Source organism: Typopeltis vanoorti, chromosome 5 (assembly GCF_054136105.1).
Source record: "Typopeltis vanoorti isolate ZY-2024b chromosome 5, IOZ_Tvanoo_1.0, whole genome shotgun sequence".
In the NCBI taxonomy this organism is placed as follows: Eukaryota; Metazoa; Arthropoda; class Arachnida; order Uropygi; family Thelyphonidae; genus Typopeltis; species Typopeltis vanoorti.
This window is the reverse complement of record NC_143553.1, coordinates 154,123,947-154,196,035: the sequence shown is the minus strand read 5'-3', so window position 1 is coordinate 154,196,035 and position 72,089 is coordinate 154,123,947. Positions and strand designations below refer to the sequence as shown.

The following is a 72,089-nucleotide window of genomic DNA, read 5'->3' as shown; positions in this document are numbered from 1 at the left end:
GAGAAAACTTAGAGAAGAAACTAGATTCAAGGCAAATAATGTGTTTTTCAATTTTTACTTTAAATCAAATAATCGAGAATTTACAAGAATATAACAAGGACTATTTAAGTTTTGTAGATAAAAGACTTAAATAACATACCAAGCAAAAAGCTGTTAAAACCTACAATTAGCTGTAAATCATTATAAGAGTAATATAGAGTTAGAATATAAGTTGTAAGTGAGGTTCGAATTGGACGTGGTAGTGAAAAAATAAAATGGATGTCTCAACGTGAATCTAGGTTTAACATATGAGGTACACTACCGCCAATGTTATCCAGTCATTAGTATTGATCAATTATGAGGGAAATTATTACATCTGATATCAAAATAGGAAATATTAAATTCAGATATTTGCTTTAGGCGGGTGGTAAGTAAATTCAGTAAAAAATCATTAAGATTCAATAACCTGCTGTAACAAGTATGGTATGAAAATCAGCGATCAAAACACAAAATCCAAGAAAGTAGGCTGGAAAATGAAAAATATCAATGACATCCTCAATGGAGAACACATACAACAATTAAAAATTTCGCAAAGATTGCAAATTGAATTTGTAAATAGATACTTAAATAACCAAAACTGGTATGGTGGGTAAGACAGTTGAATAGATTTATGTGCAATACGAAAGAAATTATCCAAATTGCCAAATTAGAAGTATATAAGATAGTGTTGAAGCTCATTTTAACTCATGGATCTGAGAGCTGCGATAGAAATAAAACCGTTTATCGAGAAGAACAGAGGCCACAAATATACGAGTTCAAAAATTAGGGCAATGATAAGATTACCCATAGCAGAATCATTTTAAAATGAAGATGAGAAAAGGGACTTGAAATGGTCAAAGTTTTAGACTATGTGAGCAAAAGTAATCTGACTTGCTGTTGTGCTTTTTCAAAAAATCTGTGCGCAATAATCCACGTAAGGCCTTATCAAAGCCGTATAAAGTGAAATTATAACCTTCTTATCTCAGCATGTCAGGATGTCTTTCCATAATCAGGTTCCATAACTCTGAGTTCTATGAGCTATTCAGAGGGCACATTATTTTTGTAATATGCCCTCTGAATTTCAACTCCCTATCCACCAACATCCTCAAATCCCTGGCTTCATCAAGTTCCTAGAGTACAGTCCTATCAATATGGTACACAGACTGCAAAACGCATAACCTTTACCAGATCCATTCTTCTTCTTTGGCCACACTTGGAGTCTATTTAAATCATCTCCTTTTAGATATAAATATCATCCTTATTGACTATTGCTACCCAATTTTTCATCATCTGCAAACAACTGAACTATCTATTATCTCTCGATCAAACAACTTTTATCCACATCACCAGCTTCATGTTCATATCCCTTTTCATGTAATTTACGAATCAGGATTCAATGCGGTATAGTATTAAATTCCTTTCCAAAGTCCAACAGTTTGACCATGTAGCCATTACTTCGATTCAACTCAACTATCACCCTATTATAGAAAGCAAGTTAATGAATCATAACCTCCCTTTCACAATCCATACGTTAACTGTCTTTCGGATAGGTATTTGAATAAAATGAATATAGAGATTTATTTTCTTTGTTAAATTCTGCTTCAGTGAAGGGCATCTATGATTGCTTTGAATTATTCAAAAAACATTATAAATCACAATATTTAGTATTTATTATTATGGTCGAATTTTATTCGAAATATTTTATTTTTATTACGCCACTAGATGTTAGCTCTATAATCTTTGTATAGTATATTTTGATTTTATGTTGATCTGAGCAGTTATAATGAGGCGTGCGATTTAAATTTATGTATTAAGTTAACTTCCTCTTCGCCAGATGTTTGTATAAAATGAAGACAGTTAAAATTTATTACTCTATTTTAAATTCTGCTTCAATGAAATAACATGCATACATGATTTGAAAAATTCAAAAACATTAAGAATTACTTTATTTAGTTTTTATTATTACTATGGAAATATATTTGAAATCCTTTATTTTTATCGTGTCACTAGATGGCAGCTCTAGTACTTATTAAATATACTGAGACGTTCTACTGAAGTCTCTCTTTCTCTCTCTCTCTCTCTCTCTCTCTCTCTCTCTCTCTCTCTCTCTCTCTCTCTCTCTCTTTGTGTGTGTGTGTGTGGGTGGGTGGGTCGGTGTGCGCGCGAGCGTGTAAATGTTTGTCTATATATGCAAAAAATATTTGATATGTTTTCTTGTTATGTAATATAACCCTCAAAGAAAATTGTCAAAATTTTATATAGTATATAGATATAGAATTGTTGAGATGCATTACTACCCTTGGATGAATTTCACACTTCAATATGGTATCACTTTCTGGAGGTGATCATCATTATATAACTTGCTGTCTCTGATAAGGATCGAAAACAAAATATATGTACATTTCGTTTTGTCAAAAACAAAATATAAATATTTGAAATCGTTATAATTCTTGACCACTGAGATTAGTGAATAACTAATTCTTATTTAGAAGTATTGGTCAAGTGTTAATAAACTATTTAATCACCAACTAGTTTCGCCGGCTATTGCTGTCGGCTTCTTCAGGGTACAATAAGGTAGGCAAAGTAAATTACAAGCAAGACGTTAACTGACAATTCTAATTCATTAACAAAATAGTACTGAGCGTGAAACAATACACGTGTCGCGGATACATGATTTACTTGTTGAGAAACATTTTGTCGTTGGCACTGAAGTTCATTTCATGTGTGTTTAGTGATCTGATTAAGGTCTTCCATATATCAGGTAGGATTAAATCTTGGTTCCTGTTGAGGTTTTTTGTGGAACGAGCGACTGTAGCTGCTTTTTTGAAGATTCTGGAACGGTAGTTTTCTTCTATATAAGGCATATAACTGTTATTCCATTCAATAAGTGGTTAGTTGTAGAGAAGTGGGAAGAATATAAATATAAATATATTTTGCTTTGGCGAGTAGAATGCTCACATTCTACCCACCGCCATACACCTTAACATGGTACTATTAAGGACACTTTTACCCATACTGCTACTTACTCAACTTCAGGAATAATATTGAAAAATGATAAATTATGTAACGATATAAAATCTTCAGATTTTATGTGATCTCCAGATGTATTCTTCATATTAAAAAAAAGAAAAAGATCGACGACGAGTAACTGTATGATTACTCTAAAACGTTGAGATATACTTCAAACATACAATATAAGATTGTTAGCACATAAAACAATAATTATGTACCAGAAACAATTGACATAACTGTAATAACCATAAATATTTATTGACATCCAAAGATTGATTGGGTGGAGTAGCAATGCTACTTTACTAGGGACTATTGATTATAGAACCACGTGCTTTCCCATTGCTTTCCTTATAAAACAGTAAGGTTTTGTATGTACATGTATATGTACTCACTGTTTTGTGCTCAGAGGTTTCTTGTTTTGAGATATGAGAAATCCAAGTTTCCGGTTGATACACATACAGAGGTATTTTAATGTAAGGCTACAAAAGATTAATGATGCTGATTATTCGTTTCAGCTACTGAAAGTTTGTTTGTTTTTCAACTAAATTGACTCGGTTTAATGACATATTTATAATTATTAACTGACTTGAACACCGAAAAAAATATATGACATTTAATAAGGTTTCACTACTAGTTTCATTGGAAATGCCGACTTCATCAGGTGAATACAGTACCAGGGAGTAAACAACATCTTTAAAATATATTGTACTTTAACAAACACAGAGTTTAGAACAAGCAGTAGTTGTGTTTGAACTGGAGTCCCAGCGTTAGTTTTGGCGTAAAGGACTTTGCTTGTGAATAATATCACCAGTACGCTAAAAGTGAATTATGAATCGGGTAGGCTGTAACTGAAATTGCTGTTTAGATGGGAAGGATCGAGAGATATTTCTTTGGATTCCAGGATACGTCTCTCTAATTCATCGGAGCATTTATGGATGTTTGAAGTTAAGTTCCAGCCTATTTGATGTTGTCGTCCTTCACCATTGGTATTAGCAGAGAATAAAACATGGCTGGATAGGGCACTAGCATGGGTTTGCACTAGCATTGTAAGAAATGCCACGTTTATGTTCTTCTAGGCGGAGAGAGAGATGGACTTTTCTGTCTGGCCACAATATGGTTTGCCGAAACTGCAAATGATTTTGTAAACTCCTGGAAACTGAAGAACATCAACGTGACATTTCTTACAACAGAACCCATGCTAGTTCCCTATCCAGACATGTTTTATTCTCTGCTAATACCAATGTTAAAGGAGACGACAACATCAAATAGACTGGAACAGCAAGAGATCCATAAGAAGAATAATGTGGAAAGAATATAGTGAGAATAAGAGTGAGAGGAGTTATGAAATATATAAAGTTCAGGTCAGAAAAGTAGATGATTGGGGAAAGCTAATTTGCAGTATGTATATATATATATATATATATATATATATATATATATATATATATATATATATATATATATATATATATATATATATATATATATATATATATATATATATATATATATATATATATATATATATATATATATATAGAGAGAGAGAGAGAGAGAGAGAGAGAGAGAGAGAGAAATCCAACATTATCATAGTGTATCCATTCTCTTTATCCAACTTGGCCGTAATATTGTTATAAAATATGATCAAATTACTAAAACATGACCTTCGTTTAGTAATTCTGTATTTCTGTATCCTACCCATTTCTGTATGCGAGTTCTTACCAACGTCTCTGCAATTTTCATTACCACACCAGAGATACTGATAGGTCGATAATTAGACTCATCAGTTTTTGCACCACCGTTGTACAACGGAACTCTCATACATTCCTTCCATTCCTGTGGTATCATTCCTGAGCTGATATTCAAGTTATATAAACATGTGAAAGGCGTAGCCAATTCAGCTGAACATTCCTTTAGCAAACTGGTTGATATTCCATTTGTCCCTATAGACAAATTTTTATCCAAGTTAGGCAATATCCCTTCAACCTCGTTTTCATGCACCTCTAACTCTTCAACCACTGTAGCACTGTGCACCATGTTACATACACTGGTAGATATATCTTAGCAAAGTGAGCACTCATTAATTGAATAATCTCATTAGCTTCTGACACCGGAGTACCATCTGCATTCAATCAAGTTATTCTTCTACATTCATTCTTTCTTTTACTTGCGGCATAACGATAAAATTCGTTTCGATTGTCTTTAGCTTTTATGGACAATTTCGTTTCATATTGTAATTTAGTATGAAACCATCCTCGCTACTTTTCTAGCCTGAGCTTTATATATTTCATAACTCCTCTCACTCATATTCTCATTATATTCTTTCCACATTCTTCTTCTTCTTCTTCTTATGAATCTCTTGCTTAATAAGGTTGCGCATCCATTTCACTCCCAACCTGTTTATTCTTAGAATACTAGGGATACATTCAGATATCGCCTCATTTAAGCACTTTTTCAAAGATTACTATGCATTTCTGACATTTTTTCCATTCAGTAACTCATGCTATGGGATCAAAGATCCTTAGTGATCATAATTTCCAGCTTCGTAGGTCATGATGTATCCTATGTTAATGGGAAGAACATCAATACAATTATATACTTTCCAAGAAAGCGCAGAATGCTTACTGTCACCAACTGGTGGTAAAATGGCCCTATTCGTAACAGAGACTCCTGACGCTATGAACTAATCACTCTTTCACCTCGAGTTCCGTCTTTCGCATACTGCTTGAGAAAGTTGTCTCGCAACAATTCAATAAATTCTCCTTCATTCTCATCAAGAGATCTCTGTTCTACCCAATCAGTGTTTGGAAAATTAAAGTCACCCATAATGATCACTCGTTTGGTACCCATAATGCTAAATTGGCGATGCATTTCTTTGTCTCCTGCCACCGACCCTCCGGGTCTGTAGTAACATCCCCATATATTTCATTGTTAGCCTCCACTTCACACCAAACAACTTCAAACTCACCTCTACATTGTTACCATCATTGTTTTCTTGCGTTCCTACCCTAACTGGTGGTCTGATATCATTACTACAACTACTCCTCCCCTCTCCTATCTCTTCTGCCATTCCTAAAAATAGTATACCCATTATATTCGATCCCAGTTACCATATCTGATTCAGGTAGCAGGTTTCACTAATGACAACAATCTTAGGCTACATCCTATTCAATAATGCACGATCTCAACCCCTTGATATGTGATGTTCTTGGCTCTTTGTATAGACAACAAATTACCACCTAGCCCATTCTTATAATTTCATATGCGATCTATTTTGCCTCGTTATAAAAGTTTCTCTTTTCCCTATCTAGACGTAATCAAAAGGTCCGAACCCAAAGTATATTTTCCACCCCTTCGCCAGATACATAACCATGTTCGAAGCCATTCATATCTTTATCACGTTCACACACTATAGCTGAAAAGTCACACACAAGTATATTTTTCAAGAGTTATGTTAAAAGAATTATCTTTCGTTAAGAATATGCATTTGGCAATTCATCTCAAACATTCAACTGATCACAAAATAAAATTCTTTTTAATATTTTCTTAATTTAATTTTTTGCTGCAAATAAAAAATAAAGTACATTTTATTTCGTTTTGTTCTCCCATCTTGAACTGAAGTTTTAAAATTCTGGAACGAAGGATTCCCTTTTTCTTTTCTTCTTAAGTCATCCACCTCTCGCTCAATGGAATCTCGATTTGCCAGACAGACCCACAGTTTTACTTGGTATTTAGTAAGTGAAAGCTCGTTTAAAACGATACAATTGTCCTGTGTCGTAGAGTACAGTTATTTACCGGGTGGGACGGAGCCACCCTATTTTTGTCCTGTTAAATGAGACAGGGCAGAGAAGATAAATGAAACACGTGGCAGATGCGAATGGGAACATTTCCAAGGTCCAACTAGATCTTTGAACAGCGTTGTATCTCGGGCATTCCCGCTAGCCTATTTTGTTCATCTCAGTCAAGTGACATCACGCCACCAGCGTTACCAATGTCCCACTGGTTCTGTTTTAACAGTGTCAAGAGGCGCGTAGAAATAATGACTAGGACTACTTTGATGAATGACAGAAATAAGCAACTTAAGATTCCTTGGCTTAGCTGGGATTTTTTTTTTTAAATTTTAGTGGTGGTTGGGCGGCTATTTGTTATTTTATTTTTTATTTAAACAACAAACGAGCAATCCAAAGTCTTAAGACGATTGCCTCAATCTTCTCACTGATACTCTTAATATATATATATATATTTTTTTTTTCTTCTCTTTCTTTTATTTGATTCTTGTAGTGTTTCCCAAAGTCCATTAATTTCCTGAAGAGGTTGAAATAAACGAGTTCTTATTACATTGACAAGTAATTTTTAATAGCAGGAACTATTCAGTTATTATTTTTAAACATTTACAATCACAACACTTTAAATGCTTGTTTATTATTTTATGCTTCTGTAGATATTAATTATAGTGACTTATAGTGACCACCCACAGAGATGGCGCTGCGCTGCTGCATTTTTGTACGTACAATGTTCCGTACGTAGAGCCTGTCATTAATAAGCAGAATCAGCAGTTAGGTTTATAAAAACAAATGGCAGCTAAAATTAGATCCCTGACTTTAAAGGATGTGTGGCATAATTCTCTTGTGAGTATTAGCGTTGAAATAAACTGCAGAAAACAAGAACACTTAAATCATTTGTAAGAAAGCATGCTTTCCACGATTTCTTAAGCCTAATGTTTACATAATTTTAGCTAACATCGTGAACATTGAGATATAAATCATTATCTCTCCATGTATTTTCGTTAAAGACAACACTGCCATTATTCCGTACAAGATAACTCACATGAAGAATTCCGTCAACAGAATGTTACTTAATATAGATAGATCTATACAGTGGCGCACTCAGGATTTAATCTTGGAGGGGGCCGAGCGCTCAGGATTTAACCTTTGGGGGAGGGGGGGGGAGAGTTGAGTAGACGTTTTGCGAATACACACTACACATCGCATACGACCTATAACTGAGCATCTGCAGTGATCGCTAATTCATAAGTAGCACACAACATAAATAAAAAAAAATGAATTTTAATTAGGAAAAGATTTTTGGAAATTTTTCTAGTGTTTTTTCCTTTTCTTTGGGGGGTGCCCGGGCCCCTTTCTCCCCCCTCTGGGTGCGCCACTGGATCTGTAAGTTTCGGCATCTCCAATAGGTACATATTGAATGGTTTTTAGACGTTTCATCAACACATATGAATAGACACGAGCAAATTACTGATTAGCGACGAAATTAAGCCTGTCTTTGTTATTCACGGAACTATATATGCAACATTTCGAAGGCTGTTTTATCAAACGCCAGTTTAAAACCATCAGACTGATGGCGCCGCCATACTGACAATGTACTAGTTATCTGACCTCTACTAATTACCTGAAGAAGAATGTTTGTTTCTTTACCCAATCAAAAGTATCCGAAAATTTCGGATTCCTTTTTTTTTTCTTTCTAGTGTAGTGACTTTGCTAGAAAAAGAATGGCAAATTATCTCACTTGGATTTTCGGATTAAAAAAAGTAACGAGTTGTCTTTCCTTAGATCTATAATGAAAACCTACGCAGACAGGGGAAAAAAGTAGCAGAAGGAACTGAATTTCCAGTGGAATAACTGCATTTCAATGGCTACAATAAGAAATTTTTGCTGCTAGTACGATTCTCATTAAATAATCAATGTAACGGCGCTAATAGTTAGTATTTTATCGCAAACGCATAGTGAAATATTTAACTATTATTAAAATTATATCTTGATTAAATTATTAACAAAATTGAAACTATTAGACACTGCATTTCACACACAGTGTATTTTATGTATCGAATATGTATGCAGTTTATTTTAATCAATAGGCAACAGGACTGGATTAAGACAAACGCAAGTATTTGCCTAGCTGAAGAGCTGCATAAGATTAAAATTACGAATAATAGCTCCACATTATGACATTCATTCAAAAATTGTAAATATTTTATTAGTAATTTACCTCTCGCATAATACAGTGTAATATTTACATTGTGATGACGCAGTGAGGAATAAAGAAAAAGTGCAACACAGAAATTTCCTCCGAACATTTAGTTGACCAATAAAAAACACTGCATTCATTTTGTTTGAGGCGCGCGCGCACACACACACACACACACACACACACACACACACACACACACACACACACACACACACACACACACACACACACACACACACACACACACACACACACACACACAATTACAACTGCCAACGGATATCCCTATTTGAGATGATTAGCCAGATTCTAGATCAGTAATTCAAATTAAAAGAAATGCGCTTGGGGGGAAGAAGAAAAAATACTTGACTCTGCAACCTGCTACGTCGCTTTTGAGCAAAGACCATGACTGAACTTCAGTGGAACTGTTTCTAAATCAGCGCGCATTTTTGAAGGGCAGACAACAATGAACAATGCCAACTTCTCCCTTGAAAATAATGTCCCTATTATCTACTACAGAGGTCATGTGAAATCCCATCTACGCACTGATTTCGACGAGACTTGATGGGTAGAAGTTTGCAAATTCTTGGAAGAGAAAAAATAAGATATTGGATAGGCATCCATAATACTCCACTCGACTCGAGTTGCAATTATTCGTCAAAATACAATTATTCCTCTAGTTTCATAAAATTTCATCCATCCAGTAGAATACCATACCATATATTCATTGTGTGACTTTTTCCCACCTTCTGTTATTGTGATTATAGTACCTTCTATCAGAAGATACAAGTTCATCGTGTATTTATAGAGATAGGAACTTTTTGGATTACCTAATTCCTATTTGGTACGGAATTAGAAGTAATTTTAATACATATGCATGAGAATTCATTTTTGTATATTTGACCGGATAACCGGAGAAACACCAAAACTTCCGCTCAAAACTGATTAACTCAATGTGTCAAAGAGGTGATTGGTTTATTTATTTTAAATACCATAGTACCTGAACGGTAATTTTGAGAGTTGTAGAAACAAATATATAAAATGAAATAATGCGATGGGACCTTCAAATTTTGTTGTAAAAATAGTTTCGGTTTCTCAAGATCTCAAGAAAAAGGTTTGTTGTTTGTAAGAATATATTACATCCATTCTTACAAATCCGTTATTTTTTTTCTTAATGGCTATAGTCATGTTTGACTGCAGTTGATGTAGGGCAAAAATAATAGGCAAAAGTGCATTTATGTACTGTTGGTTTCATAATCGCAACTGAAACTAGTAACATCGTTTCACAACTTCTGAAACTATGTTACTAGTTCTTCTTCCATTCCCAAATTAAGCCTAGAGGTCTCTTACGGGGCTATCCTTAGTCCTTCTAAGCCGTTCTCGTTCCGAGGATAAGGTGGTTAGTCCTATGCCTCCCGGTGTGTCCTATGTCTGTAGATGCGTGTGTTCACGGGGCCGGTTTGCCTGTTTGCGGGAGGAAAAACCCCAGATAAACTGGGAAGAAAAACCCTGCAGTCAACGCCCAACTTGGCTATGTCTGAGAAAGATCCTTAAGCTCCTCACGTCACCGACGGGAATCGAACCCAGGACACTGCTTTCCCAAGCATATGGTTGCGAAGCGCAAAGCCACTCGGCTAACCGCGCGGACACGTTACTAGTTTCAGTCCAAAAATATCCCAAATAGATGTTGCCTTGCAGCCAAAGAACAATTCAATCGGAAAAGCCGGTATAAAAAAGATCATTCGATTGCATGATATATTCTTTTACATGTACATGCTTCCTGTGTTCTGCATTATACAATCGAATAACTATTAATAACAAGCTATAACAACAGAGAAAAAAAGACGACGAAATTTACAGAAAAGGAGTTAAGGAAAAAACAAAATAAATCCGTCAGTATTTCAAAACTTTGCGCTCGAACAAGTGCTTGAACCCTGGACCGTTTGATTGAAAGCCTAATGCTACTGACGGAGCTGTCCGAGCTACAAGTCACGATCGCTTGTTCAGATATATTGCAAAAAAATGCATTCTGATTTTTTTAATAAAATGTTATATTAACATTTTTTTTTTATTTGGAGACCTGGAATTAGATTTAAAAAAAGTACCATATTTGGCCGCATTCATTCTATCTCTTATTCCATCACATGCACCAAATATAGGATACGTTAGTAATTCGTCGTGGATGGATTCACATTAAAAATAATGAAAATAATAGTTAAAAAATCTGGTACTTAAGAATTAGTTTTCCCAGCTGTGGATAACAATGACGTCATATTAAACTCTGACTCTTACGTAACATGTCATGCAGCGATGACTGTGTAAAAGAAAGAAGGAAAGGCTAAATTATTATAGTTAAAATTGTTAATATTTCGTTCGACTCGGTTCTGGAATAATGATCATAGTCAGACTTTATAGGTGATATGTTTTGTTAGTGCTTTTCCGTGTACTCTCTTTGCTTATTGGACTCACTGGTTGATGATTTTCTCCACTGTCATAAATGTGGGTTACTACCGACCAACTAGTATCTTGTATTAGGAAGCAAAGCCTACTTGATTAAACATCGTTGATGCGAGGCGGTCCTGCTGTTCCGCATTGGGTATTCATATATATCTCTAAATCGAATAGGGCAGCGATAGTGAACCCATAATGAGCAAGATATTTATTAACATCATCTAAACGGATAAAGAATGAAAATTCTGTCTCGGAAATAAACTTATGTTTCGAAAAGATACACGGTCTATTGTTGTACAAATATAACAATAACAACAACAAAAAAAAAAAAAAATCGGAAACGGGTCACCGAATAAATAAACAAACAAATAGATGAACAATTGCTATGAGTTCCAAATCTGTCCTGGATAGCATAGCCTTTAAGAATAAGAAGTGCAACTTTTGACCTCCATAACTGCGAACTAAACAGAATCTGGGGTTAGGAGTACATGAATTTGCTGGACATATTTTCCCGTGAGAATATTTGCCAGCCGGTTGCCGGAACCGATAGCGCTATCAGCGCCTGAACCAACAGGCTGTGTATTCGAATTCCACTGTGGAAATGGATATTGTGGAATCTCTTTAGGTAGCACACGATTTTCCTTTGTCGGGATGAGACAACTAATCTGCTTATTGGAGGTCAGAAATTTCTTGAAAACGTTCTATATTCAGTTTCTGAATCAAGGTTTCCTAGTTATCTATACTTTAAGACCACCCACGGTGGCACTAATGTGTTCAAATGTTTAAACTTTTATGGCGCAATTAACATTTTTTAAACATGTGTGAAAGGATATTCCTAGGCACACCGTAGAACCTATTAGGAGAAAAAAATGGTTTCCAGGAGAGAAAAAAAGTACGTCTTTGTATCAAATTTTATTTTGTTTTTAATTTTTACAACATACTCTCGCCTATGAAAGGTGGGGGAAAGAAACGTTAGAGAAGCTGGAGTCCCTCTGCTATAGACTAAACATAGCCTTCTTTCAACCACTTCACGCTTCCAACTAGCAACATAATGGGTGAAGCAGTGCAAACTTCCAAAACAATTCATCCATCAGTTAGGTCCGCCATCCATTGCTTATGTTTGGTTATGATTATGAGGATGTTCTTCGTTATGCTCTTCGGATTCTCACTGTCAATACACGGTGCTCTGTACCATTTCTTGTACCATTAACGACTTTAACTGCTCCCCAAATGAAGAGACATTTCTTGGATATCGTTACACGAGAGAGACAGTAACGGAATCTACAAAGGTCAAACTGATCAGGATTACGAATAAGTAGAGCGGATGTTCCAACTTTTCCAGTTACGAACCATACAGTGGATCGGTCAAGTGATTTCTAGATGTAACTGGGATAAATGGGACATCCGTCCTCTTTCTCTGAAATCGGAGTCATTTTGATATTTTCAGATAAATAAAAGGGCGTTTTATTCGGAAGCTTTCAATACAATAAAAAATAAACAAATGGACACAACAAAAATGATAGACTATACCAATAGATATTGATGAAATACTACCATTTAAACTAAATTAAAAAAAAAAAGTTAAACAAAAAAAATAAAAATATTTGCTTTGGATTGATTTATGACCAGAGCAACTAAAACGGTGCAAGGGAATATCCTGTCTATTAATTCCGACGAATTGCTGTTTTATCTCTTATACATTTTATCGTTAAATGTTAAGCTCAGTAACCTTTAATGACAAAGCAGCTTAGTTTCTTATAAATTGAACTGATACTCTGATAGGATATTTATTCTATCTTTTAAGAGCATACCAGCAAAACGAGCATTTTTCTACAATGGAAAACACCTTTTTTTTCCACGTTAATTGCCAGAAACGATCGGTTGGGAAGGTATGGAAATCGAGAAAGAGTAGAATGGAAATCGCTCGTCCTTGTGCAGTTACCAAGGGCTTTTCGCTTAGCAGTAGACGTGTGCCAGTAACTAAGATTAGTAACGTCTCCAGTTGCGTGGGCTACAAAAAAGCGAGTTCTTTTTATTCCGAGGTGCACATGCCTGGATAGGGAATTTTCCGTCAGCGCTCGTGCATCTGCATTGCCGATAGCGAGGTGAAACACGTGCTGGCTCAGATGGGCTGTCAGAGAACAGGAAGGAGAAACTCGGTGAAAAAAAACCTGGAGACTTGACAGATTTTTAATAGATTTATCACACTTGAGAAAAAAATAGTTCTCTTCTTTCATTCTTTAACTTCATTCATTCTGCCCAAGACAGAAATATTTTAGATTCCATAACTCCACACCGAAGTAAGCAAACACGCTCTCTAACTCAAGTTTTAAAACTTTTTTTTCCACTGTCTGTGTCAGAAATGATTATATCAATCAGTTTTTTTCATCTACTTCCTCTTGAATCTCAGGAATGTTTGTGTTCACGACTCAGCAAATTAAATTGTTTTCTTTTAAATGCATTCTTTGATCTGGCATACTTAGATTTCCAACTGCATAAAAAATTCTTGGAAACATTACAGTAATTCTGAGGTGAAATATTTGAAAATTACAATGAAGAATATTTTCCTAAAAATTAATGCAATTTTATTCACGATTTTAATATTCTATATATAATTTTTTTTTTTTTCAGTATTGAAGGTTGCAGTGAGGATTGGTCTCACTAAGTATAGTTTCCTTATGGAAACATAGGTTCAAATTTCGTCTATGATTGGAAGAATTTTATAGAATTGTTTCTATACAATGCTGACTGATTCAGCCTTGGGATTAAACTGTGGAGTTTTTTTCTAGAAAAATCCTCGTTAATTTTCTTTTAAAACACATAAACGAAATATTCTTAAACTGCTTGATATTGACAGCCCAATATCAGTGAGTGGCCAAAAGAAATAAATCGAGAAATTTATCTGCTGTAAATGCTGGCCACCATCTTGAAATCGAAATAATTAAGTGAATACTACAGTTTTCATGAACAGTTTATGAGTATGATATTCTGTTTGTAATATCTTTCATTAACAAAATATTCTTTCATTTTGGGGAAGAGTCGAAATCGCTCAATAGGGAAAAAGCCGAATATTCTATTGTTTCGTGGTTATGTCATGGCACGGAGATAGGGTTCTCTCTTTATAGATGTCAGGACTGACAGCCTATCTTCTCTAACTACACGTCCTCACTGCATCCTTACGCTTAATCAAACGTGATCAAAGTTATGAAGACTCTCAGAAAAAATAACAGTGACAGTGCTAAAAGCGAATCTCCCTCATAAACTAATCCCACAAAAAAAAAAAAAAAAAAAAAACTCATATCAAAACTCCAGTCACATTCACAACATACAAATCATTTCAGATGGGGAATATTAACGGATGTTCACCATCACTTGCAGTCTTCCAGATCGGAATCTTATTCCTGACAGAAACCCAAATAGCTTCAACTGTAATCCAACTGTGCTGTCCGCCTCCAATGTCCAAATTACACACACTTTATAATTATTTTTCACCCTAGGGGTGGCACTTGTGCCTTTGTGAAATCTGACATAGACTGCCGGAGAATGACTAATGTAGAATTCCCTGCTTTTGATCTCTGGCTCAAGGTATCCTTTCCCTATTTAGTAGCATTTATTTGTTGCATTTGTCGGTCTCCAAACACTGATTTACCACTCAGAGCTCTTCATATTCCTTTCCATGAAACTCGACCGCCCGCAATTCCTGCTGTCCAAATAGTGAGGTCATCCTTAGACGGTGCCAGAGGTCCGCAATTTCAACTTTGTCCCCTGTTCCAACACCACCGACCAAGCAAGACGAGACGTCTTTGTTATATGTAATGATCCAACACAAGTCGTGCATCTACCCACTCGAATTCCTGATAACCCTCTTCACTCTCTCCAAATACTGTGGATGTCTTTTTTATTAGCTCTCCTTTCAAATAGACCGTGAGGTCGCATCTAATCTCGGTAACTCAGATTACAATCTTGTACAGTACATCTCCTCTCTCACAAAATGCCTCTCTCTCTCTCTCTCTCCAACCACTCCCGACTTCGCATCCTCTTGCACTGATTAGGAGGACTACCGAATTTCTATTTCTCCTTTCCTTGGTCTGACTATTGCTTCCACTGACATGAACCTAACACCTGCTGCGAATGAGTCACAGAAATTATTCTCATAGTATGGGGCCTTCATCCCCCATTCAATCCATAATCTTTATCCGCTTTTCAAACCTTGGTTCAATAGAAAATGTATCAAAGCAGTCGAAGAAAACAATTCAGCTTATCGCAAGTGGCTCGCGTCAAGAACTCCAGCTTCATATACTCCAATACTTCATAACTCCAATACCAAAACACGCATCATACGCAAATCAGTCATCAGGTCATCCGCAAATCCAAATCTGACTTCATAAAGACCAACAGCAGAAAACGTGCCTTCTAAATAGGAGTTGCGCCTTCTAGTCCCTTGCTAAGGCCATTGGACGCAACTTCTGCTTTCCTGCACTTCCATCTCTCCTATCCTTATTGAGACCACTATTACTTCACCCTAATATAAAGATGACCTCCTGGCATCACTCTTTTCCCAACTCCTACATAAATGACCAAAGGAAATCGCCTACCATACCTGAATCCAAGCACAGTATTCTTCCTATAGTTTTTCGACAAAAAAATACATCAGAGAACTACTAAATAACTTGGATACTAAAGTGTCTTCTGGCATCTCTCCAGTTGTCTCAAAGACTGTCCTCCAGAGCTAACACCCATCCTGCATCCTAGCTATAATTTATTATACATATCTGGTACTTATCCCGATGCATGGAAGAAATCTCATGTCCATCATATTGCAAAAAAAAGGGGGGATAGAATTCTCCTGTCAAAGTACAGACCAGTTGCTATCGCCTCTGTCTTCTCCAAAATAATGGAGAAAATCATCAATAGCCAACTCCTCCACTACTTAGAGGCCCGCCAATTAATAAGTGATCTCCAGTATGGAACGCGCCAATGAAGATCCACAGCTAGATTCTTAGCTCACGTCACCCTCCACTGGACATGTACCATGTAAAGTTTCGGAGAAACGTTTTCTGCCACCCTTGACATTTTCAAAGTTTTCGACCGTGTGTAGCATCGAGGCCTACTAAACCAATTGCCATCCTTCGGTCTCCCTACCGTCCTCTGTAATTGGATGTCTTTCTCTGCGAGTCAATGTAGATGACTTCATCTTTCTAGCTTCCCCAGTAATGCTGGAGCGCCTCAAGGCCCTGTCCTATCACTTACTCCCTTTCTCCTGTACATAAATGACCTGCTCATAATGACCATTAATCGTGTCCAGAGCTTTGCAGAAGATAGTACTCTCCACTCATCTTATTCATTTGACAAACCATGCAATACTCTGACATCCCAGGTTACAAGACCATCTACAACTAGTGCCTTAAACATTGATTTGCATACTATTCTTCAATGGGGCGAGTACATTCACCAAAACACATTCTTTCCTTTTCTTGCGCAAAAGAGATCCCAGTTCATTTACACTTACCCTTAATAATACACAAAGCACCACACAAAATCAAATCTCCTTGTCTGGACTAATGTTACCTCTAGTCATTCCCGACATAAACACATCACATCAATAGCCTCCTCAGCCTATTTTACACCCAGCTAACTTTTAACTATATATAAATCCCAAATCCGCTCATACTTAGAATACCACACATGTTGCGCCTAAAACTTCCCTTTTAATCCTTGAGGTCATCCATACGCATGCAATTGGGCTAATAGATGATCCCTCTCTTACGTACTCATTTCTACCTCTATCTGAGTGGCGCAGTGTTAAATATCGAATACTAGATTGCACTGTGTCAATTCTACAGGTACTTCCATGGTCACTGCTAGCGGTTCCTTCGGTATCCTGTTTATACCATGCAGTCACAGAATCTCGTGGATACAAAAGATGTAAAAGCAAGTTAAAAATCAGTGACTCTTTGGTAACGGAGCAGAAATCACTCACTGTGAACAAATAAATGTATTTAATCTCTCTAAAATCAAAATTTAATATATAGAACGATTTTGCTACGCGGTATTCTCAAAAACGATATTAGAAGTGCTGAAGTATTCTGCGCAACAGACAAAATCGTACCTTGTGCGCATTCTTTAATAGATGGGCGTTTCTTTATGTTTAATATTCTTTAAAAAATTATTTCTTATGAAACTATATATTATTAAAAATAAATAAATAAAATTTAACAAGAGATCTCCATACGTGAACATTGGATATAATGAAAACAGAAAGCTAATGAATATAAGTTTTTATCAAAATTATTAAATATGATAAATAATTTTAAATTAAAAAATAATATAATAATTACATATATAATATATAATTATGTTATTATTATATAATTAGTATATAATAATTACATATATAATATATAATTATGATATTATTATATAATTAGTATATAATAATTATATATAATAATATAATAATTATATACTTTTATTACAATCTTATATACTTTTGTAATATATGAGTACTGTATACATAAAATCAAATATTTTTCACTAACAAAGTTTACATATCGAATACTAGATGGCAGCACGAATAACTTTCGTATTTTTGTATTTGTGATTAAAGGAACATTTAATTCGAAAATCGAAAATATTAAAGTGGGATTTAAAAAAATTAACAATAAAAATAAACAACTGATTGGTAAATATACATTACTGTTATATTTATTAATTAAGGGTATATGTAGTATAAACCGACTGATAATATTATCGAGTTACTATTTTTGAAACTCACACGTAGCTAATTTTTTATTTAGTTGTTCGGCTGAACATTAGATGGCAGCATTGTCTATACCTATATACAGCAATTTCTAGGATAAATAAATATGGTGGGAAGAAGGTTTTTAATTTGAGATGAATAAATACCGTCATTAAATTATCTTTAGGTGAGAGATGAATTTTATCGCTAGGTAAAAGACCACTATCTCGCTTAGCAGCATTCTAGAATTATTTAGAAATAAATTTAAAAAAAAATAAGAACAAATAAAAAATAAATTAAAATAATAAAAAGTAGCGTACATTAAATTATTATTGTTATTAATATTTGTCGGTGACTCACACCCACGAAAAGTTATAACCTATATTACGTTAGTATATTGGGTAATTTAAGAATTTATTTTACATATTTTAGTTTTTATTTGTTTATTTGTTGTGTGTACCGTATTTAATACGAGCACAATAAAGAAATAGAATGTACATTAGACGTTGTTGTTAAACAAAAAAAAAAAAAAAAAGAGGCAACTCTGCAACCGAAACAATGCTTAGAACTCCTATTATACTGATTTTGCAATATGCGTGCGCACGCTCTAGCCTATAAAAATTCTACTTCTCCAATCAGATTTTAAAGATATTTTCCTTTGTAAATTTTGCGATCTTTTCGCTACATCATCCTTTTTTTTTTTAATTGTAATTTAAATGAAACACCGTTACATTAAGCAAAGCGATTCTAAATCCTGTAGATTAACTGTTCACAATCATCAGCTCATTCTTCTGTAGTGATATCCCAACAGAATCTGCTTCGGTTTATTGTATTATTCGAGATTTATCTGTTGTCATTTGATCTGCAGCAGATGACTCTTAAGGATTATTTTTAGCCCTCTTTGCTGCATTTTTTAATGGGGGGAATGAACTGCTAAAGACAACGCAGTGTCTTACACCCTGCTCTCTGGGACCATCGTAATATCTTCGTGAATTGAATCAAACTATTCGAAGATTAATAATTATGGAAATTGATATTGAATCACCTCCACGCGCAAACGTATAGATCACTGTAAAAGAATTCCAGAATTCTCTGGAGTTCCATGAATGTTTGACCAGTGTTTCTGATTATCAATAACTCCAGAATATGAAAGTGCCTAAAACACATTAGCAATGTGCAATTCAAAAGAGTTCACTGATCAGTGTTGAAACCACAGACACGCTTTTTTGTCATGATATAGCTCGCATGGGAATGGAGCTCTTGTAGGGCATTAATGAAATTTCGTAGTATTTGTCCTTCAGTTAGAAAGATGTGAGCTCGAATTCCGTTTACATTAGGAGGAGTTTTATAAAAATATCTTCAACTGGAGATGATTTAACTGGTTTCATTAATGGTTCAGTCATTTCCAACCGGAAATTCTGGATTTTTCTATCAAAATAGAAAAGCCAACCAGAAAAATTACTCGAAGTTAACAAACTCAGACACCTTAGTTTCTTCAGCTCTATCACCAGACAGTCCAGCTGAATGGTTTAGGTCCATAGGAATGCAAGTTCAGCCCAAAGAAAAGTATCTCTTGATTTTTTATTATTTTGGGTTTTTGTTGTTTTGATTGGACACTGACGTTGTTATTCAGTCATTATTCGCCCACATTGACTCAGAATAAAGTTGGATTAGCAGAGGTCCCTTTTGCGAGAAATAAAGGCAAGACGGTTTTGTAGCACGGAAAGTGGCCAGGTTATCGTCTTCACATTGAAGGATGGTATGGAGATGGTTGAGGGCTATCTTGAAGATTAAGATGCATGGGCATTGCATGATGTGTCGAATGAGTAGGACTAATGAATTGGACCATTTTCAAAAAAATCTGTGGTTTGCATTATTGGTGATTGAGACAGACAGCAAACGACCACAGAGAAAGCTCGCTGCGCAATTGCAGAGAGTGGAAGATAGGCCAAAGAATGGCAATTTACTAAGTAGATGACCTCAGTGCCGGATACAATGAAATGATATATATTATCAACATGAAACACACGTATATCTCCAAAAACTCTTTCATGTGCCTGGTGATGGGTGATATAGGCTAAAAGATCTGCTGTCGATATAAAGTGGAGGAATTCAAATTAAAAGCTGGATTTCTAGGTCGTGAAGAAGTTGACTGTTGATGATTTTCTCCATTATTCTGAAGAAAACTGAGATGAGCGCGATCAATCGGTAGTTTGTTTTTCTTCTTTTTTGAAGAGGTTATATGCTGATTCCATGAATTGTGATAATTGCCTGCAGGAATTTCAGAGATGATATAGAACAGGCGTTTGTTTTGGAGCATAACGTTTGGAGATGCCATCAGGATAGGAAGACTAGGTGAACATAAGTTGCTTCCTTGAGCTTTTTAAAAGGATCAGAGGTCATGACATCCATTTCGGGATGAGATTCTTCTGGTTTTGGCCTTTATGAAGCCAGATTTGCTGATGGCGTTTTGCATTTATTGTTTGCTTCAGCGTAGGCTTAGTATAAAACTGCAGTTCTTATTGCAATCCACTTGAGGTATGCTGAATATATTTTCTTCATCAATTTTGTTATTATACCTTTTGTTAAACTATAGTTTGCAAAATAAGCAGGAATGTTTGGATGGAATGGAATGGGAATGAAGGCCTTGTGAGAATAATTTCTTAAACTCTCTTAAGAGCAAGTATTAGTATACCTAAATTTGCATAAGAAGAGTAAGTCTGACCATAAAAAGTAAGAATAGAATTTCTGGTGTTCTTCCACAAGTGATAAATTTTCGATGCTAAAGGCATCAGTTTGGGAGTGACTGGAGGGAGGAGTTCTGAGAGAGTAAATTTGCACACGATTATGTTCTGAGTTTTGGAGAATATATATATATATATATATATATACACTCATCGCCATATATATATATATATATATATATATATACACACACATACGGCGATCCCATGTGAAAATATTGCCATTCACCAACCCGCAATTTGGCCAGCATGGTGAATTAAGACGAATCCGACAGAAATAAAATGGCCTTCATTCCCCGGAGGCCGGATTGTTACTACCTATGGCAGCAGGCAGTTAAACATGAAGACAGATGGTCCTAAGAATCCCCGGGTAACCAGATCATGCTGCCATTGGAAACTAGAGCTTGGAACATTAAACTGCAGGACTTTGAGCAGTGAAGCACGGTTAACTGAACTAACTGAACAGCTACAGCGAATAAAATGGGACATTCTTGTACTGTGCGAAGTCAGGCGTAATGGTGAAGAAATTCTTCGATTAAAAAATGGAGACATATTATATTATACAGGTCACGATAAAGAAAGAATCAGTGGAGTTGGATTCTTGATCAACAAAAATCTGAAGAACAACATAATAGAATTTGACAGTGTATCCGATCGCATAGCAAGTATTGTTGTTCAAATCTCGAAAAGATACACTCTTAAGATAGTCCAAGTCTATGCACCAACAATAAGTCATACTGACGAAGAAATTGATGCCTTCTATCATGAAATATCCCAGCTATACAATAAAGGAAAATTCATTTCAGAATTGTAATGGGAGACTTTAATGTTAGAATTGGTATTCAACATTCCGATCTCAATGGGAAATTTTGGATATGGCATGAGAGATGACAGAGGAGTAAGGTTGATAGAATTTGCAGAAAAAGAAAACCTGTACATCATGAATTCCTTTTTTCAAGAAAAAAAAACAAATATAGGAAGTGGACATGGAAAAATCCAAATGGAAAAACTAGTTAAAATGACTTTATCCTCAGCAATAAGAAAAACATCTTTCAAGACTGCTCTGTTTTAATCACCTTCAACATTGGAAGTGACCATCGTACGGTACGCAGCAAGATTCAAATAAACTGCCAAAAAGAAAGAAGAAAAATGTTTCAGAAATCAAAGCAAAACATAGATGTACACAAACTCAACATTAAAAAAGTTATATTCCAACATGAGCTAAACAATAGATTTAAACATCTTATAATTGACGACAAAGCTGATCTATCAGAAAGTAATGACAATATTATCCAAAACCTTTTACAATGCTCTCTTGAAATAGCTGGTCACAGAACAGAAACAAGACAAAATCTCTAAAGAAAAAAAAACAACTTATGAAGAAACGAAGAGAAATGAAACAATCAATTAACCTACAGAATAAAATTTAATACATAGAATTTTGCAAAACGATCAGAAAACGTATCACAGAAGAAATAAGAAAATTCAATTGTAAATTCATACAACAAACAATTGAAAACCATAATCTCAAAAAAGCCAAACAGCAAACAGATGGTTGCAGTCAAACTACAAGACGGGACCATCACCAGAGATAGATATGCTATAGCAAAAAGAACTGAAGAATTCTACTCAATATTATACCAGGATGATGAATTAAATGAAGAAGAAGACAACTACAACACAGCTGAAGTACCACAGATTCTACCAGAAGAAGTTATGCAGAGCATTCAAAGCTTCCAAAACGGGAAAGCTGCAGGTGAGGATGGAGTTATAGCTGAACTTCTAAAAACAGACGGAGAAATAATCTACGAACCCTTAGCAAAACTATTTACTTTATGCCTGAAGAAAAATGATGTGCCAACAATATGGAAGAAGGCTACCCTAATTCTGATACATAAAAAAGGTGAGATAGAAGACTTGACGAACTACTGACCGATCAGTCTACTATCAGTGATCTGCAAAGTTTTTACAAAAGTCTTAGCTCATAGGCTTTGTGCGACTGGACCTAGCACAACAAAAAGAACAGGCAGGCTTTCGAAGGGCTTCAGTACAATGGACCATATTCAAGTTGTACAGCAGATTATTGAACGGTGTAATGAATATCAATTACCACTATGGCTTGGTTTTATTGACTATGAGAAAGCCTTTGATTCACTTAAAACTTGTGTAATACTTAAAGCATTACGCAACCAACAAGTGGAAGAGCCCTACATCAGAACCATCAAATCAGCATACACCAATGCCACAGCAGCAATTCATTTCAATGGAAACATCTCTACTGTGGGAATACCGAAAGGTATAAGACAGGGTGACACAATATCTCCAAAATTATTCACAGCATGCCTAGAAGAAATATTCAAACTTCTTGATTGGGAAGGGAAAGGTCTGAAGATAAATGGAAGATATTTAAGCCATTTACGCTTTGCAGATGACATAGTTATCTTTACTTCAACTGATCATGAATTACAGACTCGTATCCATGAGCTTCAAATTGCTAGCAGAACAGCAGGCCTAAAGATAAAGCTAAAGAAGACCCAAGTTATTTTCAATAGCTATGCCCAACCAGAAATATTAAAGCTCAATAACGAGGAAATCAAACAAGTAAATCATTACATGTACTTAGGACAACAGATATCAATGGAACAAAATATCATGGACGAAATTAAAAGGCGTACGATGGTTGGGTGGAAAGCATTTGGAAAATTACATTCAATATTCAAAAGCCAATTACCATTATGCCTAAAGAGAAAGGTTTTTAACCAGTGTATTCTTCCTATACTGACATATGGCTGTGAAACATGGACACTGAATGCAAAGGAAATTCAAAAATTAAGAACAACAGAATTTAGTGTGGAACGAAGTATGCTGGGTATCACAATATTGGATCAGAAAAAGAATATGTGGATAAGAAATCAAACCAAAGTCTCTGACATCATAGGAAGAGTGAAACATCTGAAGTGGCAATGGGCTGGGCATATTGCTAGAAGACAAGATCAACGATGGACAAAAGAAGTACTGGATTGGATTCCACGAGAGAAAAACGACCACGACGCGGGCCTAAATCAGATTTGCAGGAATGACATGGGAAAAGAGAGCCATGGACAGAGAGTTTTGGAGTAATCCTGGAGAGGCCTTCATCCAGCAGTGGATCGACAATGACAGATGATGATGATAATATATATATATCCTTTATTTGTTGCAGCACTATCTGGATACGTATCTTTGTTCTATCGCTCATGCTTTCATCTCCAAACGTTTCTCAATATCTGAAGAAACTGATCCTGTTGGCACTTAAAACATCTTCCCTACAGCTTACATTTTTGTTTCAATACACAGTGAAAGTTCATGGAACCAGATTAGAAACTTGTGGCGAATGGTTCAGTATTTCTCGTTTCTCTCTGTTCAGAAGCCGTCGAAAGGATTCCATAATATGTATCTCAGTTGCACGTGTCTCTATGCCACGCGTCCTCTCTAAAATTATACTTTGTATATAGATCTATTTTTTTTCAAATCGTTTTAGTTAATTTGGCATGTGCAGAGCATCAGGCAGCCTTTTGCAATACAGAAAGAGAGAGAGAGAGAGAGAGAGAGAGAGAATTGATTATTTTGCGTGGAGTATGCGTTTTGTATAACAGGTAAATTCGCGTGCTATGTTGACATCACTCAAGCCTTGACTTTCACCTTGGAAGAATTCCCATTAATAGGTTTGTGTTTGCCTATAGAAATGAGAAGCGAAAACTTATCAACATTTAAAGCCAGCACAGTTTTTCCAATGACAGGTGTGATTAATACACCAACACAAAATCGTTTGTTTATGTGTGTTGTAAGAGCATGTGCGACCCCTTCGCTTAGCATGGCACTCCTGCTAACACTGAGCGCATGAAAATGGTCATTGTCTTAATAATTTATAATGTATGTATGTGACTTAGTTATGGTTACTGTAGTATTTATATATTTCGTGTAATGTCAGGTTTGCACTTCTTCAAAAGATTTCATCTCGTTTTTGCACCACTTTAAATATATGATGCAAACAAATTTTTTATTTCTCCATTGATTTGAATGGAGTCAGTAAAATCAGAAATCAGTTGCTGATCATCATTAATTGGCAGTTGCAATAACACCGCCCTTAAATCCTGCCTCGATTGTCTTTCATAACCCTAATTTTAAAATAATGTAGTTATACTTACGCATATATACCTATATAGCTATGTGGTGTGTGTGTGTGTAAACTCTGTGGTCTTCCAGCTTGTTCTCCTGGTTACAGGATATAAATCCACCACCTTCACATGAAGCTAGCTCACTTACCTGAAAAGCCATGAGTGGTTCTTCACATCGAAGACCAGATTTGAACCAAGATCTTTCCAACCGAAGGGTTTTGTCGAAGCAAACCGAGCCGGGTAAGTTTAGAATAATAGTTTTTATTGCTTGTTTTTCAAAAAAAAAAAGGAAAGTTTGCAATCTATTTCTTTTAATTAGAACTATTCCTAGTTCTAGTTATGGTTACTGTAGTATTTATATATTTCGTGTAATGTCAGGTTTGCACTTCTTCAAAAGATTTCATCTCGTGCGGATATGTAAGATAAAAATCGTTGTTTTTGCTGTTGTTAATTGGAATTATATCTGAAGGAACTACAAATATAATCCCAATTATATCTGTATAATGGTTGTGTATTATGTATGTCAATAAATAGATTTTTTTTTTTAGTTTATACGTATTTGGATAATTTTTCATCAAAAATGAGAGGTTGAGAACAAGGTCCTAATACGCATATGACCCTAACGTTTATCGGTTACTAAATAATGATTAGAAGAATTTTTTTTTCTTTAATGAAGGTGAGTTATAAAGATGAAAGGTGCTCCTCCAGAAAAACTTCGAGTTTTTCCTTCTTTCTTCCTGCAAGAGAACAAACACACATTGAAAGACCTTGCAGATTTCAATTAGGATTAGACGCCATATCACGTAACCAATTATGTTCATAAAAAAGTTAAGGTGATTAGTCCTAAGAATGAATTAAATAATAATTACTCTGAAATATATTCAAAAACATTCATGCAGAGTACCGTAATAGAATCCCTGCATGCAGGGAATACTCAAATTCTTACGGTTAAGATCAACTGTAAACACATTTTATGAGCAGGTGTGTTTTGCTTCTTTTCGCATCGAAATTAACAAAAAATAATGAGGATGGGTAAATATAAGTCGACAGTCAAAGGCGTGGTAGCGAAGCGCTTCTCTTCAAGTATTAAACCAATTATCCGTAATGGGTTTGCATTATATCGTGTCATGATATAATGCGAACATGTCATGATATAAAGCCACTCCCCCCTAGATGACGCAGTTTTAAAGATGACACAGTATCCTTGTGGATATTTCATATCACTTCTGTTTTCATAAACTTGACAGTTGAAGTTAAGATCTTTGCTTGTTAACGTCTCTGGGATAAAAGATGAGCAATTTTTTTTCTTATTTTCGTATTCTAGGCCTGTTCTACATCCCTTTCGGCGTTTGTTTCTTGCATGGTCTCCTTTCAACTACCATATCCAAGATCTACGTGAAGAGATGCTCAATCTTAACTCTGTACAGCGTGTTAAGTAGTGGTGTATCTACTATTGTGACTTGTCTTTTCATCTACCATCCCTCATCTGCCGTCGGAAATATATTTGAAGGCAGCACTCTCTACATGTTTTACGCCTACAACGTGCAACTGCTCACCACCAACACCATCCTTAGATTGCTTATGTTTACGAGGGCCAAACGACTGGTGGCCTTGTTGCGCGCGTGCTGTCGGCTGGAAACTCTCGCACCATTAACATCCAGACAGGAAAGGCGGTTGTTTTTAATCACCGTAATCATACTTAGCATCAATGTGTTCAGTGCCGTGTCAGTATTTTTCGTACCTTGGTTATTCGTCGACAAGATGCCCTTTGCACCCACGGAGGTAATCTCCATTCAAGCGCAGAAGGCTTTGTATTACCTTATTCTGATGTTCTCGTTTCCTTTTGCTACCGTTGCTATGGCAGCCACTCCATCGCTGATTGTTTTCTTCTGTGCATACTTTGTAGAAATAATACACGCGCTAAGGGAACAGATGAAGCCTCTTGGACGTAGTAAATATCCGTTTGCCAATAACAGTTTGCGAAATATCAGATGCGTTTACCTGACCATGTGTCGACTCACATCTGAAATCAATGACATTTTGAACTATGCTATATTCCTTACGTATTCTGGTGGGACGGTGATATGTTGTTGTTGTTGCTATCAGCTATTTCGTCATGATGTGCATAAATGGTTGAAAATCTTATTCGGAGCATTAGCGCTGTTTGAATACATCTTCATGCTAGTTCCTGCTGTGGTTATCACCAAGTTGAAGCGAATAGTCAGTTGATAGCTTCTTTATTATATATATATATATATATAATTTTAGTTATTTACTTTAAGCTATGTATCTCTTTGCCTAACTTATATGGCAAAACTCTCTCTCAACTATTAAACCAAGATCATATGCATGGACAACAATGTTTTACATCAAGTAATCAAGTAGCCCCACAGTAGTCTTTGAAACTAGACCATTTTCGAATGTGATCGAGACACTGCACGTTAGCACGAGTTGCCTTATTATTATATTTCCTTAAAATATAATAATAAGGAATTTTAGGGATTAGGAATTTTATTTTCCTGCAGATCAAACATGGTTTGCCTACTTGGTATAAAGTAATAAGGGATATTTTTTAATCCCATTTACATAAGAGTTTCCTTCCAAGTTAAATTAATTTTCTTTCCTTTCATTAATGGAAACTGATAACTAAATTACAGCAATTCACATAATTGCTGTAATTTAGTTATCAGTTTCCCGTTCAAATAAAAACCAGTAACTCAAAACAACTAACAGGTTAGAGAAAACCTTTAATCAAAAGCACCAATCAAACTAATATACAGGACTGGGTTCATATCTTCTAAATAAACGAAATACCAATGAAACTCGTACAGTCTGTGTTTTCTTAACCTTGCTCAATTCGGAAACTTCTACACGTCAAAATCAATGTTCTCCTACTTGCTATACAATAATAATAAATATTTATTATGATAGGATACGAGGAAGGGTTCTCGAACTAAATTCGAATTATTTGATCTCATATGGAGGTGGCAAACCAGTCGGAGAATACAATTTACTTGACTTAAATACGCTTGTTGGGCTTGTTACATAGAAGCTAGGATAAGATTATTTTTTTCACCTTTTAAGAATGTCTTTCAATCCGAAGCCATCTGAGCCATCTCATTGGTTAATTAAGTTATAAATACTACTAAAGTATTAAAACAGTTAAAATTGTTAACGTTTTCTGTGGTAAAACGTCACTTTACATCCTCGGATACGTATGCATGTCACATTTTTTTATGTTATTGTTTCAGGGAGGGATAACAGATCAACTTGCAATATTCTTGATATATTCATACGTCACAGAGGTAGTTATTATATAAGATAAGACAACATTATTTCTAATATCTCTTCCCATTTAATACATTATCTAAAAGATAAATATGGAAATGACTCCGTTCAGTAGGATTAGAACTCCATTTCAGGCATGTTGCTGTGAAACGTGAATATAGTCGAGTAAAAATTACGGTACTTGCAGTAGCAACTGTTTCTTTAATGAGACAACTTAAGCCAGTATTTTTAAGTTTGTGCTGTTGGTCTATTTTAAATTTTCGTTGTTGTTGTACTAAAATGGGTATTATCAGTTTGTTAGTGGTCAGCTGGCGCGTGCTTAGGTCACATTAGTTGTCTTTGGATCAATGGTGTGACACAAGAACACTTCCTACGTGGTTGTTTTCGAAACGGATACCTCACATGCAAACTACATGTCAAGTGTTCTTATAATTTTATCCAGAATAAATGTAAACAATTTAAAATTTATTAAAATTTAAATAAAATTTTTAAATTTTAATTTTAATTAAAATTTTAATTCAAAGAGCACTCTGTATTTGAGTCGTTTTATATTTAGGAAAGCAGCAATGAAAAGAGAGAATGATCAATCACAATCATCCAACACATACCCTGTTAATATTTAATAACAGTGTGCTGTGTGAAATATGTTGTTCATCTACAAAGCGCCCTTATCCTCAGCTTGGAAATTCATACAGAATCGCTTCGAATGAGTGCAATTAGCTTGGATAGAATTTTTGTTTCCATTATTTCTATTTTTGCTTCTCTGTTTTGAAATATTCTGTCCTTGAATTTGTGTCTGAATTATACTGCGCTGCACTATTTTCCCATTATTTGTTTTCTACTCCATAATCGATCACGTGTGCGCATTCACGAGTTGTTTTTTAAGTCTTTTCACTGTAGATATGATCACTATGAAATAACGTGTTAAGAAACTATAAAAATGCATTGATCGTGGTGCTTTATTTTCCAGGCAGATCAATTCCGATCCCAAGTGTTATGTGTTCCTGACATGAGACTAGGATTCGGTGAAGAAGTTCAGGTAAGTTTTTGTAAACACCAAGAAAATACAAATTTGCTAAAATGATAAAACGGTCTCTTCTGGTATTATTAAATAAAAGTTTCGTGTTATTTAGATTTTTCGCATTTTTCTTTCTATTATTTTTCTTCATACGCTTCTAAGCAATGAGTAAGCACCCGTTAGCATCACTTTATTTCATCTGTCTATCTATCTGATCCATTCCCCCATTTGATCACGTCTCTTAATCCAATCTTGTGATGTACTAAAATCATCACCAAGCAAGAAACTCACCCACACTATCGGTAATTATCAGTTTCACTTTAATCTGAGTGTTAGGGGATTAATAATACAAAATTACTTCTCTAACACTTCATAAACATAAACGTTATCATAATATTAGCACATAAATTGCATGCAACCGACACTGGAACTAAAGCTTCATACAGTAATAAACACTGAGAGCCCATTTTAGTAGAGATTGCTTGTGGAATCACGTGAGTCTTCAAAACAGCCCTCATTTTGCATGCAGACTCATTCATTCAGTAGACTCAGAAACACTTTACAAATGCTCTTTTCGTTTTCTTTCTCTACATCCGACAATGCATGTAGCTTGTATCCAGGAAGTTATCTCATTGAAAGTATAATCGCGTGCAATGCAAATTGTCATTATAGGTAACATGTTCGCGAGATTACACCCAGAATTCAGAGTTGCTCACGCGACATGAAAAATATTATAACTCTACCGTCATGGGCGCGATGAGTTCTGGAAAAAGATTTGTCGTTCCATAGCTGAAAAGGGTAATGTTCCTTTTCTATACGGTACAAAGAAAAGGTACTCGATACTCTAAAGAAAAGTTCTTGATTCGGGGACACTGTTTTCTTTTTTTTCTTTTTTTCTTTTTTAAATTTTCATGTTTTATATAATAATAATATACAGTGGAGAATTTGGTTCTAATTGAATATCTATTTCTTATATGTTATTTACATACATAATATGTAAATAATTTAAATAACATAATTACATAAAAGAACGGATACAAGCTCTGTCCCTGTCTCACTCTATTTATTTTTTCCATTCTGTGGATGTGTCTGGGTTTTTACTGTTTTAGCATTATTTTCGTATTCATTGCCACATGCTTTTATTAATTATGGAGATAATTCAATTTAACCCATATTTCAAACAGTTTGTTTCTTTTTATCAGATCAAAGTCATTTTCATGATCTATGAATAGGATATGAATAAGGTTGAATTCTTTTTGTTTTCAGTTAGCTGTCTTTAAATAAATATTTTATTGGTAATAATTTTAGTTAAAGAAACAGAAATTTTTATGTGAACGATTTAAAGGAAAATCCATCAATTTATAACATTTTCATTTATTTTGAAACTAAATAATTTAATAACTAAACTAATGAAATAATTAAAAATAATTAAAATGGAAAAAAATAAATAAAGGTGAAGTAATTTATGAATAACTCTATTCGGCATCACAATGTATTGAACCTGAAGAACGATGGTAACATTTTATTGTGTATTATCCTCATTTCCTCAAGCGAAACTAATATTTGAGAAACAATGACAGAGAGTGACAGAGAGAGAGTATTAACCTTACATTCACTTTATTAAAGAATTCATAATGTTTATTTCTCTCTCTCTCTCTCTCTCTCTCTCTCTCTCTCTCTCTCTCTCTCTCTCTCTCTCTCTTTCCCTCTGGAATAATTTTCGTACTTACGTTTCTACAGTGGTTTATTTTCGTATTTTTCAGCTTCTTTGTTTGATGATGGCTTGCGAAAATGAAGTTCCGAAATTTTGTGGATTGGATTTTTTCAATATCGATTGCCACCTAATGAGTCAGGTAAGAATTTACTACCTTTTCGCATCTGTCGAAGAACGTAAGGGGGGTTTAGGCAATTTATTAAAATGCTGCATCCCTCTAGTGGTAAGTATGTTTTGCCTATAAAACGGTGTACTCACGAGGCTGATTTGTCTGTTCTGAGGGACGAAAAATCCGAGTTTCCTGGAGCAAAAAACTCTCTGCGGTTGGCTAATTCACCATTTGAGTGAAATGATTTGATAAAGGTTCCTTATCTACAAAGATAATAAGCCAAAAAGGCTTATTAATTTTGGCTTATTATCTTTGTAGTTACCAATATTTAACAATATATAGTACACCACTTCGGCAATTCGATAGTAGAGGTAAGTTTCTGTTCACTTAAAATCTTGATATTCCAGGTCTACCTACTCACTGATGAGACCTCAAAAAAGGTTGAAACCGGTCTGGGTAGTGACCACTTCTCATAATGTAAAACAATATATATACATCTCTTAGGAGCTGGGTTTTACATTATGAAAGAATATTAAAGTTAGTGAGGGAGCTTGCTCCACCTTTGCATGGAGTTGCCCTGGTGTTGCACTATCCAAGTGATCATTTACACTTGGTTCCGCCGATAGTTTTTTCGACATTGAAACTCTATGATGTCGATGGATTTCGACCCGAGTTTCGTACCCGGCTATAAAATAAAACGGGATTTAACATCTCCCTCTTAATTAAGGTTCCTTATATCATAGACTGGGTGGGAACCTGGATATTTTCACCTAAAGTGCACGTCTATCTTAACTGGGGTACGGAGGCTCCAGGTAAGAATTTCTGATTAAAATTTAAATGGTGATGTAAAAATTGACTTGCTTTATGAAACTGTACGCTTTTTTTTCGCAGAAACTCCAATGTTAATATACGTTTTTATAGCACATACTTCCACCCCCCCTTGTTTTACCTTAGGCAAGCAAACAGACGGTATGCGATTTCTTGTCATTAGATGATCCATCAATCCAGTTCGGGATTGGCGAAAAGTTTCAATCAAGACTATTTGCTGGGCCATTTCGATAGAAACAAAGTGCTATAACAGGAATATTTATGAATTCATCCTACAGAGTCTCTCTTTCAGTGATCATAATTCTTATATATCTTAACAGCTCATCCCAGTTAACCCTCTCTCGCTAGAATCCTAATTCTATTCTTAGCTTTCAACAAAGTATAAACTCCTTATACGTGAGAGTGATTTTCTGGTGAAGTGATTAACGAAGTGACACTGAAGAAATCTGCAGCTGTAGCGAAGCTCCTGCGTCATCATTGCAGTTAGGATATAATAGATTGGCGTTCAATTCAGTTTTGTATACTTCACGTGACCTAGTTTTCCAATATCATGGCAGGCCAAAATATTTACACACTCTCCAATTTTCACTACACTGTTTCACGTTCGAAAATAAAAATAAAAAATAAAAATAGGCTCCCCAGTAGCGTGCGCTGTGAATCATAAACTAAGAATTCAAATTCTTTATTCAAGTGAAGCACTTTAAAAATTGAGTGAAAGTTTAAAAACTAACAACTTCATTCATCAATGTTGGGTTTCTTCGGAAATATTGTACAGCGTTTACTATTTTTTTTTTTTTTTTTCATTTTCATTAAAAACTTTCTCCTTAGTTAAGAAAATGGGAATGATAGAACAGAAAATCTGTAATTTTAAAACATTCAAAATACGTTACAAGAAACAAATGAACCTGTATTATTATTATTATTTTTTTTTTTTTTTTTTTTTATGTTGGGCCCATATACGAGAGGTTGGCTGGTCATTCTATAGTACTTTACTACCGTATATGAGTAGTGGGATGGGAAAGGAGAAAATTGTTGACATTCGATTTAAAATCGAATGTCAACAATTGCATTCCTTGGAAATACATCAGGGCGAAGACTGATCCACAGTACAGCAGTAGCAGGGATAAAGGAGGAGGAAAAGAAACTTGTTCTGTGGATTTCAAGGTGTACTGTGAAGGTATGTTGGGCGGTGGCTGTACGTGTTCCAATGGGTTTAATACAGAGTGGGGGAATTATTGATGTTGTTTCAGATGAACATTTTCCATGAAAATATTCGTAGAATATACAAATTTCAGAGACCAAATGTGAAAGTGGGGGGAGTAAGTTGATAAGAGATGGATCATTTATCAGTCTAATTGCTCTCCTCTGTATTGAGTCAAGCATTTTGAGGGAGTTTTTAGGAGCCCCACTCCAAATGTGAGAACAGTATTCGATAGCTGGGCGGATTTGTGATTTGTATAAGGTTAACAGCTGTTTTGAAGTGAAGTAACGTCTTGAGCGAAAGAGAAAGCCTTTTTTTTTTTTTTTTTTTTTTGAATCTGAGGATGCAACGGTTGTGATGTGTTTATGCCAGGAGTGGTCTGATGTCATGGTAATTCCGTGAAGAGAGATTTCATCTTGTCTGGGAATTTGAGTGTTATCAAAAATAATGCTGACTGAAAACGGTTTTTTTTTTTTGGGGGGGGGGGATAAGACAGAACTGGGTTTTACTAGCGTTAAAGTTGATGAGGCTATTTGAGCCCCATCGGAGAATGTCTTGGAGGTCCTAATTAAGGGAAGTTGTGGTTGATGTTCTGTGGGTTGAAGTGAGTTGTGTAGAGTAAGGTTTATCAAATGACAGGGAGGAGTGCAATGTGCAGTCATCTGCAAAACTGTGTATTGGGTTGGAGATCAACTGAAGTAGGTCATGGATGTACACAAGGAAGAGGGGTATTTAGGGGTTTCTTATTACTGTGGGTACTGTTATACGCTTATATAAACATGCTCTGCATATACTTTTATTGGATATTTGTAGAATCTTCTGGAAAGACCGTATGTTTTTCTTAATGCTGGTCTGCTAGAAGAAAGATGTTATAACTTTTATTCTATTCGCTGAATTTTTTTTCTCTCTCCCGAAACTCTGGTTTTAACTTCGCAACTAAAAAAATCAATCGTAGAATTCGGTTTTTTCAGACAATAATACGCAGTATTAGGGAGCACGAGATGGCGACATTTGTCTGCAGTGTACTCTCTTCCCATGTCTATTAAAATCATTGTTCGCCTTTGGCCAGCTATCCCTGAGGCTAAGAGTGGAGCCTTGCTCCACTCTTAGCCACACGAGCTACTTGCACGTGTTCAAAAAAAGTAGGTCACAGGGTTCATCTGCTCCTTCTAGTGAATAAACAGCCTTAGTGAATGTTGTATTTTTTTTTCTTTTTTTTTTTACTAACGATGACAATGTCGTAAGTTGTTTTAAGTGAGCAAAATTTTGCGTATTTTATAACATGGCTTGAATGATTAATGATGAATCATAATTCAAAAATTGTTTTTTGCATTTTATCTATCCAGTAGCAATAGACAAAGAACTAAATGGATTAATTGAAGGTTTATAAAATGCCCATTAGCTGACTGAGATAAAAGTAATGCCTAGTTCTCTTTACAAGATATCAGAATATAAAGGAAAATAAACTAAGTCAGTTTACTTCGAACGAATTGTTAGTTCACTTTACGAAATATCGCCAAACGAGTCGCATTAAAGCAATTGGAAAACTTATAAAGTGGGGTCTGGTCTCAGTTTGCTAGACAAAGAAGTCAAACCGGCTAGAGAACACACGCAATAATACCAGTAAAAAAAAATTAAAAAAACCCGTATTCTAGGTTGCATTGCGTAGACGGTGATCCATATAGTAATGTGTAGCGCAGAGTGGGCCTCTGTCATGTCACAACAATATTATAATAAATTTTAAGAAATACCTGAGCTATTAGCATGTTAAATCTCAACACGAAAATTCAAAACATGAAAACATCCAGATAAATAACTGTTTATCACATACACTGCAGTCTCTACAGCTAATAATAATAGCAATGAGTTCTGATTTGTGAATACCAATGGAAACAATACGCAATTATGAACAACCATTACATCTATGCACATAGTCTTTATCGCATCCTCTGAAGCAGCAATTTGAGGACTCGTCTGGTAGAATAAAGTCATGCATTTCTCTCACAAACACAAAGAGCCTCAATTTGTGTGTAAAAACTGTAATCTTAATATAATACAACTTTGATATTACTTCTAATGATATATTTGTGTAACAAAGACATGCCTTTTTCTTTCAGATTCTGGGTACAATTATCACTTACACGATTATCTTAATTCAGCAAATTAACGAAGCATGATTGAAGACGAAACGACGAAGAAGGAAAGAAGAAAAAGAAGAATATTCCTAATCATCCTGCACTACCTGTTTAGTGAAGAATAAGATGAATCGGTTAAATTTGTATTTAAAATATTTCTTTGATTTTTATTTAAAACGAAGTCTGTTTATCGTATATCAGTGACACTGTTGAAATTATTTGCATTAGCAGCCTATTTTCTGTTGTTTCTTCAGAGTGAGATAAACTGCAGCAATGATTGACTTTTATTCTTCCTGCATCGTCCAGAACCTACGTTGAACATGGAGAATCCACATACTAACACATTCGCCTCCGTACTCTATCCTTCCTTACAAAAGTAAATATGCATTACACATATTTACTTTTGCTCAATTTTACTTTTTTTCTATCTTACTCAAATTGCCATTTGGAACTTGTAAAATCAACTATTATACCAAAAGAATTTAATCATCACTTTAGAGTGTAGAAATGCAAAACTGATTCACTATAAAATGTCCTACATTACTATTAACTGATTTTTTCTATTGTTTATATTTTCAAGTACTCTACATTGTAAAAGACACTCGCGGCGTAAGAGTTAGCAATTAAACGTAAAAAGTTACATTTAAATATCCTTGCGGTCAAGGAGAACGGATGAGGAATTTTTGATGTCACGACTTTAGTGATTGTGTGATTCAAGTATATCTAAATACATTGGTAAAGACGAACTACATTTTTACCTGTATATGTAAAACTTTTCATTACTGCAGCCAAATGTGACAATAAATTTATTACATCCCACTAATAAATTATATTACACAAAAATGTGTTATAAATTTGGAACAAAATAAATTGCAATACTTTTGTGGAAAAATTTTAAATTTCCTAAGGACGTAGTTAAGAAATTAATGTACAGTGCTTACAGAAAACTATGCCGAGAGACATTTCGGTATGGTAGATGTCCACCACGAACTGCGATGCAGCTCTTACAACGATCCATCATGCTTAGCACAAAGTCATTCAAGAGTTCTTGAGGCTAACTGACCACTCCTCCTTCAGAGAAAGAAATAAGGTCTTGTTTGTTTGTTTGTTTTCTGGAGGGAAATTTCGAGCAGCAATGCATCTCCCTATTGCATTCCAAACGTGTTCTGTTCTGTGAGGATGAGATCTGGGGAGCGTACTGGCCACTCGATTCGATTAATATCCTCGTTCACCAGAAGTATCCCTAATGCTCGTATTTGATGTGGTGTAACATTGTCATCCATAAAAAATGAATAATTTCCCTGCAGTACCACGTAACGATCGAACATGATGTTGAAGAACTTCGTTCCAATATCGTTCACCAGTCATAGTCCCTTTTTCCAGCACTTGTAGCTCGGTGCGTCCATGAAGCATAATGCTTCTCCACACCATGACTCCAGCACCGCCATATCTATCCATTTCAAGAACATTCTCGTGAAGGCAGTTGACAGTCGGAGGTAAGACTAAAACGACTCATCTGTAACGAGTATATTAGTCCATTGGTATCTTTGTCCAATTTTTATGGTTAGAACACCACTGAAAACATGCTCTATGTTGAACAGTTAATAAAGGGACGACCCAGACTACAGAACTTCGAGCATACAGGCCTACTTGTCGCAATGTCTTGCAACAGTTTATTGAGATATTCGCGTACCTACGCCTGAATGGAGCCGACTTGCAACCCGTGTCCGGACTGTTCATCGCGGGAAAATTAATCGCGGATTTATGTGAAAAAACTTCCCATATAAGAAATATATTTTAAAACATTTAAGAAATATTTTATATATTATTTCATCGTCATCATGCGTATCAAGGATTTAGACCTAGCATGGCCTGTTCCGCCTTAGAAGTCATCGTTGAATCGTTTAAGAGGGCGTCTTAGTTTTCTTTTTCATAATGGCTTGCACTTTAAGGCTTGTTTTGGTAATCATTCTGTTTTCATTCGTTGAACCTGTTCCATCCATTTATGTTTATATATTTTAATTTTTTCTATTACTGGTTCTTGGTTTATTCTTTCATTATTTCTTCGTTTCTTTTGTGATCAAATAGGGTATACTTTGCAGTTTTTCTCATAAACTTCATTTCTGCTGTTGTTAATCTTTGTTTGTCTTTTTGTTTTATTGTCCAGATTTCGCTTCCATACATTAAGACTGGAAGGGCTAATGTATTGTATAGTTTTAGCCTGGTTTGTTTTTGAACTAGGTTTGGTTTAAATATAGAGTTAATTACTCCTGTTATTTTTAAATATTTTGCAATTTTTACGTTTATATATTTTTTCATTTTCATATGTGATCATACATCCTAGGTAGTTAAATGAATTCACCTTTTCTAAGTATTTTAGTTCTTGTTGGATCTTGTCCTTTAAAGGCCATAGTTTTTGATATTTATGTTTGATATTATGATACCATAATCTATGGCTATTTCATTTAGATCTAAAATAACTTTCTGTAAGTTATCTTCAGAATTTGTAATTATTATTTGGTCGTCGGTAAAAAGGAGAGTGTTTAAGTTAACTGTAGGAGAAAGTTTAATTCCTTGATGAAAATTTTTATTCCATTTCATTATTATTTCATTTAAGTAAATATTGAAAAGAATTGCTGAGAGGGGACATCCCCGTCAGACCCCCTTGGGTTAACTCTCTCGTATATGATAGCTCATGATTTAATCTTATTTGTATTTGATTATTTTCATATATACTTGTGATAGCTTTTAGGATATTATTTGGTATTTGTCTTTCTTCTATTATGTTAAATAAAATGCTTCTTTTAACTTTGTCAAATGCTTTTTCTTTTTCCTTTGTCAAACACATATTGCAAATAAATGCAATATGTGTTTCTAAATTGTATTCATCTTTTCTCAATTATTAATTTTTTTAAGGCAAAAGGCAGGGTTTATACATGATCATCTTTTTCTAAATCCATTCTGTACTTCTAAAATGAAGTTTTCGGAATATTTCATTAGTTTGCTATTTACGATTCTGCTATATGTTTTGTAACAGGAATTTAGTATGCTGATACATCTGTAGTTTCTAGGGTCATCTCGATTACCTTTTTTAAAGATAGGAATCACAATTGCTTTTTTCCATTCTATTGGGGGATACCAGATTAATAAATTTTATTTAAAAATAATAAGAGTTTTTCTTTGAATCTTGTTGCTGCGTATTTATATAGTTCTGAACCTAGCTTATCTTCTCCAGGTGATTTTCCGTTTCTTCTTTCTTTCAGGCTAATTTCTAATTCTTCTTTAGTTATTTCCTTTTCATTTTCGTTAATTTGCCAGTTGTCTTTTTAAAAATATTTGTCTGTCCAAAATTCTGTGTAGTAATTTAGAAATTCTTCTCAATTCAATTCGGTGTTTAATTTTATGTTTTCTTTGGTATCTGCATTTAAGAGTTTCAAAATCATATATACTTTGGGTCTTATTTTATATAAATCATGTTCTAAATTAGAAACAAATTTGTTCCATGATTCTCTATGTCTTTTGCTGACATCTCTTTTAGCTATAGCTCTTATTCTTTTATATTCTCTTTCATCTTCTAATCTTTTAATGCTTAACCATTTATTATAGGCTTCTGTTTTCTTTTTGATTATTTCTTTGATCATCCCAGATCTTCAGTTTTCTTTTCCTTTTATTGAATTTTTTTGTCTTTCCTATGCTTTCATTTGCTACATATCGCTTTTATATTAAGCCATTCTATTTCTATTTCTTCATTTTGTTTTATTTTATCTCGTTATTGATTAATTCTTTATTCATATAGCCATTGTATATTTGTGTCATTTAATAGTCTAGTTTTATAAACAAACGTTTTAAATTTTCTTTCTGTTCTTGTTACTTGTAGCCATTTAGATGGTAATCTTAATTTTATTTTAACAAGGAAGTGGTCACTGCTTATTTCATATCCTCTGTGAACTCTAACATCTAGTGAAAATTTTGATGACTTTTCATTTTAGATAAAATAATCTAATATTGATTTCCATCCTCTTGCTGCCGAAGTATATTTATGTATGTCTTTATGTTTATAGAAAGAATTCATTATTTGTAGCTTATTATAAACTACAAAGTCGATCAATTTTTTACCATTCTTGTTTAGAGTATGTTCTGCATGTATTCCTATATTATTATTAATTTCGTGTTTCCCATTCTTGCATTTAAGTCTCCTGCTAAAATTAAATAATAATTTTTATTTATTTTATTATATATATTTTGTAACTGATTATAAAAATCAATATTATCTTGCTCTCTTCCCTCTTCTGGGGCATATAAACCAAATATTGTTTATATTCCTCCAAATCATGACTCCTGCTTGTGTTCTTTAGTCTCTGTCAACTCCATTGTATATCACATTAAAATTTTCATTTCTCATAGTTCCTTTTAATTTTTTTTTTGTTTCAGCGATTGCTGCTATTTTAAAATTTCTTTCATATAATATTTGGTCTAATTCTATTTCTTTTTATGCTATTCCTCTTACATTCCAGTTTGCTATATGTATTATATTTTGTCGTTTCCATTTTCGTTTTACCTTTTCCATTCCAAAATCCAAATGTATGTAGTTTCTCAACGTAAACTAATGAGGTTCGACTCAAGAAAACAAATAATAATTAATATAGTGTTTTGTATAAGACGGTTTTTCCTACCTCAACAGTATAGTATGGCTGTTCGTTTGTGTGTTTCTTCTGCTTTTGCTGCTTTTCCGGATACAAAATGAGTTTAATGAAAGAAAATTCATCATCATCATCAAATTCCTAATATGTACTCTCAGGGACGTACAGGATAATAATGATTGTAATACATTACAAGGTTACACAATTAACTTCCTATCAACTATTTTCCTCCTAATTAATATATTTTCTGTCATTACTCAGACATTATCCGAGCTTATATTTCTGTCTTTTTGAGCCAACTTTTACTGTATCATTCCTTTACATTTTTGTCATATTTCTGGCGTCATATTTCCTGGGAACGTCACAAAGAATACTTGTTTTCGTAATATATCGTATCCCAGTCTGTTTAAGTGACTATTCCATCTGACATTACTCTGCTAACACATTCCTGAATGATAACAATAAATTCTTTTCCAAATTTTTTCATTTTAATATGATATTGCCATTGATTCCATCTGTTCACTCCACCAATCTTTCTCAGAATTCTCATTCGCGCGAATAGCTCGAATGAATATGAAAATTAATCTCATGATATGAGATTTTTGAGAAAGAGTAGTGGAGACCTTAGAGTTCTGACGTCGCCGGTATTTGATGGAATGTTTTATTTGGAACCCAGCTCTCACATCTGCAAGTTAAAATTGGTTTGAACACTCTCTTTTTACAGCTAATTTAGTGTTTCAATAAATTTCTTTCTTATTTCATACAAATTTATTTAGCTTACTTCATATCACACCATCTATAATAATTCTGTTGTCTATGTCCATATTATTTTACAATCGTCACTAAAAATTGTGCCTAAATAGCTGAAATGTTTCACTTCTTCAATAGGAGATAACTTGCATTCTTGTCGCAAAACTAACTTTACATCAAACCTGTCTGTCTGTTCCTCCTAAAATTCTAATTGCTCACTTAGAGCTTAAACAGAGACATTGCATTGCTTGATATAACGTCCCATTGACACCATCCATATATAAATAGCGTTTCGAGAGCTGTTCTTTAGGAATATTTTCATATGGCTTTTCCGGATCTACAAACCTTAAATACTTATTATCTCAAGATAATAAGTATTTAAACTTTATTCGCATATAAATTTGTATATGCTTTCTTCTTTTCCTTCTCTGGCTCTTTACCGTCCTGAGTCCACCATGGAGTTCTGATTTTGCTATCCTTACAGAGTCGGATGAGTCAATGTTTATTTCTGGATATTGAAATTCAAAGGTTTGGTGATTGTTTTAAAACTCTCATATTTTTCTACAATTATATTTGTGTGTTTCAGTGTACATTTCACATCTGAATGCTACTCAACTTTGATTCGTTTTAAAACTATCGTACACACTCACTCTTCGTTTCAATACGAAATTCAATTTCATACTGTCCAAGCTAAATAATGATCACTTTCTATTTCAAATTCCCTGTGTACTATTGTGTCCTGAACCAGTGGGAAAACATCGCTATCAACTATAGCATAATCCATGAGACTGTTCATATTTCTTAGATCTTCTCTCTCCAAGTGAATTTGTGCACACACTCTTATGTCGGAACATAAGAGTGTGTGCACTCTTATGTTGTTAGTAATAATTACTTCATATTCTGAACAGAAATCCAGCATGTATTTTCTGTTAATAGCTTTGCTTTTTTCTCCAAAGTTTCCCCAGACATTTATATACTTGATAATCATTTCTTCCTCTGCTGTTTATATGTCCATAAAGTACTGACCGTTTCTTTTCATGATTCCAGTTGCCTTTTCTGATGTCTCAAACAGTCGGCCATTTCCGCCTGGTCGAACCTTCTCGGAAACAAGAAACAAATAATTCTCATTGTCCAATCCCCATTTTGATATTCGTCCACATCATTATACTCGATATTGCCTGCTATTCCAGATTTCTATCATATTCAGTGTTGCATACTATCGCAGGTACTCTCTCTTTCTCCGATTTTTATTGCTTGAATATAATTTATTTTTTACTTGTTGCATAGAACGATCCCACCTGTTTTCTATTTCAATAACTGCACTGTTTCATTTTTATGCAATCTAATTCAATTTAAAAGGTATGAAGATTACTAAGGTAACCTCTCCTAATACAGATATCTTCCCTCTGCATAATGTTTCATATAATAATAATAATAATAATTTTTATTACTTTAACTTTACGGAAGTGAAGAGCTTTGTGTTTTCTTTTCATCACATTACTTACATTATCAATATTGGAACCAAGGTACAGAAACTCCTTAACTCCTTTAAGAGTGTGATTTTTAGCCTAACATTTCTTTCTATTCTACATATTTTTAGGACTTTTCTGTTATTGAAAATTACCATATTAATACCCATATAATAAAATTTTATATGTATGTTAGTAATATTAATTGCATATATACAATATATGGCACGCGCACACACACACACATAAATATATCTTAAATATGACCTTTAATTTTGACTTAGTTTTCATCATACGAAGCAATTCAAATACAATAAATTCAGTTACAATCTACAGCACATGTCTATATCATTAAAGGAAATTTAACACTGCTTAGTAGTTTTCACGCACTACCTAAGCTTCTAATATTCCTCTCTCACAAACCTATATATAATAACTAAAATAGAATCCGCACTGCATTCATTAACGGTAAGAATTTTGGAAATGTTAATAATAATAATATTTCAAGACACTTCCCGGGAGTCCAATGACTCATCGAAGAAGGACACCACTCCACAGCTCTCCTCCTCAACCACTCACTTCACCAACTACAATTATCAACTACGCAAAACCGTCTACTGCCCACCACCACCAGCAGTATTTCACACAGACAATCACAAACATCCATTCCCTTGGCGGGATTCGAACCCACGGCCATTTGGTTGGAGAGCGAATATGTTAACCACTCGGCCAACGAGGCTGGCATATTATAATATATTACGTACATAATGTTATTATGTACGTAATATTATTCAGAACATAATCAAATCCATACTGTTCTGCTGACTGGATGACTCATCAACCGAGTAAGACAGAATGCACCATACCAGAAGAACCATTTTAAAATAGAGTGGTCATAAACGGTGTGTAGTAAACTTTTCTTCACTCGACAATTTCCCTTGCATAAGCTTCGTCAACAATGATAGAATCACTGATATAAACATTTACAATTAAGAATTAATCATACAATGAACGGCATAACCTGAAAATGTGGATCACTACCACCTAAGAGACACTAATAGGTTTCGCGAATAACTGCTAATGCTAACTAACGCAACGTACGATATTTTTCTGGTAGGTAGATGTACTTTGTGTGAATAAAATAACTGAAACCAAAACATTCATATTAGGTTAACAGTGTATTCCCATCATAAATGTTGTAAATACAAAATGATTATTTAAGTTGAATGTAAAACGCGAAACCATTAAACAAAGTTGCGCCTTCGAGATGAATTAAACAATTGTCTCCTTCAGAAGTGAGTCAGTCATCCTTGAGCCTCAGATAGTTCTTCAGTGTCGTGGGACATTCCAGAACCTGCACGGCATTCTCCGTCTTTTTACCCAACTGGTTTCTGATAGTAACACGACTCAGATGAAGCAGCGAGGGAGGAGTTGACATCTGCTGCTGTAACCATTTCTTCAAATCGGCATCTTGAACAGCATCGAGGAGGGCTTTATTTTTCAGCCACGTCTGCTTCTGTAAGTCAATTCCCGCTGCCACGAGCAACGTAACTGCCCTTCTGTGTCCTTTCTTCGTGTGGGGGGGGGGGGGGGTGGGGGGGGGGGGGGGTGGGGGGGGGGGGGGGTGGGGGGGGGGGGGGGTGGGGGGGGGGGGGGGTGGGGGGGGGGGGGGGTGGGGGGGGGGGGGGGTGGGGGGGGGGGGGGGTGGGGGGGGGGGGGGGTGGGGGGGGGGGGGGGTGGGGGGGGGGGGGGGTGGGGGGGGGGGGGGGTGGGGGGGGGGGGGGGTGGGGGGGGGGGGGGGTGGGGGGGGGGGGGGGTGGGGGGGGGGGGGGGTGGGGGGGGGGGGGGGTGGGGGGGGGGGGGGGTGGGGGGGGGGGGGGGTGGGGGGGGGGGGGGGTGGGGGGGGGGGGGGGTGGGGGGGGGGGGGGGTGGGGGGGGGGGGGGGTGGGGGGGGGGGGGGGTGGGGGGGGGGGGGGGTGGGGGGGGGGGGGGGTGGGGGGGGGGGGGGGTGGGGGGGGGGGGGGGTGGGGGGGGGGGGGGGTGGGGGGGGGGGGGGGTGGGGGGGGGGGGGGGTGAATTTCGTCCGAGGATGAGTTATGTCACAAAGATCTTCCAATAAGATACTGGTTCCTTATTTTTTTTAGGAAATCCGTAGTGGAATTTCTTTCTCTAGATATGAGAATAATTTTTCATTCACTATTCTTTGCGTGATTTTTCTAATAATAATAATAATAATATTTTTTTTTAAAATTTATAATATATAATTTCATTGATTTCTAAAATATTTACACATATACAATGATCATCTTGAGTGATATTCTAACTTATAATGTTTACAAAATTCAGCACTAAATGCTGCATATAGGATTAATTTTCTACATTGGATTTTAATTAAAAATTTCAATTTTTGCCTCTATATTATGTATTAACAACACATGTTCTTCGAATATTGACAATGAAGATTGTACAGAATTTTCTGTATAATGAATGACTAATATAATAATGTTATTAATAATAATATTAATAATAATAGTATTTTTTTTCACACTGAGAAGATTTATCATACATAGTTTTTACGTAATATACATGAGACATATTTTTTGTACATTACAAAGATTCAGTACAATATGCAGATTTTTTTTTTCTTTTAAGTTTGAGAAAGAGTGATTATACATACAAATTTCTGCATTTGCTTATAAGGATTACTTGGAGATGAGTGAGGCAAGTTAATCCCACCTACCTCGAAGCTTGGGTTAGCTTTTATGAAGAGAGTGGGATTTAGCCTTCACAATTTGTGTTGTTGCTACTGTTTATGTATGGGATGTTGGCATTGGATGCTAGTGATTTGTGATGTGTATATTAGTATTAATGGTTTATTAACTTTGTTGGTATATTTTCCAGAGTTCGTAGTTTAATTTTCTGTAGTTATCTATGTGTTTTAATTTTCTTGGTAGGTTGTTGAGTTGCGTGGGTATCTGATGTGATCTCACAAAAGAACCGTATGAGTTGTTGAAGGGTGTGATAATGTAGAGAGTTGTTGTAGGTCGTGTTATACGATATGTGTCTCGGTTGTTTCGATAGATGATGTTGAAGTAATTTCTTGTTAATGTCATGTAGTGTTTCAGGTTTTTAATGCTCAGAATCCTGTGTATCGTTTGCTTGTCAGATATTGGTTGTTGCGTGTAAGATGTCCAGATCACTGTTGACACGATTTTCCTGTGTAGTGTTTCTAATTTTGTTAGGTGGCTGTTTGATGTATTTGCATAGCATAGACTGTTTGTTATATAGACTGTGTGGTGTTATTCCGTATCTGAGTAGGGATTCGCAGATACCGTGATATAGTAGTTTTTTTATGTTAGATGGAATAATGTCTTTAACTTGGAAGAGTTTTGCTGCGATGATCCGGAGTTTGGTGTGTAGGTATTCTATATGTTTTGTCCATTTAAGGTGGGAATCTATATAGAGACCGATGTATTTTGTGTGTGTTACAGGTTTGATTTCGGAACATTGGCAGGTATTTTTGTTGATAATGCAGCGGTATGTGTGACAATGTATCGATAGTGATGCGGGGCATATGATTCTTGGGTTGTGTATTATCAACATCTGTATTTTGGTGCCGTTGATTAGAATTGCGTTTTGGTGGAAGTATGTTGTGATTTCGTTTAGGTCTTGTTGTGCTTTGCAGAGAGCTGTGTTAATGTCTGTGTGGATTGCTAGTAGTGCAGTGTCATCTGCGTATTGAAATATTTGACTTCTTATGGATATGTTATGAACATCGTTAATGTATATGTTGAATAGAGTGGGTGATAATATGGCACCTTGAGGTACACCGTGTTTTACTTGTATACTCCGACTGTCACATGTACCTATTTTTGTTACTTGTGTTCTGTTTGAGAGGTAGTTCTTGAACCATTTATGCAGTGTTACTCTTATACCTATTGAGTATTTGGTGAGTAGTATGTCATGTTCAAGTGTGTCAAATGCTTTGGTTAGGTCCAGCAGTATAGGGCGTCGTACTTGTTTTCGTCGAGAGCTTTGTTTATTGTGTCGGCGATGTCTTCTAATAAAGTATTGGTGCTTTTTGTTTTCTGAAAGCCACATTGGTTTTGTGAGATGATGTTGTACTTTTGTAAATAGTTCTGCAGTCTGGTGTGTGTTATTTTTTCTAGAATTTTTGAGATGACTGGTAGTGTAGCTATTGGTCTGTAGTTCTGAGTATCGTTTCTTTTGCCGTGTTTGTATATTGGCGTAATTACTGCAGTGTTTAGTTGTTCTGGAATAATGCCTGTGTCGAATATCATGTTCACGAGTTTCAAAAGTATTGGATTTATTTGTTCAAAGTGTGTTATAAGGTCTGCGAGTCTTATTTTGACTTCAGTTCCTGTTTCGTTATGGGTGGAAAATACATCGTTTGTTGTTGACTTTGTGTTGGTAGTTTTTTGTTGATCGTTGGTAGTTTGTCTTTTTTGAGTTGTGTGATGTTGTTGTTTAATATATGATGTGTGATGTTGATTAATAATAATAATAATAATAATTTTATTTTATTTTTTTATTTCTCAGATAAATTATATACATTAAATAAAGACATTTATGCATAACAAATACTTTCTCGTACTTAAAGTTTTTTTTAAATAATAATAATAACAATAACTGTTTACAGCATATATTATTATAATATTCATAATGATAATTATTACAGATGTTTCTTTGCAATTTTACACTCTACATATACAATATCAATGGATATAATCACTCTATATTGCATACTTTTGTTACAGTTATTACATACATTGGTTTACATGTGATACATTAGTTACATTTGTAGACATATGATACTTACTTTACATACATTTGTTTACATATAGTACATAAATTAAATACTTTGGTTTACATGTGATACGTACATTACATGCACTTGGTTACATATGATACATCTTGGATGAGAACTAATTTCTCTGCTTTCATCCTCGAAGCTTATATGTTTGAGAAATTCCCGCGCGACCACTCACACCCACGCACGCACGCACGCACTCACGCACGCACACACACACACACACACACACACACACACACACACACACACACACACACACACACACACACACACACACACACACACACACACACACACACACACACACACACACACACACACACACACACACACACACACACACACACACACACACACACACACACACACACACACACACACACACACACACACACACACACACACACACACAAATAACTTGGAATGTCTTGATGCGTCGCAGAACTGGAAGCCTGAACGAATATATTGTGTTTCATTAATTATTAAGTTTGTATGGTATTTTGGGTGCGTGTTTCTTGTTCATAGTATGTCCTTAGAGCTCTTTTCAGGCTATTGTAGTTCGTAAGGTTTCTGTATTCAAAAGGTAATTTGTTTATCATATCTGGGATTTAGAAGTTTCGCGTGGCCTTTCCGTAGTGATTATTGTATTTATATGTGATATAATTAGTATCTGAGGTCTTGTTATACGGTATGTATTTCTGACTGTCCTGTAGTTGGCACCGAAATAATGTTTCAGCAAAGCTGCGTAGTGACATAAATGTTTTGCTGTCAGTATTTTGTTCTGACATTGCAATGTATATAAGGTCGTTATTTTCTCTTTGTTCCCAAAAGATCTGTTTTATCATTTTGTATTGTAGCGACATTAATCTATTTAATTTGCAGGGTGCACAGAAAGCATACGTTGTTATAGCATATCTTATAATATTTTGGCATAGTGCGTTGTATATTAGTGTTTTTAGGCGTATGGGAACTATGTCTTTTAACCTGTAGAGTTTGCCACTTATTGTTCGGAGTTTGTTGTGTAGATGGTTTATGTGGCTATTCCAGTTCATATCTGCATCGAAGTAAATTCCAAGGTATCGTATTGTTTCAACCTGAGTGATTGTAATGGTTTTGCTGTTCTGTGTGTTTTTTATGTTGGAAAGTGGATGTTGGATGGTTATATATTTGTTATGAACTGGTCGAGTCAGTGGATTTCTGAATATCATTAATTTTGTCTTTTTCTGAGCTTAGGTGTATGGAGTTTTTCGTGAGCCAGTCTATGATCAGATTTATGTCATGTTGCATATTTGTTTGGGCTATTCTTGCGTTATTATGGATGGATTTTATTGCTGTATCGTCTGCGTATTGGAATATCTTACCTTTGAGCAGTAGCTGATTAATATCGTGCGTGTAAATGATGAATAGAGTCGGGGAGAGTACAGCTCCCTGTGGTACTCCACAGGTTACTGGTAGCTCTCTGCTTCGGTTTGACCCGATACGTGTGATATGCTTTCTATTTTGAAGGTAGTTTGTAAACCACCTGTGAAGAGGCCCGTCTATTCCAACATGCCTCATCTTTTCTAACAAGATTTAATGTGTAAGTGTATCGAATGCTTTAGTTAAATCAATAAAGACTACCATGGCAATTTTGTTTTTGTCTAAAGCGGTATTAATTACGACTGTAAAGTCTTCCAAGAGAAGACTTTACAGACTTAAAGTTGTTCCTTTATTGTTCCTGTGTAGTTGTTCCTTTATTTTCTTAAAAACCATGTGTTTTGGGGATAATATGAAAGATCTCAGTGTATGCTGTGAGTTTCTTCAGTATGATCCGCTCCATAATTTGATTGATAATTGGTAATGTTGCTATGGGTCCGTAATTGCTGATTAAATTTCTTTTTCCTTGTTTGTATATGGGTGAGATTATGGCGGTCTTTAGCATACTTGGTATCTGTCCTGTTTTAAATATTTTATTTATTAATTTTAGTAGGATAGGATGTTGCTTTATATCTTTAGGTCTGATACCATCTATTCCTGCGCCTTTGTTTGGTTTGATTTGATGTATTGCTGAGAGAAGTTCTGCTTCTTTTATGGTTGGGAACCACAATGTCTGTTTTGATTGTGGTCCAAGTGGAGGGTCTCGTTTTGTGATTGGGGGAATATTTCTGTGAAGTTCTTGAATGGAGTCTGCAAAGTATTGGATAAAGTCATTTGCTAGTTGTTGGATAGGTTTTGCATCTTTCACGAAGCTGTGTTTTATGGTTTCCGAGCCGGTGGCGTTGGGAACACAATCTAGCATCTCATTGATCAGATGCCAGGTTTGTTTCATGTTGTATTGTGCAGAGGTTAGCTTGTCTCTGTAGTAGCTTCTTTTTGCATTTTTGATTTGTGTTGTAAGGCGATTCCTAGTTATCTTATATTCAGTTTTTAAAGCTGTGCTATTTGGATATCGCTTTAATTCTTCCCATAAAGCGTCCTTTCTGTGTATTTCTAGGATTAAGTTTTGTGTTATCCAAGGATTTTGTGTTGTTTTTGAACGAATTCTGACTTTCTTTGTAGCTTTCTTATATATTTCCTCCAGTTTGTAGTTAATGTTGTTGTATAAGATATCTGCTGAATCTGATGCCAGGTGTTCCCAGTCTGTTTTTCTTTTTTCTTGGTTGACTATTTCTTCGTCTTTTATTGTCTTCTGTCGCTTTTCTTCTGTGGGACATTGCATTAATAATAATAATAATAATAATAATAATAATAATAATAATAATAATAATAATAATAATAATAATAATAATAAATATATTATGCCTTAATTGTTGAATTTAATTAATTATATACGTTCTTGTTACTTATAAGAACTATATCTACCATTAGTTAACTGTTCTTTCATATTAAATTATTAATTAATTTATTAATTGTTACAAAAGTAATAATTTAAAAGTGGTAATACTTAATTATTTATTAAGATGAATTAAACTAAAATTGTTATTTATTATTGCAATTGCATGTCTATAATCTGCAAATCACATATTTCACGAAAGCAATAGAGTATTCCAGTCCAGTTTCAAATTAAAATATCATTAGTATAATTTGAACAATTTGTTGATCTCGAGAAGCGCCTATTAGCAAAATAATGTATAGTACACTATTTAGCAAAATATTTACTAAAACACGTGCAGTTTTCATTTTCTATGGTTAATTATCGCAGATATGTGGAGCAACGTTGTAATGTTAATTATTAGTTAGCTATGTTTTCCTATTTTTCGAAAATTACTATAAATAATTTAGAAATTAGATGACAATATTTTTAACGGAAGCTATAACATCAAAAATTTAAATATTTGAAAATATTTTAAAAATATATTTATATATATTTAAATACACCTTTAAATAATTATTAAAATAATTATAGAAATCAATTCCTAAACAAATTTTACATTTGATGCTGTTGCGTGATGGCGGTTACTAAGTGTTTATATATATGATCAGTGATTTTAATAGTTGTTAAGAGTGAACTATTTGCTACCGATGCTGGTAGATTGATTTGATCTACGGGATATTTACATTGGGCTCTAGAACCCATTTCTCAAACTTTATTCTAATAGAGTTGTTGCCTTCTATCAGACATGATAAAACCTCTCAATGAAAGAAATTTACAGAGAATTCCTAAGATTAGGAAACTATTGAGCAACAACTGGCCAGGGAAAGTAAAGCTGTTAGATACATTCCCCCCTACAGCAGTCACAAAAGATAGGATGGATGATTTTAATGAAGGAAGTATGTTGATTGAACCGGAATCAAGTCACTCCACGAATATAGAGGATGCTGCATCTCTGAGTAATACTCCGCAGTTTTTGGAAACCAACACAGAATTCCAAACGGTCAAAAAGAAAAGGAAAATCTCCTCTACTGCAAATACATCCAAAACAGGGGAGATAGAACCAGATAATGTAATTAAAGAAAGGGTACCCCAGTCGTCCTAAGGGCCAAGGAGCACTGGACGTCCGTTGCATCCACACTGAAATCTTCAGATATCAACTTCATTAAAGCCACAAACACAGAAGAAGGGATTCGCATACAACCTAAAACATCATCAGACTACAGAAAAATGAACAAACTTCTAGCCAACAACAATTTGCCATACCACACTTTTGCACTCAACAGTGAAAACAATTTAAAAGTAGTGTTAAGGGGAGTAACTGAAACATCACAAATAGAAGACCTCCAATTTAAGGGATTTAGCCCAATTAAAGTCAGCCGAATGCGCAGAGCTGATAAAACACCCTATCCCCTAATTCTAGTGGAAATAAGTAGAGACCAAAAACATATATACAATCTCCAAACCATCTGTGATCTAGTCAGAAAAGTTGAGGCATTGAAACATAAATCAACTACAACCCAGTGCCATAGATGCCAGAAGATTGGGCATGCCCAACGATGCTGCAAGGCTGAATTTCGTTGCGTGAAATGTGGTGGCAAACATGCATCAAATGAATGCCATAAACCTCGTACACTTCCAGCAAAGTGTGCAAACTGCGGAGGACCACACCCTGCAAACTATAGGGGCTGTATAGCATTTTCCCAAAACCAAAAGATAAACTCAAAACCAGTAAACCTCTTCAAGAACAAGCGTCCTCCCATCAAACCATAGTCTCCACAACGGATGGAAGATCGTATGCTGAAGTTACAAGATCAATCTTCCAAAAAAGACCCAAAACCAAAGCAGTCACAGCAAACCAACAAACCTATTCTACTGAACATAACAAGCCACTTAGGTGAAATGCTTGCTGAACTCCAACAAACCAACCCAACTCAAGAAGCCAAGGATATCATCTTAAGGCATACACAATCACTCTTTATGGAAATTCTTAATGGATAAGTCTAAAAGAAAACCGAAATCGTTACAAATTGTTTCATGGAACGCAAATGGTTTATCTATCAAATTACAGGAGCTGCAGGAGTTTGCAGCAGAAACCCAAGCAGACGTGATCCTCATAAATGAAACACATCTTCGTCCAAGTGACAAAATCAGAATCAATGGTTACAGTACTTACCGTACAGACAGATGCTTTGCTAGAGGTGGAGGCACTGACTTCTTTGTGAAAAGAGACATAAAACATAATTCAATAGCAGAACCCCAGACAGAACACATGGAAACTACAGGAATAGAAATACATATGGAAAACACAAGCAGCATTACGATATATGCAGCTTACAACCCCCCAAATAAAAATACTCCTTGAATCTGACTTAGATGTGACACTAAATACAGGCAGAGCAGTGATTATAGCCGGAGATTTTAATGCCAAACATTCAGTCTCGAACAGCAGAAACTCAAATATTAACGGAAGAATACTAAACTCTTACACCACTTCAAGAAATATAACAGTAATAGGACCCACTGAACCGACACATTACGGAGCTACCGGACGTCCTGATGTACTAGATATAGCTATATTAAAAAACATAGCGCACAGCTATCAGATACAAGCAATCAACGACTTAAGTTCTGATCATAACCTCATAATATTACAACTAGGCACTATACAAGATTTAACGGAAAACACCACCACATTTATAAATTGGAAACAACTTCCCTCAGCCTTCCAGGAAAACCTTGGTCCAATACCGCATATAACATCTGCCGAAGATGTAGAAAAAGCAGTGAAAACTCTTGAAAAACAAATGCTGACAGCTATAACACAGGTAACAAATATAACCAAATGTACACCATCAAATAAATTTCCAGAGGATATAAAACGTCTTATTCAAGACGTTTTATATCAGAGAACAATGGACCCAGCGGATAAACAAGCAGTCAATAGAGCAACAAACCAGGTTCGATATGCCCTAAAGGACCACCGTAACCAACTCTGGAATAACAAAATTCTCCAATTAAAGACAGAGGATCAATCAATATGGAAAATGATGAAATCACTCCGTTCAAAGGGTTTTACATTTCCTCCAATCCAAGGTGAATCTAATGTTGTCTACAACGACGAGGAAAAAGCTGAAGCATTTGCTGACAGTTTAGAAAAACAATGCAGCCCCAATTATATCAATACCGATATAAATTTCATAAGTAATATTCACACCCAAGTGCCTAAAATAACTCAAAATGCCTCAATCCAATCCAATAACAAATCCGTGTCACCAACAGAAGTATATGAGATTTTAAGAAAACTAAATAACAAAAAGGCTCCGGGTCCAGATGGAATAACAAACAACTCAAGTTACTTCCCCGCAAAGGGGTTATGCATCTAGTAGCCATCATTAATGCCATCCTCCGGCTAAACTATTTCCCACAGCGATGGAAAATTGCCGACGTTTTCCTAATTCCCAAACCTGAAAAAAATACACAGTTTCCTGAAAATTACAGCCCAGTCAGCCTTCTTTCATGCATAGGTAAGATAGCCGAACGTGCTATTCTCACACGGGTTTAAGAAGCAACAGATATCAACCATATAATTCAAGATGAACAATTCGGCTTTAGGAAATATCACTCCATAACGCTACAAATTTACAGAGTTATCTAACATATAACCCATGGGTATGAATGGCACTAACACTCTTGCGCAGTTTTCTTAGACATCACTCAGGCATTTGATAGAGTGTGGCATCATTTACTAATTTTTAAACTACACGAAGTTGGTATTCCATTGCCATTAGTACGACTTATCAAATCATATCTAAATAACAGAAAATTTAAAATAAAAGTCAACGGTATCAGATCCACAGAGAGGAGAATCACGGCCCGAGTCCCTCAAGGCTCTCTGCTATCTCCCCTACTCTTCACCATATACATGGCAGATCTCCCCAAACTGTCTCCAGCTATCACCGCTCTGTATGCCGACGACACAATCATTATAGCCAGATCCCTCCGTCCACACCTGGCCACAATCAAGCTACAGAGAGCAGTCAATGAATTGGAGGATTGGTACACCAAGTGGCGTATCGCAATTAATCCAAACAAAAGTTCTGCAGTACTTTTCACCAGACGTAAAGCAGAACCGAATACAAGCATACAAATGTTTGGTAAAATCATCCCTTGGCGCAATTCTACCAAATATCCAGGAATTCATCTTGATAGACGTCTAAACTTCAAGTCACATATGGATAGTGTTGCCACTAAGGCAAGTCAGACTATAGCACAGCTATATCCACTTTTGAACAGGAACAGCTTCCTAAGCATAAGCAACAAAATCCTCCTTTTCAAATCGGTAATCAGACCGCAACTAACCAACCTGGGGTCACACGACTAAAAGCAACATCAACAGACTTCAGATAATACAGAATAAATGCCTAAGAATGGCATTTAATGCCCCATGGTTCATCAGAAACATCCAGTTACAGAAGCCAATCTTCCAGATATTAAGACCTACATGACAAGCATTGCGGAGAAATTCTTCACAATCACGGATAATCACCCAAATCAGCTAGTTCGACAGGCAGCGGATTACAAGCCCTCAGATCGTTTCAAACATAAAAAACGGAAATCCTCCATCGCAAGAGAAAGCTGATACAGCCTCAATGCTCACAATGAGCGGGTAAATTACCCATAATAATCTCATCACCCACAATCTAAAATCCAGATGAAGGGATAAAGAGTCAAGGACTCAGTCCATCAACCAATTAAGTTCAAAGTTCAAAGTTTACGTTTGACATGGTTGACATGGATTTACATAATAAATCCCAGTTACACTTTGGCTTGTTTAGTGCATATCCCATATATATATATATATATATATATATATATATATATATATATATATATATATATATATATATATATATATATATATATATATATATATATATATATATATATATATATATATATATATATATATATATGTTAAAAATACCAAGCAATTTTAAACCTGGTTTAACATTTTAATATTTTTAACATTTAATATACCCAAGGTAAAATACTTTCTACATATATATATATACATACATATATATATATATATACATACATATACATACATATATACATACATATATATATACATACATACATATATACATACACACATATATATATATATATATATATAAATATATATATATATATATATATATATATATATATATATATATATATATATATATATATATATACATACATATATATATATATATATATATATATATATATATATATATATATATATATATATATATATATATATATATATACATACATACATATATACAGTGGTTGTACGAAATATATACACGGTTTGTACGAAATATAATAAATCCTAGTTACACTTTGGCTTGTTTAGTGCATATACATATATACAGGGGCGTACGAAATATATATACTGGCTTTGTACGAAATAATGGAAACACTATAATGGAAACACTAAGATATTTAGAAACAGAATTTGTTTGTGTTGGCTACATTGAAATATTTTTGGTACAACACTGAATGTTCTTGTTTTGTTTCGTTTGCACTCTGTAGTTCTCATGCAAATACATTAGTGATTGTACTGAGAGATACTTCGTGTTAAAAATCGGAAAATGAAAGACTTGTCCGACTTTGAAAGAGGACCAATCGTTGCTGGTCGTTTAGCTGCAGCATCAGTGACAAAATTTGCCACATTATTAGGTGTATCGAGACAGAAGTTTCTAAGGTTATTTGGGAATATACAGATCATGGAAAGACAACATTATCGAAGAGAGACAGTGGGAGAAAATGAAAAATGAAAGAAAGAAATCGCCAGACAATAAAAACAATTGTTTCGAAAAATCACAAAACTACTGCAGAATTTCAGATCTGCGGTAACAGCAGATCTGAATATTCATCTTTCAGAACATGCTTCCATTAAAAATATCCGACATAAGCTCCATAAATCCAATATTCACGATAGAACTGCAATTGCTACACCTCTTATTACTGAAAATAATACTCAAAGGCGTTAGCGATTGAGTCACGACTGTGAAGCATTAGAAAACTAGAAACTTGTGATATGATCAGATGAATTGAGGGTCACATTGTTTTCTATATCGGCGCGGATTTACGTTGGAAGAACACCCAAGAAAGCTTACAATCCAGAAGGAATGGTTCCAACAGCAAATCACTAGAACAGTTCTCTGCTGGTCTGGGCAGCAATGTCGTGGTATTCTGTTCATTACTCTTCGTGACAGAATTACTGAAGTGCATCCCATGATCCAAACGTTATTTCAAACAACAACAGCATTCCAAGACGAAAATGTGCCCATTCACCCCATTCACACACAGCATGCACCGTAAGACTGGTGGTTTGAAGAGCATGAAAGTAAACATCAACATCTTCCCTGGCCAGCACAGTCACCAGATTTCAAAATTATTGAACCGCTGCGGTTAGTTTTGAAGACTAGAATAAGAAACAAATCCCTACCGCCTATGTATTTGAAATGACTGGAAAATGTTCTTCTAGAAGAATATCTTCCATTTCCGTAGGCTCTAATGAAAACCAAACGCGGTCCAATACTGTAGTAATAAAGAATTATATATATGTATAGCAACTGTTTCCATTATTTTTTCCAATTCCTGTATATTTGCATAACAAATTCCTACTAATGTCTGATACGTTTTCTTAATACACCTGTTTTGGCATCAGCAACATGCCACGAGAAGCCCCAAGATTTATAACACAACAGTATCTTGTCTGAGCAATTAGTAATAGGGGAAAGGAAATTGTTGATGTTTCTTGAAGACCTCAGAGGTGAAATCAGGAGAACTGTCAGATATACACAATAGTTAGCAAGGTACGAGCAGATGTGCCTCTACTGGTCCATTCTTAAACATTTTAAAGCTGATTATTCGATTCATGTTACTTGTTTTTAAATCTCAGAGTTACAGTAGCGAAAATTAATCTGAACACTCAGATTTGAAAAGAAAAAGTTTAATTTCGCTAGAAAAAAAAGTACAAAAATCAAACTTTACCTAATAATTTATATGGGCTCCTCAGGCATGGACTCTACCAACGTAGAATACATTTTTCTTATTTGTGCATCTCGAAACCATATTTTTATAATGGATTGTATTAAGTTATCATTTATATCACAATTTAACTTTCCAAGTCTCTTTTTCACTATAGCCGACGAATTTTCTATTGGGGTAATGTCAAGAGAGTTATCTGCCCAATGAAGCTATTGGATGTTGTGGTTTTTGAGAAATTCATTCACTTTTTTTTTTGAAGTGTGGCATGGAGCGAGATTCTGTTGTAAGATGTGTTCTTTGTCTTTCTAGATCCATGGGACCACTCTTTTCTCCAATATTTTATGCATTGGTCACTTTTAATCATACCATCAACAGGCACAATTGATCCTGGACCGTCATGTGTAAAACAACCCCAGAACATCTTTTTAACTGGGCATTTAGGAGCTTGTTGAAGGTGGGTGAGTGGGTGAAGTCCTCTCAGTCTCAAATTTCCGAACATAGGGTACACGCTTTTCTTGGACAAAGAAATGTCTCTCATCTGAGAATATGACCTTCTTCCATTTCTCAACAGTCCAATCTTTGTACACTTTTGCCCACTGGCACCTCTTTTTCAGCATCGCCTTCGTCAACAATCTTCGACGGAGTGTCATGTCAGAAACATTAATTGCATTAGCTGCCAAGTCTCTATTTAAGTCTACAACTGACAATCTTGGATTCATTTTGCTTTTTCTAACTAATAAACGATGTTGAGTAAGTGTACGTTTCCTTTTTCATCCACATTTTCCTTTTCTGTCAGGACTAAAGGTACCTGTCTACCTATAACTCTTTAAAATCACATTAACACATCGAACCAACACCATATTCATTGGCAAATTGTCTTTAAGTCACGGATGTGTGCTGAGAAAGAGTACATATATTTGAACACTTTCTTGGTTGATGTATCCATTTTATAGCTAAACAAAATGAATAAAACACTTCGAATGTCAACTTTTTTACACTATTAAAAACGCAAAACATTATTAATAAACACCATAAAGACAGTTAAAACACGCAGCTCAACGAAAATAGTAAACCGAAACCAAAACTATTGCGTACTGAAACCAAAACCAAAAACTTGATGAAAATTCGGCTTGTTCGGATTAATTTGTTCGCTACTGTATGTGATCTTTATGTTGGAACTCTGAAAATTTTCCACATAATTACAGAAATCTCAGAATATCTGTTTTGAGTCAATTATAAAAATATGTTACAGTTCAAAATTGAAGTGAAAATCAGTTTTTCTTTAAAAAGCATCTCAATGAAAATAAATGAATTATAATATATAAATCAACTAAACCGGTATTTTGAATCCTCTACAGAGGTGAAGTGTAAATACTAGTAATTTACAGTTTTATTATATCTACATAAAACTTAAGTTTTAACTTATCTTAAGTTTTACTTATTGATATGGATTAAAAACTGGGAGAAAAATCAGTTATTGCATAAAACATACGATTGCAAAGCAATTTGTACAGGTCGAAAAGGAAATACTATCTCAGGATAATTTTAAGAGATTTACTGAATTATAATTGGTACCTCAATTTCAGGTAAATAGTTTTCATGATTGCAGCATTCTGAGTGTACTGCTGTGATACAACAAAAAAAAAAAAAAAAAAAACGTGAGGCTATTGCTGCCATCTCGTTTTCCAAATAGAAACTAATATTACATATGTAGTATTATTATTATCATTATATTTATATTTATATCTATTATTCATACATTACATATATTTTTTTTCTAATTTTCTCCTTTTTTTTTTTTTTTTTTTTTTTTTTTTTTTTTTTCTTTTGTAAATTGGCACAGTAGGAAGTTACCTGTGTGTGAACTGCACAGGAAGAATTGGAAAAGCTAATATGAAAATCTTACAAATTGTCTTTTTAAACTTTATTCCAACAGCTGCTATTTGATACGTATGATACGTATTTAATATTGTGAAATAATAATGAAAAAAAATTCTTTTATACCAAGAAAATGAAAGGAATGAGTAGAATGAACTGTACTGATATATTCATATCGATAATTCCAAATGTATATTAAAAAAAAAGATATCTGTCTTTTATATATATATATATATATATATATATATATATATATATATATATATATATATATATATATATATATATATATATATATATATATAGGCTAAATATAGACTAGAATTTTTTTTATTATTTTGGTAGAGAGAGAGAGAGATGATTTTTATTGGATTTTTCTGCCATGTCTCTCTTTGTATAATTAATAAGATAATTACGTTATGTTTAACTCATTCGTTTATTTAAAAAACAAACTATTTATATTAAATATACTCGTAGATTTATAATTTTCATTGTTATAATTACGGTATAATGGAATTATAATATTATAGTTTCAAAGTCAAACTGGTGGGATTATATATTATAATGTTAGGATTAAAAGTGGCGCGTGTCGACACTCTTGGTATCTCTTCAATTTGTTTATTTCTAGCCGAGAAACCAGGGGAAAGGTGGCGCCATCTTGTGTGAGATGATTGCCATTTGTGTTTCTCTGAAGTCAAGATTGACGATAGTTATCGGCAGATAAAAGACTGCCACATTGCAATAATAGATGAATATTTTTCAGCGTTTACACTGCAGTGCTGAAAAATTAACGACCGCCTTTTTTTTTTCTGAATAAAGTTGCATCATATCTAATAATAATAACAACAATAAAAATAACTTTTTAAAATAATAATACACATTTATCTCTCAAATAAATTACATATAATTACACGCATTTACTCTGTACAGTTTATACAACAATACTACATTTTACTATTTATGGTTCAGTACAAATTTTAAATAATATGCTTATAATTTGCATAACCATCAAATGATATAAAATAATTTTTATACCATTTTTGTGTATTCCTATTATTATTAATAATCACAGTGATAATTTACCATATATAATCCACAGTTACATTAGTTAATTAATAATAAATGTTGCAATTCGCATTTTTGTGTCTTCAAAATTTGAAAAAAATGTGATTATACACGGGATTTACATATCTAGAATTAAAACATGTTTCATATTTCGTACAAACATATACTACAATGTAAATTCATTATTTAAATACTTTTTAGTAATTTTATTATTATTATTATTACTATAATTATTACAATCATTATTCATAGTTCGTCTAATAAGCAAGTTTACAAGAGACAATCTCATAAAAGCCAGCAGACAGACAAAACCAATTTCCAAGGACGTAAACGCATCGCAAGACAACACACCAATCTTTCTCTCTGAGTATTTAACACCATTCAATCAGAATGGTGTTAAATGGAAACAACACACAGTGCAAGCGAGAGGTCTCTCAATCTTGCATATTAACATCAGAAGCATCCGAAAACCTGTTACAGGCTTATCTGAGGAATTACACCGGTGTGTTATTGATGTATCGATTCTTACAGAAGTATCCATAACTAATGACGAAGCGACTTATTTACAAATTCCAGGCTTCCAACAACATAGATCATGCCGCCAAACAAAAAGAGGGGTGGAATATTAATATTTATCAAACAAAAATTAATAGCAAAAGAAACGGCCTATCAGTTTGAGCATACTGAAACCCATTGCCTCGAAATCACTAATACCACCAATACACAGCATCCCATAATACTAAATACTATTTACAGGCCACCAAACCTAAACATGATAAAATTCTTGCACGAACTCAATTGCTGGCTTTCAAGCCAAGAAATATGCTCAACCAACACCTAATGATAATTGGCGACATAAACATAAATATTGCAAACGAAAACCAGATCAACACTGTACAATACCTAGACACGCTATCCATGTATAATCTAATACCAACAATAACATCATGTACTAGAGAAGAAATATTCGGAAATACTATCACTGCATCCCGTCTAGATCATATAAACTTCCGAGCACCACCAAACAGTTACACTGCATCAGTCATAATGTGCAAAGCAGCAGACCATTACTTCACCGCTCTAAACCTGCACACCGAGACAATATCCATGCAATGTCCCACAGAAGAAAAGCGACAGAAAACAATAATCGACGAAGAAATACTCAACCACGAAATAATAAAAACAGACTGGGAACACCTGGCATCAGATTCAGCAGATATCTTATACAACAACATTAACTACACACTGGAGGAAATATATAAGAAAGCTACACAGAAAGTCAGAATTCGTTCAAAAACAACACAAAATCTTTGGATAACACAAAATTTATTCCTAGAAATACACAGAAAGGACGCTTTATGGAAAGAATTAAAGCGATATTCAAATAAAACAGCTTTAAAAACTGAATATAAGATAACAAGGAATCGCCTTACAACACAAATCAAAAATACAAAAAGAAGCTACTACAGAGACAAACTAACCTCCGCACAAAATAACATGAAACAGACCTGCCATCTGATCAATGAGATGCTAGATTTTGTTCCCAACACCACCGCCTCCGAAACCATAAAACACAGCGTCATGAAAGACGCAAAACCTATCCAACAACTAGCAAATGACTTTAACCAATACTTTGCAGACTCCATCCAAGAACTGCACAGAAATATTCCCCCAATCACAAAACGAGACCCACCACTTGGACCACAATCAAAACAGACATTGTGGTTCCCAACCATAAAAGAAGCAGAACTTCTCACTGCAATGCATCAAATCAAACCAAACAAAGGCCCAGGAATAGATGGTATCAGACCTAAAGATATAAAGCAACATGCAACTAGTTTAAATCCTATCCTACTAAAACTAATAAATAAAATATTTAAAACAGGACAGATACCAAGTATGCTAAAGACCGCCATAATCACACCCATATACAAACATGGAAAAAGAAATTTAATCAGCAATTACAGACCCATAGAAACATTACCAATTATCAATCAAATTATGGAGCGGATCATACTGAAGAAACTCACAGCATACACTGAGATCTTTCATTATTATCCCCAAAACACAATATGGTTTTCAGAAAAATAAGGGAACAACATCTCTCTTGGAAGACTTTACAGACGTAATTAATACCGCCTTAGACAAAAACAAAATTGCCATGGTAGTCTTTATTGATCTAACTAAAGCATTCGATACACTTACATATCAAACCTTGTTAGAAAAGCTGAGGCATGTTGGAACAGACGTGCCTCTTCACAGGTGGTTTACAAACTACCTTCAAAATAGAAAGCATATCACTCGTATCGGGTCAAACCGAAGCAGAGAGCTACCAGTAACCTGTGGAGTACCAGAGGGAGCTGGACTCTCCCCAACTCTATTCAACATTTACACGCACGATATTAATCAGCCACTCAAAGGTAAGATATTCCACTACGCAGACGATACGACAATAAATCCATCCATAATAACTCAAGCATAGCCCAAACAAATATGCAACATGATATAAATCTGATCATAGACTGGCTGTGCGTAATTTGTGCCGTTTTAAATATGCAGCCTCCCTCAACAAATAATAATATTAAATCCAGTTTTCCTTAGAAAGTGATGGTGTTTAAGTATCTGTGTGAACGAAGTTATATTTATGATTGCATATATATATATATATATAAATATATATATATATATATATATATATATATAAATATATAAATATATATATATATATATATATATATATATATATATATATATATATATATATATATATATATATATATATATATATATATATATATATATATATATATATATATATATATATATATATATATAATATGAGCTTTAATTGCTCAATAACACTGTCCTCTACAGATAACGGGGAAGATGAAAAGAATTCTTGCTTCGCCCCTTTAAGCCATTCCTTATAAAGACTATAAGGCTGTTTCGTGTGCGCCGGGGGAGCGTAATCGATGACAATGCTGAAGCCAATGAAGTTTTAACTGAGGCTCGGCTATTTGACGTTATCCTGGATCATGGGACGTAGAGTTTCGCTCTCTTAGGTTTCTTCCGAAATTTTGCTCCCAGTGAGGCGGGCTTAGATTTCGGAAGGGTGTTTTCTGGCGCGGCCCGTGAGTGGCACTGTCGGTGGGTGCTTTTCCCTGGAATGGAATATGAGCGGTGGTGGGGATACCCGTCATTGAGTGGAACGAACGCTGAGCTGGATGGTCTTTCGGCCACTCGTAGGGAGTGGTCCTGGGGATCGCCTAATTTTAAGATATGGCTTTACTTATTCAGAAGCCAATGGAGTTAAAACTGAGGTTCGGCTATTGCTATTACCCTCCTGCCATGATCAGAGCTTATATAGCTCAATAATAATACCCAATTCATAGATTTTCTCAATCAGATGACGGGATAAAGAGTCAAGGACTCAGTCCATCTACCCCCAAAAAATGTTGATTCGTTTAAGGAAGTTCATATCATTGAAAAAACAAAATATTGACGTAACCGTATCATTTTAATACCTAAAGCGTACGAGGGTTTAATTCCAGCTTGGATCAATATTTTTAAAAGTTACCTTTTTTTATCTGTCGCTCAATCTCGAAAAGTTGTAAACCTATAGTACAGTCAGCAGGATTTAGCCTACTCATCGCACTAGCGTACAACAGGTATTTATTTACGCATGCTCACAGTGGGATTCGAACCTTCAACCTTTCGGAAGAAGTGAGGTACGTTATATATATAATTTTATATAATAATCCAAAACAGTTCAAGAGAAGAAAGAAAAAACATTTATGCTTCATTTCGTAGCATCTTAGCCAATAAACTATACGAAATAACTATGAAAACGATGCTGAAAACTGTTAGTGTGCCACGCCCTTACTGATTCAGTTATTATCACCTCCCAAACACACACTCCTTCCATCATCACCACCGCCACTGGATATGGCAACGCTCTCTAATTCCTCGAAGAGATAGTTCTAGGTTAATTGCAATATGGAAATTCTAAATAACAACTTATAAATGAATAGTTCAATTCAGTAACAAATGAGTGCATGAAGCCAATGGTAACAAATAGGTACTCGAAAATATTAATGGTCAAAATCAAGAAGTTAAAATGAGAAGATCAAAGTGTCCGGTTAAGGAATGTGGTTATCCCTTTCAGCAATAGAAAGCTCACAACGATGTTTCATACTGTTTATAGTGATGTCCGTGAGCTCGGTAATAACAACCATTGTTCCTGCAAAGCTCCCTTCAGTCCCTCAATTTTGAAGAGCGGAATGAGGGCAATAACACGTCTTCCTAGAGCATCCCAGACATGCTGAATAGGATTAACAAGAGAACTGGTTGGCTAGTCCAAATATATGATAAGTATCATCTTGAAGATACTGGTCCACGAGGATCGCTCGATTATAACGAATCTCATTGCCTTGAAAGATAAATATCTCCCTTATTTCCACTCATATGGACGAGCAGAGAAGTCTACAGCCTCGTCGCTGGGAAACACATGCAGATGGATTCGCTCACCCAACAGGTTCCTCTTCAAATCACCACACTCTTGTACCGTACATGTGTCACTTTCACTGATATTGCAAGAATGATAACGTGTTACTGGTTCACTACATATCAGAGCTAATATCACGCCTGATATCGCCTCGTCTGTAAACAATATTGATCCTCATTGGTCTTGGGTCAATTGAACGCAAGACCAATGAGGACAAGTAGACCTGGCGCGCAGTCGAAGCAGATACCAAAGTTCCTGTAGCGGACGTCAGGTCAGATCATAGCTGATTCGAGTTGACACTCTTGTTTCGGCGAACCGATAATCTGAGACATTGGTCACTGGCTGAGGTTGTAGCCTGTAGCCTTATGACTGTTGCAATTGGTTTTCGTAGCTTATGAACCACGGAACGACTCACATGCAACCATCAGACTAACTACAGGAGACTTTGGCTAGCCTATACTCTTTCGAAGGCTCGCCACCAGAATTCATTCATTAAATGATGTTTTGCAGCCATAGCTAAGAATTTTGCTATTGCGAAATGCCTTGTTTCACTCTAGAAATTAAATGGAAAACCACTCCAAAATGCTTACTTTTATGCCTTAGCTCATTTGCATATACTGCTGACACTCATTTGTATACGATAAACAGTGAATGCTTATAGTCTAAAGTTAAAAAGCTAGATAAAATTTCATTAAACATGAGAACTACAATTGATATTAACGTTGCTGGTGTGATGCAAGGATAATTTAAGTAAAATTCGAGTAAAAATATTACACCTAAATTCGTTAGAATCAAACATACATTCCACTCAGCCAAAACAAAAGGATGTGCAAGTTTTCTTAAAACAGAACTGGCAATCGTAAGAAAACGTATCTCAACCGCTTTCAAATATAGATCATGATACGTTCACTTTATACAGTGAAATAGCAACCTTACTAACCGCAACTCATGGGATGTTATTGAGAGACTTACATCCAACTAGCTGCAGTTGTTTCCAATAAAAATAAATACAAGGTTATATAAACTTGTATTTATTTTATGAAGGTAAAGAAGGTGTTACCATCAACATATTTAAAAAACTTTCATTTTAAATTTAAAATTTAAAATTTGTCTACAATATTTCTATAGCTTATAAATTAAAGTTGAAAACTTAAGATTTTTTAAAAATATTTTAAAAATCTAAATTTTCTTTAAAATACTTTAGAAAATATTATAACACCATTATATGATTCATATACGTTTATTTATAAGATATGTAACGAAAACATTGTGAGAGAGGAAAGATAGCTTTTTTCTTTTATCGTGGTTCGATATTTCACAGGATCATTTATGTAGTATGGTTAGCTTCTCGGCCTCTTGGCTAAGATCAGGTGTGTAGTAGATATAGTGTATAGTTTCTGTTCTTCACCGTTAATAATATATAGTATAGTTTCTGTTCTTCACCGTTAATAATATATAGTGTATAGTTTCTGTTCTTCACCGTTAATAATATTGGTACGAGTCCCATCGGGTTTCACGATATTTAACGGGAAATTTGCAGAACCTCCTAAACCCCGGACTGGGGAAATATCAACACTTGGTGGTGGGAATAGTTAGGCTTCCCCCATCTGATCATGCCCTGCATTCTGCTGCGTGTGCGTACCCTCGGAATTAAGGTTGACGCCACAATACCGGCAAGGGCGATGGCAAAAGCTATCATAGACTGCGTCGGCGCAGAGAACATTTTTGGATTTACCCCTTATGGGGGAGGAAGATACCAGGTAGTGACCAAAAATATGGAGACCAGAGAAAAGCTTCTCAAAGGGTTTGGCTGTGGTCAAGTAAAAGTATCTCCCTTCATGGTTGGGAGCATCCTGAGAACCCTTAAGATACCACGATTTCCCCTAGAATATGCAGAGAACAACGATATAATTCACAGCGTATTCTCTAAGTGGGGAGTTGTACGGGAAATCCAGGTTCACAATGACGCAGACAATCCTGAGTGGAAGTCAGGGGAGGTAACTATCTCTCTTGAAATGAGGACCGAAGTTCCTAACTTTGTCCTCATAGGATCTGCCCGGGTAATGGTAAATTACCCAGGCGTCAAAAAGCAGTGCTTTAGATGAAGTGCCTTCAATCATCTTGGGGCAGACTGCCCTCGCATAAAATGCAAGAACTGCCTAAAAATTGGCCACAACCAAGAAAAATGTGAGGCAGCTTGTTTGAAATGTGGGGTCACTGACCACAAAGTCGACATCTGCCCATCCAGAACCCTCGCAGAGAGGATGGGTGGTGCAGTCACATCAGCAACAAAACCAAGTAATGAAAAGGTCACAACACAGGAAGAGTTTCCGCCTCTTGAGGCCACTCCTGATCATGCCGCCATGTCTAAGACAACGAAAAGGTCCCGTAAGGGAGGGAAACCTACCAGAATTGCAGAGACCAGCAATACGATCCCAACAGAAGAGACTGACAATGCAGAAACCATCATGGTAACTCCCACGGACGAAAGCGAAGCTACCACTGCCAATATAGACATCGCCAATTCAGATACAGTAGAAGAAGCTGAAGTAGAGATGAAGACGAACACCAAAACTTCCAAACTGCCATAAGTCCGCAGGAAGAAGAGCTGAGAAATCTCAAAACAGCAAAAGTATCTGAAACCGAACACCAAGAAGTCCCTCATGCAAAAGCAGGGGAGACTCTAAAACATCTCCTTAGAGGTATGCCCGGGGTGGCAGAAAAGTTTAAAGAGGCAATAGATAAAGTAGGAGAACCTGAACTCCTCCTCACAGGGAAATATGGACCCGACATCGTCAGTGCAAAATGGGGTGACCTCTTCGTTGATGACATCAGCAAAATCACCCCTGAGCAAGTAGAGGTAGCCCTGGATATAGACGAGGAGGCAGCTTCGGCGTTCTACATAGCTCTCTGCAAACTAGACATGGCCAAGGGAAGTGAGGTGGCCAAAAGAATCACAACAGCCCACAACAAAAGAAAGGAACAGTAACCACCTTGTGGATTTCTGTACTCAGCTTCACTGGTTTTTAGCTCCCACAGGTGGGGGAGGACCTGAGAACCCGAGCGGCGAAGGCTTACAGCGAGGCGGTGCAGTTCCCTGTGAGCTGCATCACTATGGCCAGATCCTTCCACCACCTCTAAGTTTACCTTTCAATTTTTGCTTTTCTCTGTACTGTTTTTGTTTGTTTTGTTACATGTTTCCTTTTTGGATTTTTCCTTTTTTGTAAAGTGAAAAATCAACGACCGTTTTAGAAACGCCCCTGGGGGGAAAACAGCTAAAACAGGTCAACTGAGGCCTCTTTAACCTACTCTACTTCTATGCACTCTATCTTTATTTCCTCTCCTATACTATCTGCTGACTCTCAGCCTATCTTACTCTACAGGCCGATGATGAAGATTTGTTGAACTCACAAATTATTTTTTTTTTTGAGTCGCAACTGCAATTATTTGAGTGGACAGTGAAATGATCGTGAGAGTGATACCGTAAGGCAGAAAAGAATAAAAATAATGGCATTCAGCATTTTGTGAAATATCAAGGTAAGACTTTGTTTAGATGCAATTTAATTGCTATTGCTTTCTTTTGCATACGCTTGATATTGCTGCAGTCCTTTGCGGCTGCGGGATATTCTATTCTATAAAAATTTCTGTTGGCAGGTCTTCAGACCTGCGGGATTTTTATTAACGCTCATACGCAGTTAAAACAATATGAGCGTACCTGACCTAGACGTATTCATTGATTTACTCGATAAAGAACCGGCTCTTGTACTTATTGATAAACTCCAAAAGAAGTTCAAGCTGACATGGCCTACTAGCATGATTGACCCCGACATCATTATCGAGTCACTCGATAAAAGGCTAGCACTCACTTTTATTAAAAAGCTTCTCAAAAGGTTTGAACGAGATTGGCCCGGCTACTTAAACTTATATTCCTCACCTGAAGTCGACGTTGAGGAAAATGAAGACTCTCCTCAAATGGAGGAAAAACTCAATCTAGTTGTCTCAACCTCTAATCCTTCTGATCAAGGAGAAATCCACGCTCGTAAGAAGAGAAAAACTCTCGTTGCTTAGCCAACAAATGATGTTGGTATGGACGACGATGTTCCCATTTCGGATCCCTCTGCTTCCCCCAATGAAACGGTGCCACCGATTATCCTAAGGGAAAAGCAGAGATGGACAACACTAAGAACCATCATGGTTAACTTACAAATAAGTTATCGATCTGCTAAAATGTAGACGAAGGTATAAAAATTCAGCCCACCACGGTGGCTGATTATAGAAATCTCACAAAAGAGCTGGACGCAAGAGGAACTCAATATAACACATTTTCACTTGCCTCCGAAAAAATTCTGAAAGTAGTCCTACGAGGAGTCTCCGAGGATATTGACACGGATGGAATAGTTACTGACCTTAACTTACAGGATCTACCTCCCATAAAGGTCAATAGAATGTTTAGATCAAATAACACACCTATGCCTTTAGTCTTAGTAGAAATTCATAATATTTACAAAGACATCTATAATTTAAACTAAATCTGTGGACTTAAAATCACCCAAGAGCCATTGAGAAAGAAAGCATCGTCTGGCTAGTGCCACACATGCCAAAAATTTGGCCATGCCCAGAAACTATACAAAGCTCAGTTCAGATGCCTAAAATGTGGCGAAAATCACCCCACAAACACCTGCGCCAAGCCAAAATTCACCCCGGCTAAGTGCGCTAATTCTGGGGGTCCTTACCCTGCTAATTATAGAGGTTGTATGCATCACCCTAAAAACAGATGGAATCATCCAAATCATCAATCTACTTCGTCATCTAGTACGAGAATTCCTGAAGCTCTGGCTCTTCAGTCAAATCCATGACTGTGTTACAAAAAGATTCTTACAGCAAACCCAATCCATATTATCTGCACTCTCTGATGCACAGGAAAAAAATCGCCCTAGATCCTCTTAGGATTATTGCTTGGAATGCCAACGCTGTATCAAAAATAAACTGTTAGAAATCCAGGAATTTAATAATAGATACAATGTGGATATATTGCTAATCAATGAAACTCACCTGAGGCCTGCTGACACCTTGAAAATCAGAGGGTATAAGATTTACAGAAACGACAGACTTGGGTATCGAGGTGGCGGTACAGCCACCCTTATCAAAAACTATATCAATCATCATTCAATAACCAACCCTAAAACCACCAACCTCGAAATCACAGCAATTAATATCCTCACAAACTCAATTGGAAACCTTAAAATTTATTCTGCGTACAACATCCATTAAAGACATTATTGACCTCAGATCTTGATACCATATTTTGGAGTAAAAGGACCGGTCGTCATCGCTGGGGACTTTAATGCAAAACATCCTGCTCGGAACAGTAAATTTACCAATAAAAATGGTCCCATCCTTTCTAGCTACACAGGATCAAACTATGCTGTTGTGGCTGGACCTACCGAACCAACTCATCTCAGTACGTCTGGCAATGCTGACATCCTGGATATAGTTATCCTGAAAGACATTAAACTACAGTACAGCCTTATATCACTAAACGAGCTGTCGTTGGATCATAACCCAATTCTACTGCAATTGGGAGAACAAGAATGCCTGTCTCCTCCCTCTCATTCAGGCATATCGTGGGAGAGATTGTCTAAAGCACTTAGGGATCAAATTGTCCCTCCCGTCCTGACCCGTCCCTCATATATGCACACCGGAAGATGTGGAATCTCCCGTGACTAGCTTCATCCAACAGATTAAGTCCTCTATAAACCTGTTCCCAAGCCAGATCGTTTGGCTGAGGACATTTGGACCTGATCAGAGAGAAGACGAGAGCTAGGAAGAGATAATGTAACAATCGCGCTCCTCAGAACAAGACAGTGTTTAATACATTGAATGGAGCAGTAAGACTTAAAACTCATAGAAACCAAGTTTGGGATAAAAAGTTAGCCTCCATCTCACTATTGATCACTCTATCTAGGGACTACTGACAAATATCAAAAATAAAAACAGATCCCTCCTCCCCCATAATCTAGAACCAGGGCCTAGTCCACACAGATGCAGATAAGGCAGAAGCCATACTAAAAATCTTCAGGATCAGTGCAAACCTTCTTATAACAATTTAGATTTAAATCATCTGTACAAAATCCACAGACAGGTCAGGCATGCATTAAACCTCCCAGATACTATTCCTGACCATATTGCACCCGCATCACCTGTTCAATTATATGATATTATTAAAAAACTTAAGAACAATAAAGGTCCTGGACCAGACAGCATCTCAAACAGGGTGATCAAACTGCTGCCTCAAAAAGCTGTAGTGCACCTGACCAGTATAATAAATGCAATCTTAAGACTTCACTATTTTCGTTCCACCTGGAAACTGGTTGACGTGATTCCTATACATAAGCCAGGCAAAGACCCACACTTACCGCAGAATTATCGTCCAATCAGTCTCATCTCCAATCTGGGTAAGGTTGCAGAGAACGTCATCCTCTCACAACTCCAAACCTCAGTAAATAACCTTAGCATCCTCCAGAAAGAACAGTTTGATTTTCGGCAACACCATAGTACTATCCAGCAAATCCACATAATTGTCGAATACATCACCACCCGCGACAACTGGCGCCAGTGCACAGGAGCTGTTTTCCTAGACTTATCCAAAGCATTTGACAAAATCTGGGATTTTGGACTCCTGCACAAACTTATCTCAGCCGGTTCCTCACTAAAAATAGTTCATCTCATCCGTTCATATCTTCAGAATAGATCAATGCGAGTTAAAACCAACGGTTCTACATCGTCCCAGCGCCATATCTTTGCTGGAGTGCCGCAGGGATCTCTACTGGCTCCATTGCTGTTTTCTGTATACATGTCAGACATCCCACACAATCCGATGAATTCCATTTTGGCTCTGTATGCGGACGATACGGCAATACTAACCAGATCTCTCATACTCCATTTCATTACCAGAAAGCTTCAATAAAACCTTCTAAAGTTGGAGGGTTGGTTCTTCAAGTGCAGGTTAGGAGTCAATCTCCTAAAACGCTCACCCGTTCTTTTCTCAAATAGGCCTATGTCTCCTGTAGGAGATGTGTTACTATTCAATACTAAAATTCCCTGGAATACAGAAACAAATTACCTGGGTGTGATTTTCGACAAAAAAGCTACCTTTCAATCAACACATCAAGTCTGCGTGCGCAAAAGCAGACTTGATGTGTTTATTAGCGTTATTCTGTTAATTAGCGGATAGATCTGAGCCATAGCTCAGATCTATCCGCTAATTAACAGAAATAGCAAGCTCAGCAACAGAATCAAATTGCAACTATACCAGATTACGATTCGTCCTATAATCACCTATGCCTCTCCGGCCTAGAGCCACACCTCTAATGCTAACATTATCAAAATACAGCGAGTGCAGAACAAGTGCTTGAGAATGATTCTGAACGCCCAGTGGTATGTTAGAAACAATCAACTCCACAGAGACACAAATATTCCCTTTATTCTCTCTTTTCTACAATCCTTAGCATCCAAGTTTTTCCTAAAGACGTCCACACATTCCAACGATATGGTTTAACAAGCTGCAGCATACGAGGCAACGGACATATTCAAATATAGAAGACCAAAAGCTATATTAGCCTCCTCATGATGCATAATCTCCA

General features: G+C 35.6%; 1 protein-coding gene across 1 annotated transcript; it reads left to right on the top strand.

The window, feature by feature from the left end:
- Positions 1–28,177: 28,177 nt before the first annotated feature.
- LOC150106954 (uncharacterized) lies at positions 28,178–35,680 on the top strand. Its single transcript, XM_090392843.1, has 4 exons — positions 28,178–28,411; positions 29,365–29,433; positions 31,176–31,265; positions 35,382–35,680. Exons 1-4 carry the CDS (start codon positions 28,328–28,330, stop codon positions 35,439–35,441), a joined length of 303 nt encoding a protein of 100 aa, XP_090248969.1. The 5' UTR covers positions 28,178–28,327; the 3' UTR covers positions 35,442–35,680.
- The last annotated feature ends 36,409 nt before the right edge of the window (positions 35,681–72,089 follow it).

What these genes read in the sequence shown, in the direction of transcription:
- LOC150106954 (XM_090392843.1), top strand. Translation starts at nt 28,328, where the DNA reads ATGTCACATTTTTTTATGTTATTGTTTCAGGGAGGGATAACAGATCAA. An exon ending in TATATTCATACGTCACAGAG is followed by an intron (nt 28,412 to 29,364) that starts GTAGTTATTATA and finishes TTTATTTTCCAG; the next exon opens with GCAGATCAATTCCGATCCCA. An exon ending in ATTGCCACCTAATGAGTCAG is followed by an intron (nt 31,266 to 35,381) that starts GTAAGAATTTAC and finishes TTTTTCTTTCAG; the next exon opens with ATTCTGGGTACAATTATCAC.